The sequence below is a fragment of the Triticum aestivum genome, chromosome 5A (assembly GCF_018294505.1).
Source record: "Triticum aestivum cultivar Chinese Spring chromosome 5A, IWGSC CS RefSeq v2.1, whole genome shotgun sequence".
Taxonomy (NCBI): domain Eukaryota; kingdom Viridiplantae; phylum Streptophyta; class Magnoliopsida; order Poales; family Poaceae; genus Triticum; species Triticum aestivum.
The window spans coordinates 344,033,413-344,105,501 of NC_057806.1; positions in this window are offsets into that span (position 1 = coordinate 344,033,413).

Here is a 72,089-nt window from a genome sequence, read left to right on the forward strand (position 1 = left end):
TTCACCTCCGTGGATATCTTTCAGCACTCGCCCTTCGGCGATGTACTGAATTCATTAAAGTCTCTCTCCTTGTCAGGAGAGTCCTGGCTGAACTATGTCCGGCAGGATTGGGATGCGGATGACGAAGAAATTTGCTGCCCACCCACCACCCACTTAGTAGCCACTGTCGATGACTTAACCGACATGCTTGACTTCGACTCCGAAGACATCGACAGTATGGACGACGATGCAGGAGGCGAACAGGAACCACTGCCCACAGGGCACTGGACGCCTACTTCATCACATGACGTATACATGGTGGACACACCAAAAGAAGACGACGACGAGGAACGGAAGGACGCAACAGAGGGTTGTCCCCTCGAGAAGCAGTCAAAGCGGCGGCGTAAGCGCTGCCCCTAATCCCGCCTCGGCAGAAACAACGATCATATAGACCCAGCCTTAGAGCAGGGTGAACAATCGCCGGACCACGGCAACACGGAGAATCAAACCGAACAACCCGAATCTGTTAAAGATAATAGTCCGGACGACATCACACCGGACGGACACCCGGAGCAACAGAATTCCTGTCAAAGGCTTGTTGCCACCGCGAGGAGTCTAAAAAAGCAGAAGCAAAGGCTCAAGGCTGCGGAAGACACACTCAGAATCAGATGGAGTAAAGTACTCAACACAGCAGCGAAGTACGGCGGTAATCGCCCCACCAAGAGCTACCCGAAGCGGAAGTTGCTACCTGAATTCGATGAGGAGGCCTTAGATCCCCCGCAACCAAAAATTAAAACGGCCATCTGGCCGGATAGACGACCTCACGACCAACATAGAGCGGCAAACAACGTCACATATAAGCCAATACGCGATCCACGCGAGGGCTCGCATCAAAAGGATGGCGCAACCAGATCCATCTATGGACCACGCAAGTGCACTCCAGCATACAATGCAACACAACAAACATCCGAACACCACGGTACACCCAGATACAGGGGTGCCGCACACCCCCTATGTTTCACCGACGAGGTGCTGGACCATGAATTTCCAGAGGGATTCAAACCCGTAAACATAGAGGCATACGACGGAACAACAGACCCCGGGGTCTGGATTGAGGACTATATCCTCCATATCCATATGGCTCGAGGAGATGATCTCCATGCCATCAAGTACTTACCCCTCAAGCTCAAAAGGCAAGCTCGGCACTGGCTCAAAAGCCTCCCCAAAAGCTCCATTGGAAGATGGGAAGAGCTCGAAGATGCTTTTCAGGCAAATTTTCAAGGAACTTATGTCCGACCTCCGGATGCGGACGATTTAAGTCATATAACTCAACAGCCCAGAGAGTCAGCCCAAGACCTTTGGAACAGGTTTCTTACTAAAAAGAACCAAATAGTCGATTGTCCGGACGCCGAAGCCTTGGCAGCTTTTAAACACATCGTCCGAGACGAATGGCTTGCCAGACACCTCAGCCAAGAAAAGCCGAGAACAATGGCAGCATTAACAAGCCTCGTGACCCGCTTTTGCACGGGCGAGGACAGCTGGCTAGCCCGATGCAGCACCAACGACCCAAGTACATCCGAAGTTAGAGATGGAAATGGGAAATCACGACGCAACAAAAATAATAAGCGCCGGAATAAAGAAGACAGCCCGAAGAGCACGGCGGTAAACACCGGATTCAAAAGCTCTCGGCCAGGTCAGCAAAAGCCGCCCTCTAAAGGCGCCAGAGATGAACTGTCCAGCCTAAACAAAATTCTGGACCAAATATGTCAGATCCATAGCACCCCCGATAAACTTGCAAATCATACCCACAGAGAATGTTGGGTCTTCAAGCAGTCCGGCAAGCTCAACGCCGCACACAAGGGGGAGGATACACCAAGCGAAGACGAGGATGGGCCTCTCAAGCAAGACACTGGGGAACAAAACAAATTTCCACCAGAAGTCAAAACAGTACACGTATTACACGTGATCAAGGGGAGAAACAAAGCGGCACTCCCAGAGAAATATGCCCAAGGGCCTATCACCGCGGAGTCCTGCCACTGGCCATCCCAACCGATCACTTTCGACCATCAGGATTACTCAGCAAGTATCCGGCGTGTAGGATGGGTTGCCTTGGTATTAAAGCCAATAATTGACGGATACCACTTCACACGAGTCCTGATGGACGGTGGCAGCAGTCTAAACCTGATATATCAGGATACAATCCGCAAAATGGGGATAGACCCAACAAAAATTTGCCACAACAATACTACCTTTAAAGGAGTAACGCCCGGCCCAGGGGCTCATTGCACGGGCTCCCTGCTACTAGAGGTTATATTCGGCTTCCCCGATAACTTCCGTAGCGAAAATTTAACCTTCCACATTGCTCCGTTCCAAAGTGGCTATCAAGCACTACTTGGACGCGAAGCTTTCGCTCGCTTTAATGCAATATCGCATTACGCTTCCCTCACGCTTAAGATGCCCGGTCCACGTGGCATCATTACAGTAAATGGAAATATTGAGCGATCCCTATGCGCCGAAGAGAGTGCGGCTGCCTTGGCAGCCGCACACTAAAACGGCCTCACCAGCTAAAGCATTCGATAGGTCATCAAGACTACGGACACGGTTAGACGAGTCCAACGCAGCTATATGTAATTCATACAGGTTTAATGGCCACACCCCTATTACAAATACAAGGGGCTCAATGCGCGCAGACAAGTGGCAATTTTTACTCATCTTGAATTGTACATGGTTTGTTTAATATAACCTACCTTTTTGCACGACAACTTTTCACCTAAGTTCCTCTCTTTTACAGATGACCATCGTGCTACACCCGTCCAGGATACGACACAACGGAGACACAGGTGCAAACGTGCAGCAGGGAGTCGTTCCAAGGATTCTTTTTAGATTAAGACCCTGCGTAAACCTTTCTTACTGTCTCTTGTTGATACACATCCCTCGGATTCTCAGTACTATTGAGAAGGATGCTGACGTCTTGGCATGTGGCCACGTCAGAATAATGCACGTACCTAGACACCAGGGGCTTCTTACAAAGGGCACTGTTTAGGCCCGGTTTATACCATAAAAGACCGAATACCTTAGGGAGTGTTCGGCGTCGCGAGTTTGGCCTTATATGCATCAGCTCCGAATCATGTCTTTGGTCAAATGTTGGGTTTGCCTGGCTCCTGTGTTTTGCTGCCTTATGTTCCGCTCTATCGGCTAAGGCGACACCAGGAGAACTACTGCGATTGTGCCCCAGTTCATCCGGACGAGCACCTCAGTAGAGAGAGCCGAAAACTGACTGTCATGATATAGCGTGAGACTGGTCAACCACTCGATGACCCATCGGAATGTTAGAATTCCCCCGCCTTAACGAAGGGCCGTTTCCCGGCCAGGCATGTACGCACCCCGAATTCGGGAGAGTGCGGAGCCACCAGGGGCTATATAGTAGCCCCACCATCAAACTCCTATGGCTAAGTGAAAGTGTTAAAGCATTATAGTCCGGTTGCCTCGTTCGCTGTGCTATCACCTCCTTATTAGGACCAAGATGTTGGATTAAGTGTGAACACGTGTCTTCTGCGAACACCCCCGCATTATATGCGTGGGGGCTGAAGCCGACGACTCCAATCTTTCAGGTTATATACATATATACATTAACGGCCACATAGGAGGCATCATATTACTTTCAGGCAAAAGTATAAATACAGCCTTAATAAATTTGATAAACATTTTTTTTACAATGGGAATACATGTTACTCAAACATAATATTCTTCAAGCACTGGGCCTCTACCAAACGAGCACCCTCAAGAACTTCTTCAAAATAGTGCTCGGCAGCCACTCGGCCTATGGCCAAACCCTGCGCCGCAACAGTGGTAGAATCCATCTCCGCCCAGTATGCTTTGACACGGGCAAGGGCCATCCGCGAGCCTTCTATGCATGCCGACCTCTCCATCGCATTGATGCGTGGCACCGCACCAAGGAACTGCTGCACTAAGCTGAAATAGCTGTTCGGCTTCGGCTTTTTCGGCCATAGATGATCTACGACGGACCTCATGGCGAGTCCAGACAATCTATTGAGTTCGGCCCATTCGGCAAGTTGATCAGTTAGTGGAAGAGGACGCTCTGGAACGTTAAACTGCGACCAGAATAGCTTGTCCACTTCACGATCTGTTTGATCTCGGAAGTATTCGGCCGCATCGACAGCACTCGTCGTCAAATCCAGATATGCGTCTGCCGAACTCCACAGCTGATCCAGAGGGGCATACCGCGGATCTCCGAACTTCCTCTGCAGCAAAAAGGGCTTCCCAGCCACAATATCACCAGCTTCATGCAGCTCTTCCTTCTTTTCCCTCATGGCAGAGTGGGTGTCTTTGGCCGCCATCGTGGCCTTTTCGAGGTCCGTCGCCTTCGCTCGGTTTTCTTCTTCAAGGAACCGGCAACGGTCGGCAGTGTCTTTTAACTTTACAGCCATCTTGGCCATCTTTTCTTTGCTCTCGCAATGCGCGGCCTTCTCAGCTCTTAACTCTTCGGCCGCCTTTAAAGCGGCCGCATTACTAATCCTTGTTTGTTCGTTGGCTCGGGCAAGTTCCGCCCGAAGGGTCTCCACGGAGACAGCTCCATCTGCAGTCACAACATATTAAAGATACTGGCATCATGCTGCTCTTACTATGTGACATTGACCGGAAAAATATTACTTACCCTGTGCCTCGTCAAGTCGCTTGTTAACAAGCTCGATGTCGGCATTTGCCGCATCCAGTTGCCGCTTTAGTTCGGCAAACTCATTAGTCCGGCCAGCCACCAGAGCTTCCATCACCTGCACATAAAGCGGTATGGTTATTACCTGGGACTACGATCCTATGTTTGCCACCGTTCTCGGCGACAACCAGAGTCTCAGGGGCTACTATCTACACAGGGCACACCTAAAAATGTGCGGTACCATCACAAATGTACATCATTTTACGTACCTCAAAGCCCGTCAGTAGACTCATAAAGGCGTCATGCAACCCGCTTTAGGCGGATGAAATCCTTTCCATCACCGTACCCATCAATGTACAGTGTTCTTCCGAGATGGTCGCCCGCCTTAGCAGATCCCTCAGTGCGTCCGACCGCATACCAGACGGCACCAGACTCTTTTGTTTGCTCTCTTCAAGAGCCGGATGCTGGGGACTTCGGGTGACTATAGGATTATCTTATGGCCTCACCGGATCCGGAGAGGCCCTCCATGACGACACTTCAAGGTCGCCCGCTTCTTGAGCGGGGGAGTCTAGGGGAGGCGTTTCGCTCTCCATCATCTCCGGAAGAAGGTCCCCTGAAGACGAGCTCCGTTGAGAAGGGCTAAGATCCGAACTGCGAGATAAATTCTTCGGTTATTTTCCTCGGAAGTAAGGTAGAATATCTTTACTATCAAGTATTTTTTGATCACTTACGGCTCGTTAGAGGGCTGATCCCCGCACGGACTTTGTGCGGCAAAAGCACCCTCTGAGGCAGGACCCTCTGGTGGAGACTTCTTCTCCCGTTTGGAAGCCTTGGTTTCCGGATCTTCAGAGGCAGTCCTCTTCCTTCCCCGAAGCGAGAGAAGGTCAGATTCTTCCCCTTGGTTATCCTCCTTCACGAAGGCGCTCATTCCCTCGGTTGGAATTGGTAGCGATGGGGGCCCGCTTTCGACCTCATTATTCCCCCCTTTATCTTCCTTTGAGGGCTCCGGGCAAGGTGCTAGCTCGAGCATCTTTTCCAGTACCTGATTCTCCAAACCCTCAGGAAGGGGGGCCAAACACCGAATCATCTTCGCCTTTGTTAGCCAGTCCTGGTCAAAGAGCGATTTCTCAGAATGACATCATGGTAAATGAAAGACGGTGTGTTCGGCTAGAGGATTACTTACTTGGTCGGTGGTACGGTTGCTGCTCAGGCCCACGTCCTCGGTAGTATCCGGCCACTCTATTTGGGGTCCGAAGAATGATTTGTACATCTCCTCGTGCGTCATGCCGAGGAAATTCTGAATAGTGCACGACCCTTCTGGGTTGAACTCCCACATGCGGAGGGGCCGGCGTTTGCAAGGCTGGACTCGACGAACCAACATGACTTGCACCACCGTAACCAGACTGAAATCTCCGCCGAAGAGATCTTGAATGCGGCTTTGCAGTATAGGCACGTCCTTGGCTGGACCCCAGCTCAGCCCTCTGCTAATCCATGACATCAGTTGTGGTGGAGGGCCTGAGCAGAAAGCAGGGGCAGCCACCCACTTGGCACTTCTGGGAGCTGTGATGTAAAACCACTCCCGCTGCCATAATCCGGACACCTCTGGAAAGGAACCCTTTGGCCATGGAGCTCCAGTGATTTTACTTATTAATGCGCCTCCGCACGCTACGTGCTGCCCCTCGACCATCTTTGGCTTCACGTCAAAGGTCTTGAGCCACAGGCCGAAGTGAGGGGTAATACGGAGGAAGGCCTCACATACGACAATAAATGCCGAGATGTGGAGAAAGGAGTCCGGGGCTAGATCGTGGAAATCTAGCCCGTAATAGAACATCAAACCCCTAACAAAGGGATCCAGTGTGAGGCCTAGGCCTCGGAGGAAGTGGGAGATGAACACAACGTTCTCGTTGGGTTCGGGAGTAGGGACGACCTGCCCTCGTGCAGGCAGCCGATGCGAAACCTCGGCGGTCAGGTATCTGGCCTCCCTCAACTTCTTGATATCCTCTTCCGTAACAGAGGAGGGAATCCACCGGCCTTGAAGGCTAGATCCGGACATGATTGAAGGTCCGAAGCACCTGACCTGGGCTTTGGGTGTTAGAACTCGAGGCGGGGGAAGGATTCGATTAAGCACGGGAGGGAAAAAGTAAAAGCCTTGTCCCTTTATAAAGAGGGTGAATATCAAGCGTCCTCCTAGTGGCCGTTTGGGACTTGCCTAAAATCTAGGAGTCCTAGGCACGGTTGGGTTACCCACAACCGTATTGATGAGAATCCCGTAATTAGGGGAACACGATCTCTGCTTTGACAAGACGTGTCAAGAAACCGCCTCGCGTTATGTGTGGATCTGGTTGAAGAAAAACGGTTCGAATAATCACCGAGCCATGGCCTGACGTCATGTTGCCAAAGCGTGTCAGCAAATTAAGATTTGTGGAAATATTATTCTCTCTACGGTGGTATGTGGAATTTATTTTGCAGGGTCGGACACTATCCTGGTATTCAAACTCTTCTGTGATATGTTCGGAGGAGGAACCCGCCTTGCAATGCCGAAGACAACACTGCGCGCTGGACTCATCGTCATTGAAGCCTGGTTCAGGGGCTACCGAGGGAGTCCGGGATTAGGGGTCTCCGGACAGCCGGATTATATCCTTTGGCCGGGCTATTGGACTATGAAGATACAAGATTGAAGACTTCGTCTCGTGTCTGGATGAGACTCTACTTGGCGTGGAAGGCAAGCTAGGCAGTACGGATATGGATATCTCATCCTTTGTAACCGACCTTGTGTAACCCTAGCCCCCTCCGATGTCTATATAAACCGGAGGGTTTTAGTCCGTAGGACACAATAACATACAATCATACCATAGGATAGCTTCTAGGGTTTAGCCTCTTTGATCTCGTGGTAGATCTACTCTTGTACTACCCATATCATCAATATTAATCAAGCAGGACGTAGGGTTTTACCTCCATCAAGAGGGCCCGAACCTGGGTAAAACATCGTGTCCCCTGCCTCCTGTACCATCAGCCTTAGACGCACAGTTCGGGACCCCCTACCCGAGATCCGCCGGTTTTGACACCGACAGTTAGGTTTACCTTAATACTTTTGTTGTAGTTACGGATGCTTGCAATAGAGGTTAATCATAAGTGGGATTCTTGTTCAAGTAATAACAGCACCCAAGCACCGGTCCACCCACATGTCAAATTATCAAAGTACCGAATGCGAATCATATGAACGTGATGAAAACTAGCTTGACGATATTCCCATGTGTCCTCGGGAGCGCTTTTCCTTATATAAGAGTTTGTCCAGGCTTGTCCTTTGCTACGAAAAGTATTGGGCCACCTTGCTGCACTTTATTTACTTTTGTTACTTGTTGCTCGTTACAAATTATCTTATCACAAAACTATCTGTTGCCACTTATTTCAGTGCTTGCAGAGAATACCTTGCTGAAAACTGCTTATCATTTCCTTCTGCTCCTCGTTGGGTTCGACACTCTTACTTATCGAAAGGACTACGATAGATCCCCTATACTTGTGGGTCATCATAACCCTGAGTGGAGGGGTTCTACAACCTAAAGGGGATTCACCTACTGAACCAATAAATAGTATGCTAGAATCATGATACAAGGTAACTTGTATTATCGTCGCACTGGCACACTTGATGTACACCATGATGTGAAGTCTCTCCGCGCCTAATCTCTAGTGCAGGAAACCACCTTTAATTCATTATTTTAATTTATGTTCTTTACTTTTGAGTTGTTATTATTCTCGTTGTTGTAGTTAATCGTTTTTACCACTCTGGTATATTTGTTTCGAGGGATACTAATAGCTTCTACTAATTCTCAAACAGTTACTTCATACGAGACTTGTGACAAGTCGTGGGTGACCAAAATGCTACTCATAAATACTCTCCTCAGCTCTTTGATGGACGATTACTATTGGGATACTTACACGAAGGTGCTACAATAGCATGTGTGTCTTGCAGGCCATCAACAATTTTCTGGCACCATTGCCCAAGAGAAAGTTTTGACCTTGAGGGTCAAAACTTTGCCCTGTTGCATGCTAGGCTTCGGTTATGGGTGTTTACATGAAACTAAGAGCGAGAGATGGAGAATGCCGATGTCTAGGAGTGTTTTAGTGCTTGTGAGCTGATACGTCTCCAACGTATCTATAATTTATGAAGTATTCATGCTGTTATATTATCATTCTTGGATGTTTTACAATCATTTTATAGCAACTTTATATCATTTTTTAGGACTACCCTATTGACCCAGTGCCCAGTGCCAGCTGCTGTTTTTTTGCTTGTTTTCTACATCACAGGAAATCAATATCAAACATAGTCCAAACACCGCAAAAAAATTTGTGAATTTTTTATGGACCAAAACACTTCCAATGGGCCAGAGAAACACCTAGGGGTGCCTTGAGGGGGGCACAACCCACCAGGGCGCGCCCAAGTGGGTTGTGCCCACCTCGGTGGTCTCCTGCACCCCCTCTTTGCCCTATAAATTGCCAAATATTCCAAAACCCTCGGGGGTAACCCTAGATCAGAAGTTCTGCCGCCGCAAGCCTCTGTAGCCACGAGAAACCAATCTAGACCGTGTTCCGGCACCCTGTCGGTGGGGGGAATCATCACCGGTGGCCATCTTCATCATCCTGGTGGCTACCACGATGAGGAGGGAGTAGTCCACCCTCGGGGATGAGGGTTTGTACCAGTAGCTATGTGTTTAATCTATCTCTGTTATGTTCTTGAGATGTCACGATCTTGATGTATCGCGAGCTTTGTTAATATAGTCGAATCATATGGTGTTTTCCCCTTTCTATCTTGTTGTGATGAATTGATTTTTTCCCTTTGAGATTTCGTTGTTATCGGATTGAATACTTTTATGGATATGAGAGCACTTGATTTATGTCTTGCATATGAATACTCATGGTGACAATGGGGTATCATATTGATTCACTTGATATGTGTTTTGGCACTCAACTCGCGGATTCCCGCGGTGACATTGGGGTAATCTATGCACAGGGGTTGATCCCCGTTTTCTATTTGCTACCTTGCTGTTTTTATTTATTCAGATTATAAAAATATATTTCTGCCATCCATATTACACTTTTATCACCATCTCTTCACCGAACTAGTGCACCTATACAATTTGCCATTGTATTGGGTGTGTTGGGGACACAAGAGATTTCTTGTATTTGATTGCAGGGTTGTTTGAGAGAGACCATCTTCATCCTATACACCACCCACGGATTGATAAACCTTAGGTCATCCAGTTGAGGGAAAATTGCTATTGTCCTACAAAACTCTGCACTTGGAGGCCCAACACGAGTCTACAAGAATAAAGTTACGTAGTAGACATCAAGCTCTTTTCTGGCGCCGTTGCCGGGGAGGTGAGTGCTTGAAGGTATATCTTTAGATCTTGCAATCGAATCTTTTAGTTTCTTTTTTTAACACTAGTTTGGTTTATAAAATAAAACTAAAATATGGGTTTGAGGTTGTATCATATTATTCATCTTTATAATGTCTTTCGTGAAAATGATGGAAAGGAAAATTGTGGTCAATTGATAGAGGAAGAATTCTATAAAATGTTTGACAAAAAATATTTGCATGATGAGCATGATTGCAATGTTGTTGGTATGAACTCTTTGAATATCCATGATGCTAACGATATGCAAAGCCATAAGCTTGGGGATGCTATGTTTGATGAAGATGATATTTTTAGTCCCCTTGATGAGAAAAATTGTTATGATGATTGCATGTCTGCTATTTATGATGATTATATTGATGAAAGTGGATTTGGAGAGGTCATAACTTTATTTAATGATGAATCCACTATTTCAGAAGAGGTTTCAATTGATTATAATGAGAACAAAGATGCTATCTATGATGATTATGGTGAAAACATGTACGCTATAAAGAATAATGATAACCATGAAACTTGTCATCATGATTTCAATTTTCAATCCCATGATAGTTATTTTGTTGAGTTTGCTTCCACTACTATTCATGAGAATAAATTTGCTTATGTGGAGAGTAATAAAATTTCTATGCTTGTGGATTATGAAAAGAATGCTTTATGTGATAGTTTTATTGTTGAATTCATTCATGATGCTACTGAAAATTATTATGGGAGAGGAACATGTGCTTCTACACATCTCAATAATAGCAAGTTTCCTCTCTATGTGTTGAAAATCTTGAAGTTCTGCTTGTTTTGCCTTCCTATGCTAGTTGATTTGTGTTCCCATAAATTGTTTGCTCACAAAATCCCTATGCATAGGAAGTGGGTTAGACTTAAATGTGCTTGCCATGTGATTCATGATGCTCTTGTTATGTTTCAACTCTTATCTTTTATGTGAGCATCATTGAAATCATCATGCCTAGCTAGAAGGCATTAAAGAAAAGCGCTTGTTGGGAGACAACCCAACACTTTTACCTACTGTTTTTGTGCGCTCACATGATTAATCTACTGCAGTAATCATGTTTTATAGCTGTCGTTACAATAAAGTGCCAAGTAAGACCTTTGGGATTGTCTATCGTGATAGTTGATTTGATCTTGCTGAAAAACAGAAACTTTTGCGCTCAGAAAAATAATTCTCATTTTAACAGAAGCATGATAAAATGCTGATTATTTTTGAAGAACATTAATAGACAAATTTCCCAGGTTGTCCTAATTTTTTAGAATTTTTAGAGTAGCAGAAGTATGGTTGGAGTACAGATTACTACAAACTGTTCTGTTTTTGACACATTCTGTTTTCCATGCATACTTTGCTTGTTTTCTAGTTTCTATGGCTTATATTCCTCAATATAAATTGTGGAAATGATATGCTACAGTAGGCATTGTGTGGAAACAATTATGAATCTTCTCTTTTACAGTACCAAAGTGAAATAGTTTGCTCTTTATCATACTAACCTATCTCACGAAGTTCCGTTAAGTTTTGTGTGATTGAAGTTTTCAAGTTTTGGGTGGGACATCGATATGAGGAGAATAAGGAGTGTCAAGACCCTAAGCTTGGGGATGCCCAAGGCACCCCAAGTTAATATTCAAGGAATATCCAAGCAACTAAGCTTGGGGATGCCCTGGAAGGCATCCCCTCTCTCGTCTCCAACATTATCAGTAACCTCACTTGGAGCTACAATTTTATTCGTCACATGATATGTGTTTTGCTTGGAGCGTCATTTTCTTTTGTTAGGATTTTCTTGCTGTTATTTATAATAATGTTTTGCATCTTTTATTTCAATAAAAGTGGCAAGGATAGCCTTTACCATGCTTATCTTGCAAGTATATGAGTTGCAGTTTCAAAACAGAAAGTTTATCGATGTTGCAAAAATTCCCGAGAAAAGTGAGAATGTGATAAAATGTTGAAACTTTTTGCACAATAAGCTTTGATTAATTTTCTATAGTGTGGTAAATTTTCATAATTTTTGGAGTTAAATAAGTATTGATACTCTTGCATTCTTTATAGACTGTACTGTTTTGGCAGATTGCTATTATGTTTGCATTGTTTGCATATGTTTGCTTGTTTAATGATTCTATTTGAGGATAGGAGTATTAAATATGTAGAGTCATTTAGTATGCAATGTTTACTATTTTTTAGTGATTTGCTATAGTAGAGAATGATAAGGTTTTTGCATTGGTTTATACTAACTTATCTCACGAGTTCTTGTTGAGTTTTATGTGGATGAAGTTTTTAAGATTTAGGGAAACCGTGATATAAAAGGAATTAAGGAGACACAAAAGATCAAGCTTGGGGATGCCCAAGAAACCCCAAGATAATATTTCAAGAATTCTCAAGCATCTAAGCTTGGGGATGCCCCGGTAGGCATCCCACCTTTATTCTTCAACAATTATCGGTTAGTAGCGGTCGAGCCTAAGTTTTTGCTTCTTCACATGATGTGTGCTATTCTTGGAATGTCATTTTATTTTGTTTTTGCTTTCTGTTTTAATAAAATACTTAGATCTGAAAGTTTTAAATAAGAGAGAGTCCTCAAATAGCTACCCATTTACATAACTACTCGCTTGATCTTCACTTATATCTTTTTGGAGTAGTTTGTCATTTACTCTTGTGCTTCACTTATATCCTATGAGTAAATTGTTGAACGGATTGAATATCATGAAGTTGAAATTGTATCATGCCTAGTGGTAGCTTCACATTGGGTTTAGAAAGTGAGATCTTTTGAAGCTTGGCAATCACAATATTGGTCATACAAGCAATTCATGAATAATTAGTATAAGGAAGTGAACTTTCACATGTGAATACACTATCTTGGAAATCTTTTGTGATTGTGAGCCCCCATCAAAATATTATATGTCAAAATTGTTGACGTTGGACAAGGAAGACAACATAATGGTTTATGTTTGTTCATATTCACATAGAAGTTATATTGTCATAGATCCTTCAACATGTGGTGCTTGCCCCCCATCTTTTCTAGCCAAAAATTCCGCACCAAATAGAGATACTACTTGTGCATCCAAAACCCTTAAACCCAAATCTTATTTCAAGAGTCCACCATACCTACTAAGGATTGAGCAAGATCCTTCAAGTAAGTTGTCATCGGTGCAATAAGCAATAAAAATTGCTTCTAAAAGTGTTAGACCATTTAGTGTAAGATAAAATTGAGCGTTGTACGAACTTGTGATGGCTAAGAATAAAAGCGACAGATGCATAATAAAGGTTGCTATCATAAGGGGAAATATAACATGATGTTCTTTTGCACTAAGGGGTTGATCATACAAACAAATAAGCGCATGGCAACCTCTGCTTCCATGGGCCTATCTTTTACTTTTATGTATTTACTTTCATGCAAGAGTCAAAGTTTTTCTCTCTATTCCTTTTAATTTTTCTCTTTTGGCAAGCATCATGTGGTGAGGAAAGATCTAGGCACATTTATCCAGTTGGATATGGGTAGCATGAGTTATTATTGTTGACATCACTGAAAGTGCAACTATCCCTAGGTGGTTTTGGTAATTCCTAACAACATATAGCTCATTGAGCTAATGCTACTTCAAGATTAATATCTCAGGAAAGCTCAATGATTGGCATGGCGTGGATGAGAAAAGTGGACCCCTCAAAATGCTAAGGACAAAGGATTGGCTCAAGCTCAAAGCTCAAGACTCTACATTTCCTATTTTAGTGATCCAAGATCACATTGAGTCTATAGGAAAAGCCAATACTATCAAGGAGGGATGAGGTGTTGCTTAATGAGGTTCTTGCTCAAAATGCTTAGTGATATGCTCCAAAAACCCTCAACTACTTTCTCACATCCACTTATGACCTAAACCAAAAGTCAAACTCGGCTCCACCGATTATTTCTATCCAGCGCCACCGAGTTTCAAATGTCATAGCCACCGCCACAAACCCTAGGCAAATCGGTCTCACCGATAGGGATCTCGGTCTCACCGAGATGGGATTGTAATCTCTCTATTTCCCTTCATAACATTTTGGTCTCACCGAGATGAGCGATCGGTCCCACCGAGATTGCAATGTAAACTCTCTGTTTTCCCTTCGTAACATTTCGGTCTCACTGAAATGAGCGATCGGTCCCACCGAGTTTACCTGACCAACTCTCTGGTTAGCTTATTACCAAAAGCGGTCTCACCGAGTTTGTGTAATCGGTCTCACCGAGATTACATTATGCCCTAACCCTAATCATATCGGTCCTACTGATTTGCATGTCAGTCCCACCGAAAACCCTAACGGTCACTAGCTTTGCTGAATCGGTCCGGCCGAGCTTAACCATTTGGTCCCACCGAGTTTGGAAAGTTATGTGTAACGGTTAGATTTTGTGTGGAGGCTATATATACCCCTCCACCTCCTCTTCATTCGTGGAGAGCGCCATCAGAACAAACCTACACTTCCAACCTATATTTTCTGAGGAAGAACCACCTACACTTGTATTGGGACCAAGATATTCCATTCCTACCATATGAATCTTGATCTCTAGCCTTCCCCAAGTTGCTTTCCACTCAAATATTCTTTCCACCAAATCCATATACTGTGAGAGAGTTGAGTGTTGGGGAGACTATCATTTGAAGCACAAGAGCAAGGAGTTCATCATCAACATACCATTTGTTACTTCTTGGAGAGTGGTGTCTCCTAGATTGGCTAGGTGTCACTTGGAGCCCCCAACAAGATTGTGGAGTTTAACCAAGGAGTTTGTAAGGGCAAGGGGATCGCCTACTTCGTGAAGATCTACCGCTAGTGAGGCAAGTCCTTCGTGGGCGATGGCCATGGTGGATAGACAAGGTTGCTTCTTCGTGGACCCTTCATGGGTGGAGCCCTCCGTGGACTCGCGCAACCGTTACCCTTCATGGGTTGAAGTCTCCATCAACGTGGATGTATGATAGCACCACCTATCGGAACCACGACAAAACATATGTGTCTCTAATTGCGTTTGAATCCTCCAAACCCTTCCCTTTACATTCTTGCAAGTTGCATCCTTTACTTTCCGTTGCTCATATACTCTTTGCATGCTTGCTTGAATTGTGTTAAGATTGCTTGACTTGTTCAAAGTTGCTAAAATTTGCCAAGAACTAAAATTGGGAAAAGGCTAGATTTTTATTTGGTCAAGTAGTCTAATCACCCCCCTCTAGACATACTTTCGATCCTACAATCACCCTTGAGGTGAATACGTTGGGAGGCAAAACAGTAAGCCCATATCTTTCTATGTGTCTGGTTGAAACGTTTTGCTCATGTGTATGTGGTGAGTGTTAGCAATCATAGAAGACTATATGATGGTTGAGTATGTGGAGCTCTTACTTAAACTCTGTTGAATAAGTTGAAGTGCAATTGCTTGGTGACTGAGAACATAGGTTGTTGAGTTTCAAGAGAATTCATTGTTTGAACGTTAACATATGAATTGGTTGCTACTTTAACATGAGAAATTTTATGAGAAAGAATTGCTGCTATGATGCAAGGAAAAGTGATTGAAATTGCCATTGATCAAACTTGTGCACTTTTCTAGCATTCACACTTCATAAATTATTTCTTTTATCATGTACCTACTCGAGGACGAGTAGGAATTAAGCTTGGGGATGCTGATACGTCTCCAACGTATCTAGAATTTATGAAGTATTCATGCCGTTATATTATCATTCTTGGATGTTTTACAATCATTTTATAGCAACTATATATCATTTTTTTGGGACTAACATATTGACCCAGTGCCCAGTGTAGTTGTTGTTTTTTGCTTGTTTTTTTACATCACGGGAAATCAATATCAAACAGAGTCCAAACACCGTGAAACTTTTTGTGGATTTTTTATGGACCAGAACACTTCCAATGGGCCAGAGCAACACCCCGGGGGTGCCCGAGGGGGCACAACCCACCAGGGTGCGCCTGGGGGCCCAGGCACGCCCAGGTGGGTTGTGCCCACCTCAGTGGCCTCCCGCACCCCCCTTGCCCTATAAATTACCAAATATTCCAAAACCCTCGGGGGTAACCCTAGATCAGAAGTTCCACCGCCACAAGCCTCTGTAGCCATGAGAAACCAATCTAGACCCTGTTCTGGCACCCTGTCGGTGGGGGAATCATCACCGGTGGCCATATTCATCATCCTGCTGGCCACCACGATGAGGAGGGAGTAGTCCACCCTCGGGGCTGAGGGTTTGTACCAGTAGTTATATGTTTAATCTCTCTCTCTCTCGTGTTCTTGAGATGTCACGATCTTGATGTATCGCGGGCTTTGTTAATATAGTCAGATCATATGGTGTTTTCCCCTCTCTATCTTGTTGTGATGAATTGAGTTTTTCCCTTTGAGATTTCATTGTTATCGGATTGAATACTTTTATGGATTTGAGAGCACTTGATATATGTCTTGCATATGAATACTTATGGCGACAATGGTGTATCATATTGATTCACTTGATATGTGTTTTGGCACTCAACTCGTGGATTTCTGTGGTGACATTGGGTTAATCTATGCATAGGGGTTGATGCATGGTCGCGTCTTTTGTTTCTTCGGTAGAAATCTTGAGACACTCTTTGAGGTTCTTTGTGTTGGATTGAGCATTATGAATCTGAAATTATTTGGTGTTATTTTAGTACGAACTCTTGGATAGATCGATCGGAAAGAATATCTTCGAGGTGGTTTCGTACCCTACAAACTATTTCTTCTTATGTTCTCCGCTAGATAAGAACTTTGGAGTGATTCTTCGTTGCACTTTGAGGGATGGTTATATGATCCAATTATATTAGCATCGTTGAGAGATTGCACTAGTGAAAGTAAGGACCCTAAGCCTCATTTTCAAGCATTGCAATACCGTTTTTGTGGCTGTTTTCTATTTGCTACCTTGCTGTTTTTATTTATTCAGATTATAAAAATATATTTCTATCATCCATATTACACTTTTATCACCATCTCTTCACCGAACTACTGCACCTATACAATTTGTCATTGTATTGGGTGTGTTGGGGACACAAGAGATTTCTTGTATTTGATTGCAGGGTTATTTGAGAGAGACCATATTTATCCTACACCTCCCACGGATTGATAAACCTTAGGTCATCCACTTGAGGGAAAATTGCTACTGTCCTACAAAACTCTGTGCTTGGAGGCCCAACACGAGTCTACAAGAATAAAGTTGCGTAGTAGACATCATGAGGTTCCTCTGGTCATCAAAGATATAAGGAGAGCTCGACAGTTGGGTTCACATGCGGCGCATGGCCTCTGGTTCAGCCGTGGGTGTGTCCCATACTTTGGATAGTTGTGTAAAAGTTGGGGCTGTGTCCAACGGTCAAAGGGGTGATAGTGGGTTACTGTAGACATGAACCTTCGGGTAGGAGCGCACTGGAGCAAACCGAGGCATGGACTTGCTCGGTCTAGCACACTGTTCTTGCTATCATGGCTTGTCCAGCAGGTTTGGGAAAGATAAGGGTTGTCTAGGAGGCTGCTTGAGGTCAACGGGGGTCTACTGGGGTGGTTAGGTGGCAATGCCACACAGAGAATGAAAGAGTTGAATAGCATGCTACCAAGAAAGTTAGGCAGCAATGCATGGCCATTTTTCTATAAGAATTGCGTGCTGCAGGTTGCACCAGAGCTAGTGGGAGATGAGGAGAAGTAAAAGGTTGAGCTAAAAATAGTGAAGTTTGGTTTGAAATTTTTAAAAAGGAAGAATAGGGTAGAAGTGAAATGATGAATGATTCACCAAGTTAGGAGATGACTGGGTTGATGAAACTTACCATGGTTGATAAGTGACACAAAAGAAGGCTCTCTGAATTTTGGATTTTTTAAAAAGAAAATCCCCTTTATAGAATTTCAAACCCTAGAAATGGAAAAAACTGAATTCTGTAGATCTATTCAAATTATTAGTCGTGACCATGGGTTGATACTCTCATATATGGAGAATATATGTCTCCTGAGTCTCTCTAAATTTTCTTAGTTATTTTTGAAATAGAAAAGTATTTATAAACTGTTAAATACCATTTCTAGACTTAACAAAGGGTTGTAAAATTAAATACTACTCTCTTCGATCCAAAGTAAGTGTTGCAACTTCAATACTACGACACTTACGTTGGCTCAGAGGGAATATTATACTTTTCAAAATAGTTTTTTTGGTTTTGGGAAGTCTTATAACTAATAGATCTGAACATATATTTTTTGCAATCTTTATTTAGCCTAAATCAATTACTTCTAGGTCAAGCCTCACTTTAGGGGTTTTTGGAAACCTAAAAGAAATTTTTGGCCTATATATTTTGCAAGAAAAAATATTTTTATGGCCTATACCCATGGCATGATCAATGAGAGAAGTTTGGGATAGAGCACTGTAGTAGAATATCTATAGGATTTTACTTGAATTTAGAGCACTTCAAATAAGTAGAAAATCCAAATTAACATCCAAATAAAAGATAATGCAAATTTTGAATAACTCATGGTTCAAGGTGATCTTAAGTAACTTAGTTTAAGAGATAAAAACATAGGGTGTTACGAACCATTTGTGAAGCTATGGATCTTGGTCCATTCTTCGTCCTATCTATTACAACCTCGATCAAAACTCTTTGTAGGATCAAAAGTATGTCTAGAGGGGGGGTGATTAGACTACTTGACCAAATAAATCCTAACCTTTTCCCAATTTTAGTTGTAGGCAGATTTTAGCAATTATGACAAGTCAAGCAACACCCTACACATGCAATTCTAAGAGTATAGCAGCGGAAAGCAAGACATTGCACATGTAAGTAAAGGGAAGGGTTTGGAGAAAGCAAACACAATGGGACACGATGATTCTTGGCGTGGTTCTGATAGGTGGTGCTATCGTACGTCCACATTGATGGAGACTTAAACCCACGAAGGGTAACAACTGCATGAGGCCATGGAGGGCTCCACCCACGAAGGGTAACAGCTGCACGAGGCCACGGAGGGCTCCACCCACGAAGTGTCCATGAAGAAGCAATCTTGTCTATCCCACTATGGCCATCGTCCACGGAGGACTTGCCTCACTCAGGTAGATCTTCACGAAGTAGGCGATCTCCTTGCCCTTACAAACTTCTTGGTTCAACTCCACATTAGGTTGGAGGCTCCCAAGCGACACCTAACCAATCTAGGAGACACCACTCTCCAAATGGTAATAGACGGTGTGTTGATGATGAACCCCTTGCTCTTGTGCATCAAATGATAGTCTCCCCAACACTCAACTCTCTCTCACACAGATTTGGCTATGGTGGAAGAAGGATTTGAGTGGAAAGCAACTTGGGGAAGGCTAGAAATCAAGGTTCAAATGGTAGGAATGGAATCTCTTGATCTCAACACATGAGTAGATGGTTCTCTCTCAGAAAATGATTAGTGGATGTGTAGGCATGTTTTGATGGCTCCCTTACTAAGTAAGAGGGGGTGGAGGGGTATAAATAGCCTCCACACAAAATCCAACCGTTACACACTTTTGACCTAACTTGGTGGCACCGATCAGAAATCTCGCTGACACCGACCTATGTAAAAGATATGAATGTTAGGAATCTCGGTGGCACCGACTTGAACGACTCGGATGAACCGATGTGCAATGGTTAGGGCGAGCCTCGTTTAGGTGGCACCGATTGCATCAACTCGGTAGGACCAAAGTGAAGCAATTAGGCAACAGAAAGGTTGGCACGCTGCTACCTCTTGAGCACTTGCGTTGGATTTCCCTTGAAGAGGAAAGGGTGATGCAGCAAAGTAGCGTAAGTATTTTCCTCAGTTTTTGAGAACCAAGGTATCAATCCAGTAGGAGGCCACGCACGAGTCCCTCGCACCTACACAAATAAATAAATCCTCGCAACCAACGCGATAAGGGGTTGTCAATCCCTACACGGTCACTTACGAGAGTGAGATCTGATAAGTATGATAAGATAATATTTTTGGTATTTTTATGATAAAGATGCAAAGTAAAATAAAGGCCAAAGGAAATAACTAAGTATTGGAAGATTAATATGATGGAAGATTAATAAAAATGACAGCAGTTCTCGTGAGCCTAAAGTTTCTGTTTTTTACAGCAAGTTCAACAAGACTTTCCCCAAGTCTTCCCAACGGTTCTACTGGCACAAACACTAATTAAACACAAAAAACACAACCAAAACAGAGGCTAGATAAATTATTTATTACTAAACAGGAGCAAAATCAAGGAATAAATATAAAATTGGGTTGCCTCCCAACAAGCGCTATCGTTTAACGCCCCTAGCTAGGCATAAAAAGCAAGGATAGATCTAGGTGTTGCCATAATAGTAAGATAGATCATTAAAAATCATTTCATATTCTCTACGTCCGGCAGCAAGTTTTCTTTGAGGCAAGAAAAAATAATCAAAAGGGCTAAATTTAATGGGACAAAAGTCCCCAAGATCAACTTTGGGAGGTATAGGTTCCTCTCTTGGCCCTTCGTATTGCACAACCAATTCATCATTGTAAGCATTCTTTTGACAGAACTTTGTGAGCCTATACTCAAGAGAATATCCTAGTTCATTATTTCGAATAGACAAATCATCATTAAGTTCAGAAATTCTATCAACTAGAACATTGGTAGGAACCGTTTTTCTAAGATTTTCATTGAAAGCAACATAGTCTAGAGATTGAAAACGCATTATTCTTCTTGATAAAAAATGATAGCCTCTATGGGAGGATGACAAGCGTCCACCCTATAATGCGCAAAGATTTCTTTGGCCTCTTTTATTATGAATCTAAACTCATGAGCCAAAAAGATAGTAGTGGCACGCTTAACGGAAGAATGCTCAATATTAGAAAATTCTAGGAAAATCCTTTGTATGCAAGGGTGCATGTGCATAAATTGCCTTTCAAGTTCAACTAAAAGAATGGCAATAGCGTCCGCAAGACTACTAGTTCTATGAAGGATAGAACTACCCATAGAAGGCAAAGCACCGGCACAAGTAAAGAAATCTTGGATAAATCCTTTTCCAATAATATTACCACTACCAATACGGATTTTTTTGTATGTAAGATAGGGGGTTCTTCAGCAGGAGCATCAGAATTTTTCATGATATTATTATTGTCCATATCGACAATAATTTCCCCAATTTCAGACATAACGGCAGAAAGTGCAAGGGGCAAAAAGAGGCAAATAGAGAAAGAGAGGGAGGACGGAGAGAGAGAGAGAGAGAGGGCGAACAAAACGGCAAGGGTGAAGTGGGGGAGAGGAAAATGAGAGGCAAATGGCAAATAGTGTAATGCAGGAGATAAGGGTTTGTGATGGGTACTTGGTGTGTTGACTTTTGCGCGAACCTCCCCGGTAACAACGCCAGAAATCCTTCTTGCTACCTCTTGAGCACTTGCGTTGGTTTTTCCTTGAAGAGGAAAGGGTGATGCAGCAAAGTAGCATAAGTATTTCCCTCAGTTTTTGAGAACCAAGGTATCAATCCAGTAGGAGGCCACGCACGAGTCCCTCGCACCTACACAAACAAATAAATCCTCGCAACCAACGCGATAAGGGGTTGTCAATCCCTACACGGTCAGTTACGAGAGTGAGATCTGATAGATATGATAAGATAATATTTTTGGTATTTTTATGATAAAGATGCAAAGTAAAATAAAAGGCAAAGGAAATAACTAAGTATTGGAAGATTAATATGATGGAAGATAGACTCGGGGGCCATAGGTTTCACTAGTGGCTTCTCTCAAGAGCATAAGTATTCACAGTGGGTAAACAAATTACTGTTGAGAAATTGACAGAATTGAGCATAGTTATGAGAATATCTAGGTATGATCATGTATATAGGCATCACGTCCGAGACAAGTAGACCGACTCCTGCCTGCATCTACTACTATTACTCCACACATCGACCGCTGCCCAGCATGCATCTAGTGTATTAAGTTCATAAGAACAGAGTAACGCTTTAAGCAAAATGACATGATGTAGAGGGATAAACTCATGCAATATGAAATAAACCCCATCTTGTTATCCTCGATGGCAACAATACAATATGTGCCTTGCTGCCCCTACTGTCACTGGGAAAGGACACCGCAAGACTGAACCCAAAGCTAAGCACTTCTCCCATTGCAAGAAAGATCAATCTAGTAGGCCAAACCAAACTGATAATTCGAAGAGACTTGCAAAGATAACCAATCATACATAAAAGAATTCAGAGAAGATTCAAATATTGTTCATAGGTAAACTTGATCATAAACCCACAATTCATCAGTCTCAATAAACACACCGCAAAAGAAGATTACATCGAATAGATCTCCACAAGAGAGGGGGAGAACTTTGCATTGAGATCCAAAAAGAGAGAATAAGCCATCTAGATAATAACTATGGACCCGTAGGTCTGAGGTAAACTACTCACACTTCATCGGAGAGGCTATGGTGTTGATGTAGAAGCCCTCCATGATCGATGCCCCCTCCGGCGGAGCTCCGGAACAGGCCCCAAGATGGGATCTCGTGGATACAGAAAGTTACGGCGGTGGAATTAGGGTTTTGGCTCCGTATCTGGTAGTTTGGGGGTATGTAGGTATATATTGGAGGAAGGAGTACGTCGGTGGAGCAACAGGGGGCCCACGAGGGTGGAGGGCGTGCCTGGGGAGGGGGGGTAGGCACGCCCTCCTACCTCGTGCCTTCCTCGTTGATTGCTTGACGTAGGGTCCAAGTCCTCTGGATCATGTTCGTTCCGAAAATCACGTTCCCGAAGGTTTCATTCCATTTGGACTCCGTTTAATATTCTTTTTCTGCGAAACCCTAAAATAGGCAAAAAAAACAACAATTCTGGTCTGGGCCTCCGGTTAATAGGTTAGTCCCAAAAATAATATAGAAGTGTATAATAAAGCCCAATAATGTCCAAAACATAATATAATATAGCATGGAACAATAAAATATTATAGATACGTTGGAGACGTATCACACGCCGTCTCGGTGGGACTGATTGCAAATCTCGATGGAACCAAAATTATTGCAACTGGTTACAGAAGGTTGGGTAGGCAAAACCGGTGGGAGCGAGAACTATATCGGTGATCCGATTTGTTAGGGTTTGGCAGTGGTTATATCCAGATGAACTCAATGTCTCCGAATAGGAAAATGTTGGTGGGTCCGAGTCGGAATGTAGGGTTTGGACGGATTTGGATAGATAAAGTGGCTGAGGGTTTTGGGCAATATCACTAAGCACTTGAGAAAATAGATCATTAAGAAACACCTCATCCCCTTTTATTAGTATTGGCTTTCCTATGGACTCAATGTGATCTTGGATCACTTAACCAAAAATGTAGAGCCTTGAGCTTTTGCCAATCCATGTCCCTAGCATTTTGAGGGGCCCACAATCACTAGTCCTTGCCATGACAATCATTGAACATCCTGAAATCTTTAACTTGAATGGACATTAGTTCAATGAGATATATGTTGTTATGAATTACCAAAACCACCCGGGGATTATTTGCACTTTCAGTCTACCCCCTTTTGGTAATTGATGACAACATATGGATCAAAGCTTTGACAAATTATTAAATGAATGAAATACATCGTCACTTTGAGAAATATGTGATAAGCAAGATACCCCCCTAAATTTGTGCATTATTAAAAATTTGTGTTTGAATGCAAATGCATAATCGATTAGGATCATGGGGTCACTCTTCCATGTCACATACAACTTGGTGGAGCGCACAAAATGATATGAATGGAATAGAAAGCACTCATCTGAAACGTACATTTTGCATCATGATTACCTACTATTATTTACTATGTTTTTATGCAAAATAAAGCTTTATGGAGTAATTCTAATGCCTTTTCTCTCATAATATGCAAGGTCTACACACAGAGGGAGAATGCCGGCAGCTGGAATTCTGGACCTGAAAAAGCTACGTTAGAGTTACCTATTCTACACATCTCCAAATGAGCTGAAAATTTACAAAGAATTGTTTTGGAATATATTAAAAATGTTGGAGCAAATAACTACCAGAGGGGGCCCACCAGGTGGGCACAACCCATCTGAGCACGCCACGCAACCCAGGTGCGCCCTGGTGGGTTGGGCCCTCCTCGGCCCACCTCCGGTGCCCCTCTTCTGGTATATAAGTCATTTTGACCTAGAAAAAGGAGAGGACTTTCGGGACAGAGCGCCGCCGTCTCTAGGCGGTACTTGGGAGGGAGCACTTTTGCCCTTCGACAGAGCGATTCTGCTACCTCTTGAGCATGTGTTGGTTTTCCCTTGAAAAAGGTGATGCAGCAAAGTAGCGTAAGTATTTCCCTCAGTTTTTGAGAACTAAGGTATCAATCCAGTAGGAGATTACATGCAAGTCGCCTAGTACCTGTACAAACAATCAAGAACCTTGCAACCAACGCGATAAAGGGGTTGTCAATCCCTTCACGGCCACTTGCAAAAGTGAGATCTGATAAAGATAATAAGATAAATATTTTTGGTATTTTTGTTTTATAGATTGAAAAGTAAAGATTGCAAAACAAAATAAATAGTAAACTAGAATTGTAGATCAAAAAGTTATATGATATAAAATAGACCCGGGGGCCATAGGTTTCACTGGTGGCTTCTCTCATGATAACATGTATTACGGTGGGTGGCAAATTACTGTCGAGGAATTGATAGAAAAGCGCATAGTTATGATAATATCTAGGCATGATCATGAATATAAGCATCACGTCCATGTCAAATAGACTGAAACGATTCTGCATCTACTACTATTACTCCACACATCGACCGCTATCCAGCATGCATCTAGAGTATTAAGTTCATAAGAACAGAGTAACACATTAGGCAAGATGACATGATGTAGAGGGATATATGATATAAACCCCATCTTTTTATCCTCGATGGCAACAATACAATATGTGCCTTGCTGCCCCTACTGTCACTAGGAAAGGACACTGCAAGATTGAACCCAAAGCTAAGCACTTCTCCCATTGCAGGAAAGATCAATCTAGTAGGCCAAACTAAACCGATAATTCAAAGAGACTTGCAAAGATATAAAATCATGCATATAAGAATTCAGAGAAGAACCAAATATTGTTCATAGATAAACTTGATCATAAATCCAAAATTCATCGGATGTCGGCAAACACACCGCAAAAGAATATTACATCGAATAGATCTCCAAGAACATCGAGGAGAACTTTGTATTGAGAACCAAAGAGAGAGAATAAGACATCTAGCTTATAACTATGGACCCAAAGGTCTATGGTAAACTAATCAGACATCATCGGAGAGGCTATGGTGTTGATGTAGAAGCCCTCCGTGATCGATTCCCCCTCTGGCAGATCGCCGCAAAAGGTCCCAGATGGGATCTCATGGGTACAAAAGGTTGCAATGATGGAAAAGTGGTTTCGTGGCTCTCCTAAATGTTTTTAGGGTATGAGAGTATATATAGGTGAAAGAAGTACGTCGGTGAAGCTATGAGGGGCCCGTTGTAACATCCCAGTTTTTCAATTTGGAATGTTATACATAGGTCATCAATGCATATCAAACTTTATTTGCATTTCGGTTGTGATCCTAAAAATCCTAAGCAACTCAAGGACCCACGGAGAGAGTTAGGGATTTCACGATTTTCATATTTGAATTTTCTCAAATATTGAAACGGGGATCATTTTGATTTTAATTATTTTTTGTTCTGAAAAATATTTTGCATTAAAAATATATGAGAGGAGATAATATGACTTCTCCAAAATAAAATAAATATTGGAGGGAAATATTAAAATAATAAAATAATTTTATTTGGTTTTTATTGCAATTTTATTTGAATTAGAAAAATATGCATATTTCTAAAATTGCATTTTGAGGCCAAGAAAATGTTCATCATGTTTGAAATATTTTATTTAGACGGTGAAAATTTGTTTTGGCATTTTTATTTTATTTATTAGGATTTTTCCGGCAAAATCTGTTTAAAAAAACGCAAACTGCCTTAACGGGCCGTGTCCGAACAGAACACTACCGCCCGGGCCTTTATAAGGCGAGGCGAGGCCGCCCTGCGCCCCGCCCCAAACCCTAGCCGCCGCTGCCCGCGCCGCCGCCAGCCGCTGCCACGCACCGCCATCGCGCTGCCGCCGCCGTCGCCCGAGCTGCCGCCTTTGACCGCCGTTGACCGGTTGTTTTTTTTAGTTTAACCCGGTTTTTTTAGTTTCGCGCTTTATTTTCTTAGATCGATTTTTCGTCGGTTTATTTATTTAACGAACGTTTGTTCGTTTAGATCTGTTAGTGAATAGTTTTCATTAGATTAGTTTTGTTAGCAAACGTTCGTTCGTTAGTCTTTTTCTTTTTCTTTTTATTTTCGGCCAAGGACCTATCCGCGATTATTTTTATCGCAGATTAGCCTCTGATCTTCAAACGCTCGCCGTTTCTTAACCATTTGTCCAAATCCAGTGAAACCAACGCCAAAATCTTCGTCTCGAAACCTTCTTTCTGTTTAATCAACTTGAACAAGGTTTTGACAATTTAAAATTTGGTTTCAAGCAGATTTGAATTTGAAGTTCTTTTGATTGTAGTTTTAGTTCCGTAGCTCCGATTCGATTGTTTGTTTTTGCAGATCGAATCTCCTCAGTTGAGTTTTCAGATTCGATCTTCTTATTTGAGATTTACCCGTGCATCTTTTCTTGATTGCTTATGTATGCTATTGTTTGTTTGCGATAGAATTCCCGGAGTGCAAAGGGTGCTACTACGAGTCACTAGGTTTTGCGGATCGTCAGCAAGGCAAGTAACACTTTGATCATATCCCTTTTACCCAGTTTTTATGCATTAGTTTCAATCCTCAAACATTGCATGATTAGGATATGATTAACTTGTGGGTATTGGGAAGTAGATGCTGAGGTAGAACCTATTACCTGTTTTATTATCAAACCCTTGGGAGTTACTTCTACGTTATGCTTATATCTCCATTCTATGCTCGTAGACGTGGATTGGGTTGGAGAGTATCCGTGATAGATGTGAGGTTGTTAATTAATGGTTAACTTAAGGTGGCTACTTAAACACGCATCTGGGTGGATTGGTTGCGGGCACCTGGAGAATCCAGTGTTGTCCTAGGATATCCCGGAGTACCCGTGTGATCATCCTACGGTTCGCCACCCAGGGTCAAAGGGATCATAAGATTATTCATGCTAGAAAATTCCATGTGCAGCCACAAGCTATTATGGGCTCTAGCATAGTTGAGTATGTTGCATGACCTCTTCAAGTGGTAGGCTAGCAGATGTGGGGGATGTAGGTTGGTACTGTCTACCCAGGGTTAGAGTTAATGCTTTTGAAAGACTGTGTCTCGGTCATATGTTTCTCAAACACCATGTAGTGCGAGAAATCCAACGGAGGAGATCGAGTCTTGTGGGGAAAAGTGCGCAAACCTCTGCAGAGTGTATAAACTAATCATGGTTAGCCGTGTCCCCGATTATGGACATCTTGAGTATCTAGTACTTGAATTATTGATTTGATCTCATCACTCTAAGTTAATTTGTTGGGTTGCTAATTACTTCCTAATTGGGATTGAGTTGGAGGAACCTTCTCAATGTTTCAACCACCATGATAGTTAAATAAAAATATATTCCCTTGTTGTAGGGAAAATTGGCTTTTTGCAAAACAATATAATCATAGAGCCTCCACCAGCCATATATGCATGTAGTGATAGCATTTATCTGTTCATTGCTCTACTGTGTTATAATGCCAGCATATTTCGTGTGCTGACCCGTTTCGGGCTGCAACATATCATGTTGCAGACTTTTCAGACGAAGAGTAAGGTGCGCTAGGTCGTTTGTCGTGCACTCAGCTATGCCGTTGGAGTTGATGGACTCACTTTATCTTCCAAGCCTTCCGCTGTTATCTTATTTTAGATGGCCTTAAGCCATATTTATTGTAATAAGTTCTCTCTTGAGACATTCGGTGTAATAAGTGTGTGATTGCCACTCGGTTATAAATCCTTCGAGTACTGTGTGTGTCAGCAGTACCGATCCAGGGATGACACTGAACACAGAGATTTGACCGCCTAAGGCCGGATCGCTACAAGATGGTATCAGAGCACACGCTAAATGTAATACACAACCACTAAGATGAGCCATAGGTCACTCTTCTCTACTCATTTCTGACTCCTCTACATTTTCTACTCTTTAGGATGGCGGACACAAGGAATAAGTTTACACAACCGGATGAAGACACACCTTTTGGACGACACTTGAAGGAAGTCACTAGGTACCTGAATATCGGAATACCAAGCTTCACTGGGACCTACACCACCATTTTACCAGAAGAGGAGCATTGGATGATTCGAGTTCAAGTTCCAGGAAGGATGTTCACGCCAGTTACTGAGCCCATGGAGTTTTCATTTGATGCACCAACCTGGAGTTTAGAAAAGAGCATGGCAGCCCACATCACCATGGGACGCATTGGCGAAGTTTACCACAAGGAACTTACGGACACTATCTACCAGATATGTGGGCGCCGATATGAGCAATGGGAGATAGTCAGCACCAGGAGGGACATGTCCATTGCAGCTTTCATCCAGGAGTTAAACCAGCACATTCATCGCTAGGAGAACCAGATGTGCGCAAACATGATAGATTTTAAGAAGGTGATGATTAGGAACATGGAGCTGGAACAGGAACTCAAGTCTACACGCGACGGATATGAGGAGGAAATCACCGTACTAGTGGAGATGAATGATGACCTGACAAGGAAGCTAGGAGTATTCATGGGAGACCCTGCGCCAGGAGGAGATGATAACCACCCCAAGGACTACATCATCATGGACGACACCGACTCTGACCCCAGTGATGATGATTATGAAGACGAAGCTGGAGCAGATATCATGGAGTCTTCTACCGATCAAAATTTCTAGTAGACCACCATATTAATAGTAGTATATCCCCCATGTATATAGTAGTAGTCCGAGAACTTTGTAACGATAGTTCTAGACCGATTGTATGCCCTTGCTTGAATTGATTTGGTGTGACATGATTGTGTTTGTCTCATGTGCATATGGGTAGTGCTTTCTCACTAGACCTCATTCTATTCTAATCTCTCCCCTCTAAACCCATCAGATGCCTCCGAGACGTGACACCGGATTTGTCTTCCCACCTGAGATCACCCAGTTGATCTAGCAGCAGAATGACTTGATACAGCAACTAGTACAGAACCAAGGCAACAACAAAAAACAACAACAACCCTCCACCACCACCTCCAGTTGACAACTTAGCTCGTTTTCTGAGGTTGCAGCCGTCGGTGTTTTCCAGTAGCACCGAGCCAATAGTTGCCGATGACTGGCTACACAGGATTGTAAGGGAGTTGACCATCGCAGGTTGCACAGATGCTGAGAAGGTGCATTTTGCCGCACATCAATTGGATGGACCCGCAGCCGCATGGTGAGAGAATTACACGACCACTTTCACTATAGCCAATGTCACTTGGGATCAGTTTCAGCAAGCATTTCGCACGTCACATGTCTCAACTAGGGCTATGAGCATGAAGAAGCGTGAGTTTCGCAACTTGCGCCAAGGAAACCGTACTATGGGGCAGTACGTGGATGAGTTCATTAAGTTAGCCTGTTATGCCCTGGATGATGTGGCCACCGATGCCGCGAAGCAGGAGAAGTTTATGGAATGGCTGAATGATGAGATGAGTATGCAGTTATGGTAGCGACATTCGCTAACTATCAGGAGTTGGTAGACAGGGCTCTTATGATTGAAGGGAAGCAGCAGCAGATTGAGAGCGGCAAGAGGAAGTATGGACAAGGGAAGTACAACCCAGGAGCTCAGCAGAAGCCTCGTTTCACCCCAAACTCGGGAGAATTTACCCATAACCATGGAGGCCATACTCACAATGGAGGAAGTTCGCATAACCACAGTGGCCCCAAGAATGGAAACGGGAATGGAGCAGGCAGCAATCAGAACCGCTCTAACCCAGCAACGCCCGCCAAGAAGGATCTAAGTCACATTACTTGTTTCAAGTGCGGGAAGACTGTACATTACGCCACTGAATGTTCTGAAGCAAAGAATGGTAATGGGAATGGAAGCTCTGGGAAGAAGCCCAACCCTTTCAATAGGGGACAAGTGAACCACATGAGCGTGGAGGAGGTTGGGGAGGAGCCAGATGCAGTTACCGGTAAGTTTTTGGTTAAGTCATTTACTGCAACAGTTCTTTTTGATACTGGTGCATCGCATTCATACATATCAAGGGGATTTGTGGACAAGTTTAAGTTACCCACCATAGCCCTTAGGACACCCTTGTTAGTAAGCTCACCAGGTGCAGAGTATATGGCCAGCCGATGGTGCGGTCGGATACCCTTAACCATTGGTAGCCATGTTTTCCCCTTAGACCTAATAATTTTGGAGTCACAAGGATTGGATGTGATACTAGGAATGGATTGGTTATCAAAGTATGGGGGAAACATTGACTGTGCTATTAGGTCAATTCTACTCACCACCTCGGAGGGAAAACAGATCAAGTATGTATCCAGGCATGCGCCGAGGAGGACCCAAGTAAATTCTCTCACGGGAGTTGTTCAGGAGGAAGTGCGTGTAGTGAAGCATTATCCAGATGTATTTCCATAGGAGTTACCAGGCATGCCACCGAATCGAGACATTGGGTTTTTGATAGAGTTATTGCCAGGCACCGGACCGATATCGAAGAGACCATACCGGATGCCCACAAATGATCTGGAGAAGATTAAGAAGCAGATCAAGGAGTTATTGGAGAAAGGATACATTCGACGAGGTTCATCACCGTGAGGAGCCCCAGTGCTCTTGGTTGAGAATAAAGATGGATCATTGAGAATGGTTGTTGATTATCGTGCATTGCATGAAGTGACGATTAAGAACAAGTATCTGCTGCCGATGATCAATGACTTGTTTGATCAGTTGCAAGGAGCTAAAGTATTTTCCAAGATTGATCTGCGATCAGGGTACCACCAGTTGAAGATTCGAGAACAGGATATACCCAAGATAGCTTTCACCACAAGGTACAGGTTATATGAGTATACGGTTATGTCATTTGGATTGACTAATGCCCCTGCCTATTTCATGAGTATGACGAATAAAGTGTTCATGGAGTTCTTGGATAAGTTTGTCGTGGTGTTCATTGATGATATCTTGGTATACTCGAAGAATGAAGAGGAGCACAAGGAGCATTTGCGTTTAGTTCTCGAGAAGCTCAGAGAACACCAGTTATACGCTAAGTTCAATAAGTGTGAGTTTTGGTTGAAGGAAGTTGGATTTCTTGGACATCTTATAGCAGGTGAAGGTATAGCAGTGGATCCTACCAAGGTTCAGTCAGTCACTGAGTGGTTGGCACCCACCTCAGTTGGAGAGATCCGCAGTTTTCTGGGACTTGTGGGATACTATCGGAGATTCATTGAGAATTTCTCCAAGATTGCAAAGCCTATGACGGAGCTGTTGAAGAAAGACACCAAATTCAAATGGACTGATGAATGTGAGGCAAGTTTTCAGGAGTTGAAGAAATGTTTGGTTACAGCCCCAGTGCTGATCTCGCCGGATATATGCAAGGATTTCCAAGTGTATTGTGACGCTTCTTGCTTAGGACTAGGAGGAGTACTTATGCAAGACGGAAGAGTTATTTCATATGCCTCACGTCAGCTTCAACCGCATGAGTTGAATTCTGATGCGCATGATGTGGAGTTAGCAGCTGTAGTTCATGCACTCAAGACCTGGAGACATTTTCTTATTGGAAACCGTTGTGATGTGTACACGGATCATAAGAGTTTGAAGTACATTTTCACACAGAAGGAGCTGAACCTCAGGCAAAGGAGATGGTTGGAGCTCATAAAGGATTATGATATGAAGTTGCACTATCATCCAGGCAAGGCCAATGTTGTAGCAGACGCTTTGAGCTGGAAGAGTTACGCTAATACCCTTGTAAGCGGAGGATTGCCAAAGGAGTTAGCCGAGGATCTCAGGGAGCTTCGTTTGGAGATAGTCCCTAGAGGTTTTGTTGCCGCAATGGAGGTTCAGTCAACACTATTGGGAAAGATTCGAGAAGCTCAGAAGGATGACAAAGAAATTGCTGAAATAAAGGAAAAATGAGCAAAGGAAAGGCCAAATGTTTTCATGAGGATGAGCATGACACCTTGTGGTTTGAGGACCGTGTATATGTGCCCAATAATGCGGAGATCAGGAAGTTGATACTTCAGGAAGCTCATGACTCGCCATACTCGATACACCCCGGAAACACTAAGATGTATCTGGATTTAAAGGAGAGTTTCTGGTGGACTGGAATGAAGAAGGATATCGCCGAGTATGTAGCCGTATGTGATGTATGTCAGAGAGTGAAGGCAGAACATCAGAAGCCAGCAGGACTACTGCAGCCTATGCCGATACCCGAATGGAAGTGGGACAAGCTTGACATGGATTTTATCACCGGATTACCCAGGACCCGATCGGGATATAATTCTATCTGGGTAGTAGTGGACCGTCTGACCAAAGTAGCTCACTTTATCCCAGTGAAAACCACCTACACCAGTGCGAAGTTGGCCAAGATATACATGACCAGGATTGTATGTCTGCATGGAGTTCCGAGGACCATCATATCAGCTAGAGGAACACAATTTACTTCAAAGTTTTGGCACCAACTGCACCAGACTTTGGGTACCAGGCTAGAGTTTAGTACAACCTTTCATCCGTAGATAGATGGACAGACCGAGAGAGTCAATCAGATCCTGGAGGACATGTTGAGAGCTTGTGCGCTAGATTATGGATCTAGTTGGGATGACAGTTTACCCTACGCGGAGTTCTCATACAATAAGAACTATCAGGACAGTTTGAAGATGTCACCTTTTGAAGCATTGTATGGAAGAAGGTGCAGGACACCATTGATGTGGGATGAAGTCGGAGACTGCCAGTTGTTTGGACCAGATTTAATCAAAGAGTCAGAAGACAAGGTTAAGCTGATTCGAGATAGACTGAAGGTAGCTCAGTCCAGGCAGAAGAGTTATGCAGACTCGAAACCCAAGGAGGTAGTCTATGAAATCGGAGACAGAGCATATCTTCGGGTGTCACCTTTGCGAGGAGTTAAACGTTTTGGAGTTAAGGGAAAGCTAGCCCCGAGATTTGTAGGACCATACCGAGTTTTGGAACGTATGGGAGAAGTGGCCTACAAGTTGGAGTTACCCGAAGGATTGTCAGGAGTTCATGATGTGTTTCACGTTTCTCAGTTGAAGGAGTGTCATGCTGAGATGGCCGATATCCCTCTGAGAGATACATTGCCCCTGGAGGCAATTCAGTTGGATAGTGATCTGACCTATGAGGAGAAACCAATCAAGATTCTCGAGTTTGCCAGCCGAGTTACACGCAGCAAGGTTATCAAGTTTTGCATAATACAGTGGAACCACCATACCGAGGATGAAGCCACCTAGGAACGAGAGGATGATCTACGGAAAGACCACCCACACCTATTTTCTAGCCAACCCAAATCTCAAGTACGAGATTCATCTTAAGGGGGGTAGGTTTGTAACATCCCAAATTTTCAATTTGGAATGTTATACATAGGTCATCAATGCATATCATATTTTATTTGCATTTCGGTTGTGATCCTAAAAATCCTAAGCAACTCAAGGATCCATGGAGAGAGTTGGGAATTTCACAATTTTCATATTTGAATTTTCTCAAATATTGAAACAGGAATCATTTTGATTTTAATTATTTTTCTATTTGAAAAATATTTCATATTAAAAATATATGAGAGGAGATAATATGACTTCTCCAAAATAAAAGAAATATTGGAGGAAAAATATTAAAATCAAGTAAATAATTTTATTTGGTTTTTATTGCAATTTTATTTGAATTAAAAAAGTATGCATATTTCTAAAATTGCATTTTAGGCCAAGAAAATGTTCATCATGTTCTAAACATTTTATTTAGACGCTGATTTTTTTCTTCTTATTTTTAGATTTTTATTTTATTTATTAGGATTTTCCACCGAAATCTGCTTAAAAAAGTGAACCGCCTTAACGGGCCGTGTCCGAACAGGACACTGCCGCCCGGGCCTTTATAAGGCGAGGCGAGGCCGCCCCCAGTCCACCCAGCCGCCCCGCACCCCGCCCCAAACCCTAGCCGCCGCTGCCCACGCCGCCGCCAGCCGCCGCCGTTGCCGCCGTCGCCAGATCCCGCCGCCAGAGTCGCCGCCGTTGACCGGTCGATTTTTTTAGTTTAAGCTGGTTTTTTTAGTTTCGCGGTTTATTTTATTATATCGGTTTTTCGTCGGTTTATTTATTTAATGAACGTTCGTTCGTTTAGATCTGTTAGTGAACAGTTTTCGTTAGATTGGTTCTGTTAGCGAACGTTCGTTCGTTAGTATTTTTATCTTTTTATTTTATTTTCGGCTAGGGACCTATCCGCGATTATTTTTATCGTAGATTAGCCCCTAATCTTCGAACGCTCGCCGTTTCTTAACCGTTTGTCCAAATCCAGTGAAACCAACGCCAAAATCTTCATCTCGAAACCCTATTTATGTTTAATCAACTTGAACAAGGTTTTGACAATTTAAAATTTGGTTTCAAGCAGATTTGAATTCAAAGTTCTTTTGACCGTAATTTTAGTTCCGTAGCTCCATTCGATTGTTTCGTTTTGCAGATCGAATCTCTTCAGTTGAGTTTTCAGATTTGATCTTCTTATTTGAGTTTTACCTGTGCATCTTTACTTGATTGCTTATGTATGCTATTGTTTGTTTGCGATAGAATTCCCGGAGTGCTAAGCGTGCTACTACGAGTCACTAGGTTTTGCGGATCGTCAGCAAGGCAAGTAACACTTTGATCATATCCCTTTTACCCAGTTTTTATGCATTAGTTTCAATCCTCAAACATTGCATGATTAGGATGTGATTAACTTGTGGGTATTGGGAAGTAGATGATGACGTAGAACCTATTACCTGTTTTATTATCAAACCCTTTGGAGTTACTTCACGTTATGCTTATATCTCCATGCTATGCTCGTAGACGTGGATTGGGTTTGAGAGTATCCATGATAGATGTGAGGTTGTTAATTAATGGTTAACTTAACGTGGCTACTTAAACACGCATCTGGGTGGATTGGTTGCGGGCACCTGGAGAATCCAGTGTTGTCCTAGGATATCCCGGGGTACCCGTGTGATCATCCTACGGTTCGCCACCCAGGCTCAAAGGGATCATAAGATTATTCATGCTAGAAACTTCCATGTGTAGCCACAAGCTATTATGGGCTCTAGCATAGTTGAGTATGTTGCATAACCTCTTCAAGTGGTAGGCTAGCAGATGTAGGGGATGTAGGTTGGTACTGCCTACCTAGGGTTAGAGTTAATGCTTCTGAAAGACTGTGTCTCGGTCATATGTTTCTCAAACACCATGTAGTGCGAGAAATCCAACGGAGGAGATCGAGTCTTGTGGGGAAAAGTGCGCAAACCTCTGCAGAGTGTATAAACTAATCATGGTTAGCCGTGTCCCCGGTTATGGACATCTTGAGTATCTGGTACTTGAATTATTGATTTGATATCATCACTCTAAGTTAATTTGTTGTATTGTTAATTACTTTCTAATTGGGATTGAGTTGGAGGAACCTTCTCAATGTTTCAACGACCATGATAGTTTAAAAATATATTCCTTTGTTGTAGGGAAAAATTGATTTTCGCAAAACAATATAACCATAGAGCCTCCACCAGCCATATATGCATGTAGTGCTAGCATTTATCTGTTCATTGCTCTACTCTGTTATAATGCCAGCATATTCCATGTGCTGACCCGTTTCGGGCTGCAACATATCATGTTGTATACTTTTCAGACGAAGAGTAAGGTGCGCTAGGTCGTTTGTCGTGCACTCAGCTATGCCGTTGGAGTTGATGGACTCACTTTATCTTCTAAGCCTTCCGTTGTTATCTTATTTTAGATGGCCTTAAGCCATATTTATTGTAATAAGTTCTCTCTTGAGACATTCAATGTAATAAGTGTGTGATTGCCACTCTGCTATAAATCCTTCGAGTACTGTGTGTGTCAGCATTACCGATCTAGGGATGACACTAAACATAGAGATTTGACCGCCTGAGGTCGGATTGCTACACCCACGAGGGTGGGGGGCGTGCCTACCCCCCTGGGCGTGCCCTCCTGCTTTGTGGCTGCCTCATTGCGTCTCTGACTTCCACTCCAAGTCTCCTGGATTGCATTTGTTCAAAGAAAGATCCTCGCGAAGGTTTCGTTCCGTTTGGATTCCGTTTGATATTCCTTTTCTGCGAAACACCGAAATAGGCAAAAAAATAGAAACTCGCACTGGGCCTCCAGTTAATAGGTTAGTCCCAAAAATAATTTAAAAGTGCATATTAAAGCCCATTATACATCCAAAACAGATAATATAATAGCACGGAACAATAAAAAATTATAGATATGTTGGAGACGTATCAGCATCCCCAAGCTTAATTCCTGCTCGCCCTCGAGTCGGTAAATGATAAAAACAATATTTTTGATGTGGAATGCTTCCTAACATAATTTTCAATGTAATTTCCTTTGTTGTGGCATGAATATTCAGATCCGAAAGATTCAAGACAAAAGTTTAATATTGACATAAAAATAATAATACTTCAAGCATACTAACCAAGCAATTATGTCTTCTCAAAATAACATAGCCAAAGAAAGCTCATCCCTACAAAATCATATAGTTTGTCCATGCTTCATTTTCGTCACACAAAATGCTCCCATCATGCACAACCCTGATGACAAGCCAAGCAATTGTTTCATACTTTAGTATTCTCAAACTTTTCCAACTTTCGTGCAATACATGAGTGTGAGCCATGGACATAACAGTATAGGTGGAACAGAATATGATGATGGAGGTTGTGTGGAGAAGACAAAAAAGGGAGAAAGTCTCACATCGATGCGACTAATCAACGGGCTATGGAGATGCCCATCAATTGATGTCAATGCAAGGAGTAGGGATTGCCATGCAATGGATGCACTAGAGCTATAAATGTATGAAATCTCAACAAAAGAAACTAAGTGGGTGTGCATCCAACTTGCTTGCTCACGAAGACCTAGGGCATTTTGAGGAAGCCCATTGTTGGAATATACAAGCCAAGTTCTATAATGAAAATTCCCACTAGTATATGAAAGTGACAAAATAAGAGACTCTCTATCATGAAGATCATGGTGCTACTTTAAGCACAAGTGTGGAAAAAGGATAGTGACATTGTCCCTTCTCTCATTTTCTCTCGTTTTTTGGGCCTTCTCTCTTTTTTCGCCTTTCTCTCCCTTCTTTATTCCCACACATGGGATAATGCTCTAATAATGATGATCATCACACTTCTATTTATTTACAACTCAAAAATTACAACTCGATACTAGAACAAAATATGACTTTATATGAATGCCTCCGACGGTGTACCGGGATGTGCAATGATTCAAGAGTGACATGTATAAAAAAATTATGAGTGGTGGCTTTGCCACAAATATGATGTCAACTACATGATCATGCAAGGCAATATGACAATGATGAAGCGTGTCATAATAAACGGAACGGTGGAAAGTTGCATGGCAATATATCTCGGAATGGCTATGGAAATGCCATAATAGGTAGGTATGGTGGCTGTTTTGAGGAGGATATAAGGAGGCTTATGTATGATAGAGCATATCATATGACGGCGTTTGGATGCACCAGCGAAGTTTGCACCAACTCTCGAGGTGAGAAAGGGCAATGCCCGGTACCGAAGAGGCTAGCAATGATGGAAAGGTGAGAGTGCGTATAATCCATGGACTCAACATTAGTCATAAAGAACTCACATACTTTTTGCAAAAATCTACAAGTCATCAAAACCAAGCACTACGCGCATGCTCCTAGGGGGATATATTGGTAGGAAAAGACCATCGCTCGTCCCCGACCGCTACTCATAAGGAGGACAATCAAAGAAACACCTCATGCTTCAAATTTGTTACACAACGGTTACCATACATGCATACTACGGGACTTGAAAACCTCAACACAAGTATTTCTCAAATTCACAAATACTCAACTAGCATGACCCTAATACCACCATCTTCATATCTCAAAACAATCATCAAGTATCAAACTTCACATAGTATTCAATGCACTCTATATGAAAGTTTTTATTATACCCATCTTGGATGCCTATCATATTAGGACTAATTTCATAACCAAAGCAAATTACCATGTTGTTCTAAAATACTCTCAAAATAATATAAGTGAAGCATGACAGATCAATAATTTCTATAAAATAAAATCACCACCGTGCTCTAAAAAGATATAAGTGAAGCACTTAGAGCAAAATTATCTAGCTCAAAAGATATAAGTGAAGCACCTAGAGTATTCTAATAAATTCTGATTCATGTGTGTCTCTCCCAAAAGGTGTGTACAGCAAGGATGATTGTGGAAAACTAAAAAGAAAAGACTCAAATCATACAAGACGCTCCAAGCAAAACACATATCATGTGGTGAATAAAAATATAGCCTCAAGTAAAGTTAACGATAGATGAAGACGAAAGAGGGGATGCTTTCCGGGGCATCCCCAAGCTTAGGATTTTTGTCCTTGAATTTTACCTTGGGGTGCCTTGGGCATCCCCAAGCTGAGGCTATTTCCACTCCTTGTTCCAAAATCCATCAAATATTTACCCAAAAAACTTGAAAACTTCACAACACAAAACTCAACAGAAAATCTCATGAGCTCCGTTAGTATAAGAAAACAAACCACCACTTTAAGGTACTGTAATGAACTCATTCTTTATTTATATTGGTGTTAAACCTAATGTATTCCAACTTCTCTATGGTTCATACCCCCCGATACTAGCCATAGATTCATCAAAATAAGCAAACAACACACGAAAAACAGAATTTGTCAAAAAAGAACAGCCTGTAGCAATCTGGAGGTTTCGAATACTTCTGTAACTCCAAAATTCTGAACAATTAGGACGACCTGAATAATTTGTATATTGATCTACTACGATTGGAATTGGTATTTTATCGCTCTCTGGTAAAAAATGAAAATTATTCTCGTGAGCACGTACTTTCTGTTTTTTCCAGCAAGATCAAACAACAACCACCCAAGAAGATCCTAAAGGCTTTACTTGGCACAAACACTAATTAAAACATAAAAAAACAATCATAACAGAGGCTAAATAAATTATTTATTACTAAACAGGAACAAAAAGTAAAGAACAAAAATAAAATTGGGTTGCCTCCCAACAAGCGCTATCGTTTAACGCCCCTAGCTAGGCATAAATAATTTTAATGATGCTCACATGAAAAACAAGAATTGAAGCACAAAGAGAGCATAATGAAACACGTGACTAACACATCTTAGTCTAACATACTTCCTATGCATAGGCATCTTATAGGCAAAGAAATTATCATAGCAAGCAAAAACTAGCATATGCAAGGAAGCGGAAAGAAACAGTAGCAATCTCAACATAACGAGAGGTAATTTAGTAACATGAAAATTTCCACAATCATATTTTTCCTCTCTCATAATAATTACATGTGGGATCATAAGCAAATTCAACAAAATAGCTATCACATAAAATATTTTTAACACGATCCACATGCATGCAAAGTTGACACTCTTCCAAAATAGTGGGATTTACATTAACTAATGTCATGACCTCTCCAAACCCACTTTTATCAAAAATTTCATAAGACTGAACATTCTCCAAATATGTGGGATCTAAAGTTGACACTCTTCCAAACCCACTTTCAATAATATTGCAAACACTAATATCAATCTCATATTCGTCATGGGGCTTAAATAAATTTTCAAGATCATAAGAAGAATCACCCCAATCATGATCATTGCAACAAGTTGTAGACATAGCAAAATTAGCATCCCCAAGCTTAGGGTTTTGCATATTATTAGCACAATTGACATTATTAGAATTTATAGTAACGTCATTGCAATCATGCTTTTTATTCAAAGATCTATCGTGAATCACTTTATAAAGCACTTCATCACAATTTTTAGATTCATGGATTTCAAGAAAAACTCCATAAAGATAATCTAGTTCACTCAACTCACTAGCAATTGGTTCATCCTAATTAGATCTTTTAAAAAGGTTAGCAAGAGGATGAGGATCCATAACAATATATATTTAGCAAGCGAAGATGCAAGCCAATAGAAGGCACATGGTAACACGAGAAAACAGAAGGATGAATAGAAGAAGGCGAATAAAATGACAAAGGTGGAGTGGGGGAGAGGAAAACGAGAGGCAAATGGCAAATAATGTAATGCGAGGGAGAAGAGTTTGTGATGGGTACTCGGTATGTCTTGACTTGAGCATAGATCTCCCCGGCAACGGCGCCAGAAATCCTTCTTGCTACCTCTTGAGCATGCGTTGGTTTTCCCTTGAAGAGGAAATGGTGATGCAGCAAAGTAGCATAAGTATTTCCCTCAGTTTTTGAGAACCAAGGTATCAATCCAGTGGGAGATTGCACGCAAGTCGCCTAGTACCTGCGCAAACAATCAAGAATCTTGCAACCAATGCGATAAAGGGGTTGTCAATCCCTTCATCGCCACTTGCAAAAGTGAGATCTGATAAAGATAATAAGATAAATATTTTTGGTATTTTTGTTGTATAGATTGAAAAAGTAAAGATTGCAAAATAAAACAAATAGTAAACTAAAATTGTAGATCAAAAACTTATATGATATAAAATAGACCCGGGGGCCATAGGTTTCACTAGTGGCTTCTCTCATGATAGCATGTATTACGGTGGGTGACAAATTACCGCCGAACAATTGATAGAAAAGCGCATAGTTATGAGCATATCTAGGCATGATCATGAATATAAGCATCACGTCCGTGTCAAGTTGTAACGCCCCGAGACTGTTGCGCCAGGTGTCTTCCAGTTATTCGCTGTTGTTGCCTTGTCATTTGTTTGCATGTCATGCATTTCATATCATGTCATCATGTGCATCTCATTTGCATACATGTTTGTCTCATGCATCCGAGCATTTTCCCCATTGTCCGTTTTGCAATCCGGCGCTCCTACGTCCTCCGGCGTCCCCTTTTGCCTCTTTTCGTGTGCGGGTGTTAAACGTTCTCGGATTGGACCGAGGCTTCCCAAGCGGCCTTGGTTCACTACCGGTAGACCGCCTGCCAAGTTTCGTGCCATTTGGACTTCGTTTGATACTCCAACGGTTAACCGAGGAACCGTATAGGCCTCGTGTGTGTTGCAGCCCAACACCCCCCACCCAAAGTGGCCCAAAACCCAGCTATACCCCCTCCATCCTCTCGGTCGTTCGATCACGATCGTGTGGCCGAAAACCGCACCTCATTTGGACATCCCTACCTCCATCTACCTATATATATGTGTGCCTCCCGGATTTTTCGCGCAGATGAAACCCTAACCTCCTCCTCCGCGCGCCACCGGACATGTCCACTCCGCCGCCGGACGCGTCCGCCGCCCCGCAGCCACGTCGCCCGGACCAATCTTGGGCCGACACGTCATCGCGTCGCCGCCCCGATCCACTCGCGCGCCGCCACGCGTCCCGTCCGGCCTCCCCACTGCGCTAGGCCCGCCGGGCCCGGATCAGGCTCGCGGGGCCCAACCGGCCGCCGCCGCCACCCGCGGAGGGAGCCCGGGCCCCCGCCGTACTGCATCCTCGCCGGCGCCGCCATCAACCGCTGCCGCCCATGTCTCTCCGCTCCCGATCGGGATCGGGAGAGGGACGGTTGGGCCTTCCGCCGGCCTCGTGGGCCGCAGCGCCTCCTCGGCCCGCCTTGCCTTTTCCCCGTCCTGGGCAAAAGCCCATGGTGAGCCAACCCCTATCCTCCGCTCAGTGCATCTTTTAGCTATCCGATGCTCAGTGCTGAAACGAGTAAGTCCCAGATCTGTGTAATTTTCATGCATACTTCATCATGCCATAACTCCATGTGTGCTGCTCCGTTTCATGCATATAATATATCAAAATGCTCATCATGATATGCTCTTCATTTCATTCCATTGTGACATGCTTGTTTGAGTTTATCTTGATGCCCTAATGACTATTGGAAGAGTGCTATAGAATGTTAGTCTCTGATTCTTATCAGTTTATGGACAATTGTCATTTTTGCCATGTTTATTGTGTGCTGCATATGGGCATGAGCTCTACATGTGTTTTGTTATATGCCATGTCATCTTTACAGGGGTGTATGCCATATATTTTTGTGATCAATGTGGTGACTAGCACAAGCATGCAACGTAGCTCTCGTGATGTTGCTGATTTCAGGGACTTAGAATTCTTCCAAGTTTTTTCCCTGATGTTATTTTTATGCCATGTATTCATGTTGCTACAGAGTGATCCATACCTCTTTTGAGCATGTTCAGTAAGGATGATTTTGAGATATTGTTATGCTCTATCCATCCATGCCTTTGTTTGCATTTATGGTGTGCCCTAGCATGACTCAATCTTGCTCTAGTTTTGCTATAAAATGTTCCTGACAGATTGTTTACGTGTTAATCAATTTTGACAAGGTTGTTGTAGTTGATCCATGCATGCTATGAGCTTGTTATTGCTTTGGTTAGCTTCATAATCATGTCTTGTTGCTGGTAGTATGCTTAGTTTGTCATGCAATGCCTTGTGTTGAGTGCATCGAGCTCGCAAACATGCCTTCATAATTCTGTTTATGGCATGCCCAGTTTTCTGCTAAGTCTGAATCTGTTAACGAAACTTGCTATGTTTACATGTGTGCCATCATATCTTCTGATCCTTTTTGGCTTATGGTTAGTAAGGGACTTTTGTTATATGTTGAGTAGTTTCATGCCATGCCTTGCTTTTCCATGATATGTTCCTGTAGCATGTTGTTATCTTGCTCTAAACATTGCTTCCGATGTTAATTCCTGCCATGTTGTTATTTTCACTAAGTCTGTGATGATGTTATCTTTTGCACTTTTGCCATGCTTGTTTGAACCTGCTCTTGTGTGATTTAGCCGTAGCTCAGTGTTCATATTTTGTCAAGAATCTTGTGTAGATCACTTCCATGTGCTTTGTTGCTATGTTGGAGTGCAGTAGCTTATTTTCTTGTTGCATTCTAGATGGCATCGTGCTATTAATCGCAGCTTTGTACCATTATTGTTTTGCTTGCCATTTGCAAACCGTGCATCCGATTCCAGTGATCTTTATATCGATTTCGACCAAAATCAACTCATCTTTCCAGAGGCACTCTTGGTTTGCCAAGTTGAGGCCTGATTCTATCTTTCCCTTCCGGAGCTCGCATATGCATTGCATATCACATCCCGCATGTCATGCCATGTTTTGCATCATGTTGCTTGCGCATTGCACTGTGATTGATTGTTGTTTCCTTTGCTTGTGTTCTTGTCTTGGTGTCGGAGTAATGGGCGACCGGTAGGCCAACCCGAGCCCCATAACCTTTCAAGACATCGGGGCAGGCTGCGCCCCTCAAGACCACAGGGCGAAGAGCCGCCTCCTGGGGAGTCTACGGCAAGGCGGCCGACTGCCCGCTCATGACCGAGTCCCAGGGGCGACTTCCAGAGAAGCCGGATTTGGGGAGTCGGACGGCGACTCCAACAAACCGTGACCTCATCGAGGGGGATGGGGCAGGGGCGTGGCTACAATGAAGCCCACTCCCCGCCCCTTACCAAGGGCAGGCATGGCTACAGCGCGCCGTACTAGGGAAGATCTCCCTGCGGCGTGGTACTATTGCCTAGCCGGCCCTGACATCAGCATCACTGTACCTGGTCCTGCGCCCACGACGGCTTGTCTGTACAGCCGAGAGGCAGCGGGGCCCACCAGTCAGCGAGACCTTGGGAGACGGCGGGAGAACCGCCAGTTGGACCCGTCGGGAGTCGGCCCGGGGGAGTCGGCCGAGCCCTCCCCCGGGGCCCACGCGCCATTAATCAAGAAGAGAAGGGGAGTGGCCATAGTGATCGCCCGCCAGGCGGCGGGGCTGTTGCCACGACCCCATGACCGAGCTTGCGTCATGAGGAGCACGACTACAGTAATCAGCAGCCGGCAAGACCTGCCCGCGGCGGACGCGGCCTGTCGCCTCCGTACCAGACTAGTCGGTAGGGCCCACCAGTCGGCGGGCCCCAGCAGTTGGCGGAGAAGCCAGAGGTCAGAGGCACTGACGGCTGGGCCCGCGCCCAGTCGAATTACCATTGTACCCTTGGGGGGTAGGCCTATATAAACCCCCCAGGGCACCCATGCAAAGGGTTGCATCCCAGTAGTTCTATACCATACCAGATAGAAGGAGGGAGCTAGCCTTGCCCTCTCCTACCACCAAACACAGCTCAAGGAGCAACCGTGCAAACACTTGACCATAGTGATCATGCGGAGACCCCGCAAAGCAGCAGTAGGGGTATTATCTCCCCGGAGAGCCCCGAAGCTGGGTAAGATTAGCTGGCGTGCATGTCTTCGCCTCATCCCGTTTCCAGGCACCGGCGACGTTCTACTCGCCCCCACCATGATAAGCCATCCGTTGGCATATGTCGCACCAAACCCCCGACATTTGGCGCCCATTGTGGGGCCTGGTGCATCGCCGTCCGGAGATCTGTTCTAGATGGGAACCCTTTTCCTCCTTGGCGAGCGCAGCCAGCCAGGCACGCCAGACGAAGTTTGTGTCGACGCGCTGCGCGGCGTTTAGATCGCCTGCGCAGCTAGCTCCTTGGCCGAACTTGTCGGAGAGGTCCGCCTCTCCGACGAACCTGCGTCCGACGCAGGCGCAGGCGGCCCCAAAAACCTCCTCGCGGGCCTCCTCGATCAACTCCACGTTTCCGGCGAGCCCGCCGTAGACTTGGAGTCCGTAGGCTCCACCGACCCGATGCTGGTCGACTCCGACACCGTGTCGGTCGACGCGTTCCCCACCAATGTGGTGGTCTACGACGAACCTCTCCCCCACGCGGAGAGCGACGGGAGCATCGTCACTGAGGTGCTGGTCATCAGTCATGACGAGTTCCCTGGTGGAAGGGCGCCCAACTCACTCAGTGCGGCGCTGCAAGACCTAGCTGCGCCCATTCCGGAAGATGCTAACACAGAGACGTTAGAAGCGCGCCGCCTTCAGCTTGTTGAAGACGCGAAGAAGCTAGCCAGCATGAGACGCTTATCAGAAGCTTACCAGCGGGAGATGGATCGCGCTGTTGGCGGCTCGCCGGCCCCGACAGGGCCCAGCCGCCTTGGCGTGGTTCAGCAGCGCAGCGTAGCCATCGCCAGCCTGTTTGGGGCTAGCCGCCCCGTGTATGCCACGCCAGCGGAGAACACCCGAGCCGCCCAGGCAGCGGCGGATGAGCTGGACAATTTTGAGGGCGAAGAGCGCCGCCTCATGATGGAGCGAGTCCAGCGGCTCCTCGATGTGGCCGCCGCGCAGAACGAGGCCGGCTGCCGCACGGAGGCGCCGCAGCGGCCAAACGACGACCCGCACCAAGATCAAGGCGCGATGTCTCGGACACCGATTGGCGGTGCCCGAGGAAGGAAGGACAAGGAGCCGGCTGTCAGCCACAGTCGGACTTGGATCACCATAGAGGCGACCGAGACGGTCGCCCGAGAGCAGTGGAACGACGGGACGATTGTCCGCCTCCCCCTCCCCGCAAGGAGAGGCGAGTCTCCCCGCCGCCTGTTGACCATCCGACTCTCGGTGACCGCCTTGGCCGCCGAGAGGGAGTTGGAGAGAATGACGCCCGCCACCGGATCGACCGACTTCACCGGTCCCTGGCGCTGGAAGAAGAATACAAGCTGGGTCCACCTTGTTTCGGGCCCCGCATTCGGGACGAGCCCTTTCCCAGAGGGTTCACGCTCCCAAGAGACACGCCCAAGTATACCGGCTCCATGAAGCCGGAAGACTGGCTAGTCGACTACTCCACGGCTGTCAGCATAGCAAACGGCAACAAGCGTGTCGCCGTAAAGTACGTTCCGCTCATGCTCCAGGGCACGCCCGGACATGGCTGAACAGCCTAAAGCCCCGCAGCATCAATAGCTGGGTCGACTTCACTGAAGCATTCGTCCGCAACTTCACCAGCACGTACAAGCGTCCTCCCAAGCCTCGTCAGCTCTCCTTGTGCGTGCAAGGTCCTGACGAGTCGACTCGCGACTACCTCACGCGTTGGGCTGAGCTCCGGAACTCCTGCGAGGGCGTGCACGAGGTGCAGGCCATCGAGTACTTCACAGCCGGGTGCCGAGAAGGCACCCTCCTCAAGCACAAGCTCCTCTGCGACGAGCCAGAAACCCTCGACGAGCTGCTGATCATAGCGGACAAGTACGCTACGGCCGACTCCTCCATGAAGACGGAAATTCAAATCAGCACGACTGGCAAAGTTGCTCCTCTGGCTCCAAGAACTCCGGCGGCAGACGCCGGCCGGCGACAACAGCAGGGCGACAACAAGCGCAAGGCCCCGCAGCCGGCTTCCAGCAGCCGGCAGGTCGCGACCGTTGAAGCCCAGCAGCCAGAAGAGCAGCCTCCGCCCAAGCGACAGAAAGGCGGCAAGCCGAACTGGTTGCCGGCCTTCTCCTACGAGCAGACCTTGGATGGACCTTGCAAGTTCCACAACGGTGCGAAGCCGTCGAATCACACCACCCGGAAGTGCCACTGGCTCACTAGGATCGCCAAGGGAGACGGCCTCCTGCCACCCCCGCCTGCTGGGCAGCCGCCTCCGCCTCCGCCCCAGCAGCCGGCAGTCAGGCCAGTCGGCGCGATACAAGACGAGTACCCTGAAGAGCACGGAGCCTACATGGTGTTCACCAGTGTGGCTGATGATCGACGCAGCAGGCGGCTGCAGCGACAAGAGGTGAACGCAGTAGCCTCAGAGACGCCAGAGTTCATGCACTGGTCAGAGAGGCCCATCAGCTGGAGCAGGGCTGACCACCCAGAAGTGATGCCGAGTCCGGGCTCCTATGCCTTGGTCCTGGACGCCACCTTTGCCACGGACAAACGGGCCGCGCGTTTCTCGCGAGTTCTGATAGATGGGGGCAGCAGCATCAACATCCTGTACAAGGACACCATGGAGAAGTTAGGAATCAAGCAGAGACAGCTTCAGAACAGCCGGACTGTGTTCCACGGCATTGTTCCTAGGCTTTCCTGCTCACCAATCGGCAAGATCCTGATTGACGTCCTCTTTGGGGACAAAGATCACTTCCGAAGAGAGTCTGTTTGGTTTGAGGTAGTGGACCTTGAGAGCCCATACCATGCGCTACTTGGCCGGCCCGCCTTGGCCAAGTTCATGGCGGTCCCCCACTACGCCTACCTCAAGATGAAGATGCCCAGTTCCAGGGGAATTCTGACTGTGGCCGGCGACTACCGGAAGTCGTCCGCTTGCGCGGCCGAGAGCAGTCGGCTGGCCGAGTCCCTGGTGATTGCAGCCGAGAAGCGACTCCTTGAGCGAGTTGTGGCGATGGCCGGCAAGCAGCCGGAGATATCGCCCGACCCGAAAGAGTCGGAAGCCGAAGGTTCGTTCAAGCCGGCCAAAGAGACAAAGAAGATACCCTTGGATCCGGAGCACCCAGAGAGGTACGCCGTCGTAGGTGCAAACCTCGACAGCAAATAGGAAGGCGAGCTCGTCGATTTCCTTCGTGAGAATCGGGACATCTTCGCATGGTCTCCCAAGGACGTGCCAGGTGTACCGAAGGATTTCGCCGAGCACAAGTTACATGTCCGATCTGATGCAAAGCCGGTCAGGCAGCCCCTGCGCCGCTTATCAGAAGAGAAGAGAAGAGTTGTCGGAGAAGAGATAGCCCGACTCCTAGCAGCCGGCTTCATTATGGAAGTTTTCTTCCCGGAGTGGCTGGCAAATCCGGTCCTGGTGCTAAAGAAGAACAAGCAATGGCGAATGTGTATTGACTACACGAGCCTCAACAAGGCCTGCCCCAAGGACCCGTTTGCTTTGCCGAGAATTGATCAGGTGATAGACTCCACAGCCGGATGCGAGCTGTTGAGTTTCTTGGATGCGTACTCAGGATATCACCAGATCAAGCTGAACCCGGCTGACAGATTGAAGACCGCCTTCATCACGCCGTTTGGAGCATTCTGCTACCTCACCATGACGTTCGGCTTGAGGAATGCCGGCGCCACCTTTCAGCGTTGCATGCAGAAGTGCCTCCTCAAGCAGCTCGGCAGGAACGCCCATGTTTACGTGGACGACGTGGTGGTGAAGACGGAAAAGCGAGGAACATTGCTGGAAGACCTCAAGGAGACCTTTGAGAACCTGCGCCGGTTCCAGATCAAGCTCAACCCCGAGAAGTGTGTCTTCGGAGTACCAGCCGGCCAGCTGCTAGGTTTCCTGGTCTCTGAACGCGGCATAGAATGCAACCCAGTAAAAATCAAGGCCATTGAGAGAATGGAGGTACCTAGCCGACTGCTGGATGTGCAGAAGTTCACCGGCTGCTTGGCGTCCATCAGCCGATTCATCAGTCGGCTGGGCGAGAAAGCTCTCCCCTTATACCAACTCATGAAGAAGACCACTTTTTTCGAGTGGAACCATAAGGCGGACGAAGCTTTCCACCAGTTGAAGAAGATGCTGACTACTCCACCCGTCCTGGCAGCCCCGACTCCCAAGGAACCTATGCTCCTGTACATCGCCGCCACCAGCCGAGTAGTCAGCACAGTCATTATAGTAGAGCGCAAGGAGGAAGGCAAGGCGCTACCTGTCCAGAGACCAGTATATTACCTGAGCGAGGTACTGTCGACCTCCAAGCAGAACTACCCCCACTACCAGAAGATGTGCTATGGCGTGCACTTTGCTGCCGAGAAATTGAAGCCTTACTTTCAAGAACATCCAATCACGATGGTTTGCACGGCTCCACTTGCTGAGATCATCGATAGCCGAGATGCCTCTGGTCGAGTGGCCAAGTGGGCCATAGAGCTGGCTCCTTACAACATCTACTACCAGCCCCGCACCGCTATCAAATCACAAGCACTGGCCGACTTCCTCGTCGACTGGGCCGAGACCCAGTACCTGCCTCCAGCGCTTGACTCCACCCATTGGCGGATGCACTTCGACGGCTCCAAGATGCGCACCGGCTAGGGAGCCGACGTCGTCCTCACCTCTCCCAAAGGCAACAAGCTCAAATATGCACTACAAATCCATTTTGCCACCTCCAACAACGTGGCCGAGTACGAGGCGCTCATTCACGGGCTCCGGCTTGCCAAAGAACTTGGCATCCGCCGGATCCTGTGTTATGGCGACTCGGACTTAGTGGTCCAGCAGTCATCTGGCGACTGGGACGCAAAAGACGCAAACATGGCGAGCTACCATTTCCTCATGCAGCAACTCAGCGGGTATTTCAAAGGGTGCGAGTTCCTCCATGTGCCAAGAAACGACAACGACCAAGCAGACGCCTTGGCACGAATCGGCTCTACCCGCCAAGCAATACCATCTGGCGTCGCCCTTCAACGCCTCCTCAAGCCGTCTGTCAAGCCTTCACCAGAATCAGACTCCATCTTTGTGCCGGCTCCTCCCAAAGACGGCGGATCCGACTCCAGAGTTCCGGCAGTCGGAACGTGGACTTTGGTGGGCGACTCCAAAGCTGCCACAGTCGAGCCCGGCCCGGGGACTACGGTGACGGACTCGAAGATTCTAGAACTCGGCCCAAGGACCGCGCCAGTCGGCCTGGGGACTTCGTCAGCCCAGCAAGCGGCTGTTGACTCTAGCCTGCCGCCTCCCAGCCCAACCGCCCTCGTCCAAGTCGCAGTTCTGGTTGTCGAAGAAATAGCAGCACCCTCATGGGCCCAGCCCATCCTCAAATTCCTGGTGAACAAAGAGCTAACAACTGATGAGACCTCAGCTCGGCAAGTACAACACCGGGCGGCAGCCTATACCATAATCAATAGAGAGCTGGTTAGGCGCAGCGTCACTGGTGTCTACCAGCGCTGCGTAGAGCCAGAGCAAGGCCAGGCGATCCTCGAAGACATCCATCAAGGCGAATGTGGCCACCATGCGGCTTCAAGAGCACTCGTCGCTAAAGCTTTTTGGCACGGTTTCTTTTGGCCGACTGCGTTGGAAGAAGCCAAGGAGTTGGTCCAAAAATGCAAAGGGTGCCAGAAGTTCAGCTCCAAGTCGCACCAGCCGGCTTTCGCGCTCAAGACCATCCCCATTGCTTGGCCTTTCGCAGTTTGGGGTCTAGACATGGTGGGACCATTCAAAACAGCACGAGGTGGTCTAACTCACCTACTTGCCGCAGTAGACAAGTTCACCAAGTGGGTGGTAGTGAAGCCAATTAAGAAACTGAACGGTCCGACTGCTGTGACCTTCATCACCGATATCACAGTTCGGTACGGCATACCACATAGCATCATCACCGACAACGGCACAAATTTTGCCAAAGGCGCCTTGGCCCGTTTCTGTGTAACACAGGGCATCCGACTGGACCTAGCTGTCAGGACCCCGACTCAATGCCACATCGATCTAGCATGTAACACCTCATATCACTTTGCGGCCTCACGCACGGTATCCCCACGGGTGTCGCCTTACCGTTGCCCGGGACCGTTTGCGCCTTTTGGCACACGTATATGACAGTGTCGCTAGCATCCATATGATAAGGAGCCCGGGCTGACATGGCTAGTCGTAAACCCAAAGTGGCACTAACTTACAGGGACAGGCATCCATGACCTAGCATCGAACGTGTCGGTCATCAGCGAGTGAACCCAGGCTATAGCACTGGGCTAACAGGACTCCGGTGAACCGGGCTGTAGCGGGCTGACAGGACTCCGGTATTCATCGCGTGACATTTCCCCGAAGGGACAGACACAGGAACGAAGAAGGACACATGCCGGCCAGCCTAAGTGTTCCGGAGCAGTAGCAAGCTACCAGGGCTCAGAGGAAACACTAGGAGACATTTCCCGGTAAGAGAGGCTACTAAGGATAAACAACTAGATAGTCAGATCCCACACATAGCAATACACATTACACATACGTATAACATGCAAGTATGTGCTGTACAACATGGCATCACAGCACAACTCAACAACTCATATAGATAGAGGCTCAGAAAAGCCATCATAGCATTATTACAAACAGGGGTCACATGACCCAACATTCAGAGCAATCAAGCAACAAACGGAAGCATTACATGTCTGAGTACAGACATCTATAAATGAAAAAGGCTAAAAGCCTGACTATCTACAACGTCCGATCGAGATCGTAGCTGAGGTACAAGCTACTAGTCGAAGTCCATGAGAACACTAGTAAGACCGAAGTCTCCGCTGCAAAAACATAAATAAAGCAACATGAGTACAAAGGTACTCAGCAAGACTTACATCAGATCCTATCATACATGCATTTGTATCAAGAGGGTAATGTGGGGTTTAGTTGTAGCAAGCCAGCTTTGACCCTGTGGCTATCCTGTTCTACGACTACCAGAAACTCTTGAGGTGATATGGCGCACACGAGTCCACTAATCACCACACAATACACTACTATGGATTCATTCCCATCTCCCTACGAGAAGGCCATCCATAGCACTCACACTTGTGTTGAGCATTTTATAGTAACCACTTCAAGTTGTCTATGTACCATGTAAGCATCCAAGAAGTCCATAACCGCGGACCCGGCTATTCGAATAGATCATGTTAACCCTGCAGGGGTGTACTTCTTCACACACGCTCTCGCCACTTACCGCCATGTACACGTCATGTATCTCGGCAACCTTCAAGCGGAAGCCTGGCGAGGGTGTCGGCCACGACCTGACTAACCACACAAGACTCTAGTCCAGGTTTATCGCCTATTCAGGTTCCATCCGCAAGGAGATCCGGCCGGGGTTTCACTCACGGCCCCAAATGATGTGTGCAGGGTTCCCAAGCCCACCTCGCCGGATGGATCTACGCTTGGTACACCGTGCCACTTGTGCCTAGTCTGTCCCAAGCCCACCTGGCCGGGTGCCACTTGGTAGACTACTAACACTGCCTACAAACACCAGAAACTAGTTGCGACTCCTGGATAGAGATCAAGTTGGTTAATAAGTCGAGAGGGCTTGGAGCGCCCGGAGCCCAATGTGTGGTAGTATCGAGTCATTGGACAACATACATAGAACTCAGTGCTTAAGGACGGTTCCAGTGAGACAACCCACCATGTACTCCTACATGGCCTCTCACCGCTACCTTTACCAAATCGTGTTCACACACTTAACTCCCAGCACCAGAACATATCGTAACACTCCAATTCATTCCCAATGAATCAGACCTGACACAACTCTAAGCAATAGCAGGCATAGCATGGTAGGAACACAACATGGCTCAATCAACTCCTACACATGCTAGTGGGTTTCAACTATTTACTGTGGCAATGACAGGTCATGCAGAGGAATGGGTTCAACTACCGCAGCACAAAGTAGCAGATGAATCGTTGTTGTCCTAATGCAATAACTAAGAGCAGGAGCGAGAGAGTAGGATTATATCGGAATGAACAAGGGGGTTTGCTTGCCTGGTAAATCAACAAGGGAGGCACTGCTTCACAGACAGGTACTCTGGAACGTCCTCCGGAGTAGGACCTATCGAGAAGGAACGGTGCCAACAATCAATACACAAGCATATGCAACAATATGATGCATGAACATGGCATGAAGTTGTGATGTTGTTTGAGCTAATGCAACTGGTATCCATTTGGTTTGAACTCCATTTGAACCAAAGGTTCAAATGCATCTCCAAATTAAGCTCCTATATATGCCAAAATGTGTTTTCTCATATTCAGCATGTATAAGTTGGTTTGTCATGCATGAAACTAGTACAGATGGATAGATTACATTTTTCTGATAATTTTTCATATATAAATTATTTCAATCTGAGCTACAGTTGAATTTCTATGAATTTTTGAAGTTTAAATCATTTTCTGGAATTTCGTGTTTAATTTAAATCCAGAAATCATATTATTGCGCCAGCATGACGTCAGCACGACGTTAGCAGGTCAACCGGGGCTGACCAGGGTCAAACCTGACGTGTGGGGTCCACACGTCAGTGACACTGGGGTTAACCCCGAGTCAAACCTGGGCTGATTAGCTTTGACTAAGCCCTGGGGCCCACTGGTCAGTGTCAGGGGGGGTTAAGTAAGTGGTGATTAGCACTAAGCTAATCACGCGCCATGTCAGTCGCCGGAGTTTCGCCGGCGACGACCTCGAGCCACGGCGGAAGTTCGCCGGAACGAGCTGGAGGCCACGGTTTGGCACACGGAGGCCACCGGCGGGTAGCCCGTGCACGGGCGCATCCAGCCGCGCTCAGGGAAGGCCGTGGGAACGGCGGAGCTCGCCGGAGCAGAGCTCGCGGCGGCAGCCGGAGCTCGGTTGATGCGGGTTAGGCGACACAGGGCACTAGAGAGGCTGCGAGCGGGTCCGCGCGACTCGCCAGAGTGCACTGAGTGCAACGGCGAGCTCGGCTGCGGCCTGCAGCGGCTGTGGCCACGAGGGCGAGGAGCTGCGGCGGTGATGGCTTCGGCCATGGTGGGGAACGGAGCTACGGCGCGGGAACGAGGGGGAGAAGAGAGGGGAAACGGGGAGATGCTTACGGTGGATCCAGCGAAGGCGTCAACGGGCTCGGGGAAGCACTGGTGCGGCCGGAGCGTCGTCGGCGATCTCGGGCAGCCGGCGATGAAGACGAGGAGGGTGGCGACGATGGAGGCCGTCCGGAGGTGCGTGGCTCGACGAGGAGGTGGAGGGGGTCGTGGCGGAGCTCGTGGACTATACGGAGGGGCGAGGGGACGGTGGGGAGCGCGTTGGTGGTGAGCTGCGGCGGCGGCAGCGCTTCGGGCGCGGGGAGGGGGAGATGTCCAGGGGAGGAGGGAGAGCGAGAGAGAGTGGAAGAGGACCGGGGCGGCGCGTGGCGACGTTCCAGGGCGTCCAGGGCGACGAGAGGGAGAAGCAGGAGGTGGCCGGGCGCGTTGCCGCGGTCGGCTGTGGCGCGGCCACGCACCTGCTTGGCGAGGGGGAGAAGACGACAGAGGAGGAGGCGGGCTGGGCCGGCTGCTGGCTGCGCGGTGCCGGGCCAGCACAGGAGCTGGGCCGCAGGTAGGTCCAGGTAAGGTTTTTTTCCCTTTTGTTTTCTTTTCTATTTTTCTGACATTTGTTCTGATTTAGTAATAATACTAAATCTATTTATTTACTTATGCCAATTTTTATGGAAGCTAGTTATAATATTCCAGAGCTCCTTTATAAATGGCATAATTTTTGGACAATATTTTATATATATCACAATATATATCCAAAGCAAATAATTACTGCATTAATTCCAAATGCCCAAAATAAATACTTATGAGGTCCTAGAAAATATTGGTTTGATTTTTATCTCTGTCCAATATTTTCAGAGAGCAACATGAGCATTTTCTTGGACCTTTTTGGAACAATTTTTATTTGGGTCATTTCCAAAAAATGATTCTAAGGGTTTCACAAGTCCTCATTTCAAAATTAAATGGAATTTAAACATGATGCACAAATGACTAGCTAGCCTTGAGCATACCAGAACTAGGGATGTGACACTAGCGTCCGTCGCCCACCCGCAGTCAAACAGCCAAGTGGAGCGAGCAAACGGCCTCATCCTCTCCGGCATCAAGCCTCGGTTGATCGAGCCTCTGGAGCGCTCGGCTGGCTGCTGGCTCGACGAGTTGCCAGCCGTCCTCTGGAGTCTGCGCACGACTCCAAACAAGTCAACCGGCTTCACGCCCTTCTTCCTCGTCTACGGTGCCGAAGCCGTCATCCCAACGGACATAGAGTTCGACTCCCCACGTGTCACCATGTACACCAAGGAAGAAGCAGAAGAAGCACGACAAGACGGCGTCAATTTGCTGGAAGAGGGCCGGCTTTTGGCACTTAGTCGGTCCAGCACCTACCAGCAGAGCCTGCGCTGATACCACAACAGGAAGGTCAGGCCAAGATCTTTCCAAGAAGGCGACCTTGTGCTCCGGCTGATCCAGCGAACAACCGGCCAGCACAAGCTGTCGCCGCCTTGGGAAGGCCCTTTCATCATCAGCAAAGTACTAGGCAACGACTCCTACTACCTGATCGACGCTCAGAAGCCCCGAGCATGCAAGAGGGACGACTCCGGCAAGGAGACAGAGCGGCCATGGAATGCAAATCTTCTCCGAAGATTTTACAGTTGATGCAGTATGTACCACGCTACCTTTTGTATTAAAGTACCAAGACTTTGGGCCCCCCGAGACGAGCTCGGGGAATGCCCTCTTTTGTCTGTATGATAAAAATTATGCCTACAAGTATGTTACTGTTTGTCATGCCGCTTGGCACCGGGCTCGACAAGTCGGCCCGGGGACTTGCCGCCTTGCACTATGAAATGCTTCCTGCAGCCGGACAAGTAGTGTGTAACACCTAAGCCGTCTTTTGTCAGAAGCCGCAGCTCGCAGAGTGACTGTACGGTGGGCAGAGGTAAGGTAGAATGGGTGCTCGCACGAAAAATGGCTAAGGACTCAAAGTGTAAAACATAGCTCAAGACGGCTTCCAAGCCTTTCGCGCAAACTGACTCTCGGACAGTCGGATTGTCGTTTCCTATCCAACTTGCTCAAACAATCTTGAAATCGGCTAAGTACTTGCTTTCCCAAAGTAGCCTAGCACTTGATCCAGCAACAGTCCGTAGAGCGGCTGTCCGATTGGCAAGGCAGGAAACTAGGAGAAAGCGGCAAAGGAAAACAGCCAAAAGAACAATGAGCAAGAAAAGATATATATATATATATATATATATATATATATATATATATATAACATAGGCCCTTGGCCGAATTGTCGAATAGAGGTTCAAAATACACCCCGTGGGTGGAATTGTGCGAATTAACAAGTTCTTCAAAAGACTACTAAAGCAGATAAAACAAAAGACACAACAGCGGCTTAGGAGGCGGCAGACGGATTCGGGGGGTCGGAGGAGGCGCGAGCGTTAGGCGTCGGGGCGGTCGGCCGGCTAGTCTCGGCTTGACCGCCTCTGGCAGCAGTCGGGTCGGTCGCACGCGGCTCGTTGCTGGAGGCGCGGTCGGGCTGAGGCTGGCCGTCTGCTCCGTCTTCTGGTGCCTCCGCCTCGCCCTCATCCTCCGCCTCATCCTCCTCCTCGACGCTGGAGCCAATCACCTCCGTCGAGTCTTCGCCGTAGTCTAGGTTCATCCCAAACCACTCCGGCGGTACCTCCTCGCCGTCTTCAGACCGCTTGGGGACGAAGATGCTCGTGTCGGTGTACTCGGCGATCGCCACAGCACGCTTGACGAGGGCGTCTTCCGCAGCCGCCAGCTCCAGCTGGGCCTCCGACCGAAGCGTGGCCAACCGGTCTAGATCCAGCCCCGGGTACCACGCCTTGACGAACTCCAAGGCCCGGCGCGCTCCAGCCCAGGCCGAAGAGCCCTTCCAAGCCTCGAGGCGACCAGCCGTGACCTCCAACCAGTTGGCCGTCAGGCTGGGGGTGCGCGGAGCCTGCATATCCGACCAAAGGGCGGAAATCGCCTGGGCACCGACGCGCTGAAGCCGGCGCAGCATCCGATGAGCCGACCGGAGGCGAGCCTCGATGCTCAAGATGTGCTCATCAAGAGTTCGGGGGGCATCGGTGGCAATCTCCACGCCCTCTGCCCTTCGACTTTCACGATCGGCCTCGATGGCTTGGATAGCGGCCTGCGACTGCCCAGGGAAGAAGTCTGCAAAAGACACGAAGAAACGAAAAAGCAAGTCAAAAACCAGGAGTCGACACGATCTAAGTCGGCAGCTCGAAGAAAGAAAAGAAAGAGACTCACCATCAACGATGTCTTCAATCCCATGGAAGCCGGAGGACAGCAGCGCCTCCTTGTCAGACCACGAGGAGCGCTCGCTCGCGAACTCGGCCAAGAGGGCGGTTTCCGTCTCCTCCGCCTCCCTCTGCGACTTCGCAAGCAGCTCCTTCTGCTCTGCCAACTGAGTGGCCAGCAGATTGCGCTCTATGGCGAGCCTGCTGCACTCCTCCCCTTTGGCGAGCAGGGCAAAGTTGGCTTCGCTCAGCTGCTGTTGAAGAGCAGCATTGGCTCCTGAAGGAAAGAAAGAAAGACAATAGTCGTCAATAAAGAAGGTCGCCGGGGAGATCCGGCCCGACTGCTCAGCAGTCGGCCCGAATCTCGGGGACTACAGCCCGCGGGTGCGCTGGCGCGCCCCCGTAGAGAAGGAAAAAGAGGGAAGGACTTACTCCGGCTCTCCGCCAAGTCGGCGGTCCGCTAGCCCAGCTCTTCTACATTACGGTTGAAGGCAGTGACACAGAGGTTGTGGTATTCCTGCAACAAGCATTTCAGACAAAGTTAGTACCCAGAAGTTCATCAATTGGAGTTTCGGGCCGCCTGCTCAGCAGCCGGCCCGAAACTCAAGGACTACACCTAGTGGGTGCGCTGGCGCGCCCCCACAGAGAGGAACAAGAAAAACAAAGGCCCAAAGAAAAAACATACCCGGACGGCTGCCCGCGATGCTAGGAACGCCTTGGTGCAACTCTGGAGGGCGTCGCCTTCAGCGCAAAGCTTCGCCTGGACGTCCAGGAGCGCCCGGTTCAGCGGCCCTGTGCCGCCTCCTCGCACCCACCCAATAGGTGCGGCGCTCGTCGCTTCGGCGTCCGGAGCCGCCGAGCTGGCGGTGCCGGCTTCCAGGGTCGGGGTGCCGAAGTCGCCTTCTCCAGACGACGGTGCACTGGCGAGCCAACCTGGAGGAGTAGCCTCGCCACGGCCTCGTCTTCGGTCGGCGGCACCGGAGGGTCCGCTGGCTGCTCGCCTTGCACGCCTCCAGACGGCGGCGGAGGCGGCGGCGGAACGTTCATGCCCGGAGTAGAGGGCTCGCCGCCTTCCCTCTCCTCGACGAGGTTCTCCCTGCCGGCTCCTCCAGTCTGCCCCGTGAACTCCGGGGGTGGCGGCGCAGAGTTCAGCGGGGTAACAAGCAAGGCCGACTGGCGGCGTGCGGCTTCCTCAGCCTGCTGCTTCGCCACGGTGTCGGCTTCGGCCTCCGCTAGTTTTTTCCTGGCGGAGGCCTCCGCCCTGTCGGCCTTCGCCTTCGCCAGGCGGAGGGCTTCTTCTTCATTGCGCTTCTCCTGCGCATTCCGCTCTGTCGCCTCCCGGAGGTCGGCATCGGGGTCTATCCGCCGAGTGGTGGCGGGCATCTCCGCTGACCCCATGACGGAGGCGGCGGCGACCCGCTCAAGAGAGAGGGGAGCCCTGAAGAAAGAGGGGCGAGTAGAGACTCAGACAAAACACGAAGAAAGAATAAACTTTGAAGTTAGTATACTTACGCAGAGACCAACGGCGTCTTCTTCACTTCCTTACGGAAGCGGATGGCCTTCGCGGCTTCCTCGTCCCGCCGGGTCGCCGCAGCCGAGCCCTTGGGCTTCTTCGGCCAGCTGCCGAACAAAGTCGGCACAGCCCGATGCTTCTTCCCGCCGTCTGGAGCGCCCGACACGGCAGAAGAGCCCGCGCTCGGCTGGCTGGCTCCTGGCCGATGGCGAGGGGCGACTCCTCCCTCGGTGTCGTCTTCAGGCCAGTCGGCAAAGGTAGCCGAGGGCCTGAAGTCGCCTGTCGTCCCTCCACCTCCCTCGGTGTCGTCTTCCAGAGCCGCCGCCCCCAGATAGGGGTCGTCGACGTCGCTCTCCGCCCGATCGGCGATGAACTCACGGGCCGGCCCCGAGGTGCCGGCTGGTGGGTGAAGAAGGGGATTCTAACCAAAAGCAGACTGATCAGAACAAAACTCGGCAAGAAGAAGACAATCCAAAGAAAGAAAAGAAAGGCGACTCACCATGTGCGGGGGGTTGGCGTGGGAGTATCGCTCCTTGCCCAACCGCCAGTCCTCCGGGAGCCTGTTGTCCGAGAGGTAGTTCACCATCAGGGCCACCTCTTCGTGAGGCCTGTCCTTGGTGCACATCCGACTCGGGTCGCGGCCCTCACTCATCTGGCATATCAGGTGAGGGCGGACTTGGAGTGGGAGAACTCGGTGCAAGACGAAGGCGGCCAGCAGGTCCGGACCAGTCAGACCCTCCGACCGCGTCAGCACTCGGAGTCGCGTGATGGCGCCGACTCCCGCAAGCGTCAGCGACCTGGCCCGGTACGACCAATTGAGCAGTCTGCCAGCCGGCGGGCCGGCTTCGAAAGCCGGCAGATTGACCCAGTCGCCCCTCGTGGCGACGTTCCTGACGTAGAAGTAGGACCGCTGCCACATCTTCACCGACTTCAATAGCGCGATGGAGGGGAAGTGGTTGTCGGCTCCTGTCCTTCGCACGACGATGAAGGCACCGCACTGAGCCGGCACGCCCGTGGCCTGGGTGCCGAGCTTGGAGAAGAAGAACTCCCCCAGAGCTCGAGGGTGGGGAGGACTCCGAGGAAGCCTTCGCAGAGAGCCACGAAGGCGGACAGCAGCACCACTGTGTTGGGGGTGAGGTGGTGCGGCTAGAGGCCGTAGAACTCCATGAATGACCGGAAGAAGCTGCTCGCCGGCAGCCCCAGCCCGCGCAGGCAGTGCGAGCAGAAGATGACCCGCTCGCCCTCCTGCGGGGCGGGGGAAATCTCCCCCTCCAGCGTGAGACGCACCTGCACGCGGTCCTTGCCGGGAAGCCGACGGGTCCGGCGGAGGAACTCGATGTGGTCTTCATGGACTTCGGAACCGTCCCAGGTGCCGGAGCGCACTGGGGGAGGCGCGGCCGCAGAGGAAGATCTCATCGCGAGCTGTCGCTGCGGTGATCACCGGAGCTTGGGCGTGCGGCGGAGCGAGGAAGAGAAGAGGAAGCAGGAGAGCGAGGAGCTGCGAGGAGGAAGAAAGCAAGGGGTAGTGGGAAGGAGGGGCGTGCGTTCCCCCCTCTTCCCCCTACTTATAGCCCCGTGGGCTGCGAAGCCGAGGGGGCGGACGTGGGGATTTACTGCGCCCGCAACCCCACGCCCCCCACAATCCACGTAAAGTTACTGCACGCAGTAACTTCACGGGAATCCCAACCGTCCACCGGGCCGCAGCGGATCTGCTCGGGCGCCGAGGTGCGGTAGTGGCAGGCCCCGCCTACGGGCCTGTCCTGTCGTGCGCGTGGGCTGGCAGGATGGCCTGGCCACGTGCCCTCGCGTGACAGGCCAAGAACATGCAGCGGCCTGGAAGCTTAGCTAGCACGCCACTTGAAATCCCGCCGAGACGTTCGAACTACTGAGCAAGTCGGAATTGAGTGAGTCCGAGTTGGGCGAGTCCGACTCCTTCTAGTCAGCCCGGCAGAAGTCAATCAAGACCGTGTGTTGAGCACCCGGAAAGAGAAACTGCTGAGGCTTCTCGGCCGATCGTCCGTGGCGCCTCACCAACTTCGGGGACTACTGTCGGAGTAATGGGCCACGGGTAGGCCAACTCGAGCCCCATAACCTTTCAAGACATCGGGGCAGGCTGCGCCCCTCAAGACCACAGGGCGAAGAGCCGCCTCCTGGGGAGTCTACCGCAAGGCGGCCGACTGCCCGCTCACGGCCGAGTCCCAGGGGCGACTTCCAGAGAAGCCGGCTTTGGGGAGTCAGCCGGCGACTCCAACAAACTGTGACCTCATCGAGGGGGACGGGGCAGGGGCGTGGCTACAATGAAGCCCACTCCCCGCCCCTTACCAAGGGTAGGCATGGCTACAGCGCGCCGTACTAGGGAAGATCTCCCTGCGGCGTGGTACTGTTGCCCAGCCGGCCCTGACATCAGCATCACTGTACCTGGTCCTGCACCCACGACGGCTTGTCTGTACATCCTGGAGGCAGCGGGGCCCACCAGTCTGCGAGACCTCGGGAGACAGCGGGAGAACCGCCAGTCGGACCCGTCGGGAGTCGGCCCCGGGGAGTCGGCCGAGCCCTCCCCCGGGGCCCACGCGCCATTAATCAAGAAGAGATGGGGAGTGGCCATAGTGATCGCCCGCCAGGCGGCGGGGCTGTTGCCACGACCCCAGGACCGAGCTTGCGTCATCAGGAGCACGACTATAGTAATCAGCAGCCGGCAAGACCCGCCCGCGGCGGACGCGGCCTGTCGGCTCCATACCAGACCAGTCGGCGGGGCCCACCAGTCGACGGGCCCCAGCAGTCGGCGGAGAAGCCGGAGGTCGGAGGCACTGACGGCTGGGCCCGCGCCCAGTCAAATTACCATTGTACCCCTAGGGGGTAGGCCTATATAAACCCCCCAGGGCACCCATGCAAAGGGTTGCATCCCAGTAGTTCTATACCATACCAGATAGAAGGAGGGAGCTAGCCTTGCCCTCTCCTACCACCAGACATAGCTCAAGGAGCAACCGTGTAAACACTTGACCATAGTGATCATGCGGAGACCCCGCAGAGCAGCAGTAGGGGTATTATCTCCCCAGAGAGCCCGAAGCTGGGTAAGATTCGCCGGCGTGCATTCCTTTGCCTCATCCCGTTTCCAGGCACCGGCGACGTTCTACTCGCCCCCACCATGATAAGCCATCCATTAGCATATGTCGCACCAAACCCCCGACACTTGGGTAGAGCCGGGAGATGAGTTCGTGTTCGAGGTACCCGTTGAGTACGTTTACGAGGATCAAGCTTTCGTCTTCTCAGAGAACTTTGCACGCAAGATGACAATACCCTCGAAATCACTTCTATCTTTTCTTGCTAGTTGCTCGCTCTATTGCTATGCCTATGCTGCGATACCTACCACTTGCTTTATCATGCCTCCTATATTTCCATGCCAAACCTCTAACCCACCTTGTCCTAGCAAACCGTTGTTTGGCTATGTTACCGCTTTGCTCAGCCCCTCTTATAGCGTTGCTAGTTGCAGGTGAATATTGGAGTTCGTTCCATGTTGGAACATGATTATGGTCGGGATATCACAATGTCTCTTATTTAATTAATGCATCTATATACTTGGTAAAGGGTGGAAGGCTCGGCCTTATGCCCGGTGTTTTGTTCCACTCTTGCCACCCTAGTTTCCGTCATACTGGTGTTATGTTCCTTGATTTTGCGTTCCTTACGCGGTCGGGTTATAATGGGAACCCCTTGACAGTTCGCCTTGAATAAAACTCCTCCAGCAAGGCCCAACCTTGGTTTTACCATTTGCACTAACAACCTACCAACTTCCCTTGGGTTCTGCGGACTCAAGGGTCATCTTTATTTTAACCCCCCCGGGGCAGTGCTTCTCTAAGTGTTGGTCCGAACTGAGTAGACTGCGGGGCCACCTCGGGGAAAATTGAGGGTTGGTTTTACTCATAGGATGTCTCATCCGGTGTTGCCCTGAGAACGAGATATGTGCAGCTCCTATCAGGATGTTGGCGCATCGAGTGGCTTTGCTGGTCTTGTTTTACCATTGTCGAAATGTCTTGTAACCGGGATTCCGAGTCTGATCGGGTCGTCTTGGGAGAAGGAATATCCTTCATTGACTATGAGAGCTTGTGATGGGCTAAGTTGGGACACCCTTGCAGGGTTTTGAACTTTTGAAAGTCGTGCCCGCGGTTATGGGCAGATGGGAATTTGTTAATGTCAAGTTGTAGATAACTTGACACTTAACTTAATTAAAATGCATCAACCGCGTGTGTAGCCGTGATGGTCTCTTCTCGGCGGGGTCTGGGAAGTGAACACAGTGTTGGAGTTATGCTTGAATGTAAGTAGTTCAGGATCACTTCTTGATCACTTCTAGTTCACGATTGTGCCTTGCCTTCTCTTCTCGCTCTCATTTGCGTAAGTTAGCCACCATATATGCTAGTGCTTGCTGAGCTCCACCTCACATACCTTTTCCTACCCATAAGCTTAAATAGTCTTGATCGCGAGGGTGTGAGATTGCTGAGTCCCCGTGACTCATAGATTACTTCCAAAACCAGTTTGCAGGTGCCAATGATACTGTGCAGGTGACGCAACCAAGCTCAAGGAGGAGCTCGATGAAGATCTTGTTCATTGGGTTGTTTTGTTTCAGTTGATCAGTAGTGGAGCCCAGTCGGGGCGATCGGGGATCCGTAGCATTAGGGGTGGTCTTCTTTTATTTGGGTTCCGTAGTTGGACCTTGATTGTATCTGGATGATGTAATGCTATATTCATGTATTGTGTGAAGTGGCGACTGTAAGCCAACTCTGTACCTCTTTCTTATTTAGTACATGGGATGTGTAAAGATTACCCCTCTTGCGACATTGCCTACAATGCGGTTATGCCTCTAAGTCGTGCTCCGACATGTGGGATATATAGCCGCATCGTGGGTGTTACACAAGTAGATCGAAACGATTCTGCATCTACTACTATTACTCCACACATCGACCGCTATCCAGCATGCATCTAGAGTATTAAGTTCATAAGAACAGAGTAACGCATTAGGCAAGATGACATGATCTAGAGGGATAAACTCAAGCAATATGATATAAACCCCATCTTTTTATCCTCGATGGCAACAATACAATACGTGCCTTGCTGCCCCTACTGTCACTGGGAAAGGACACTGCAAGATTGAACCCAAAGCTAAGCACTTCTCCCATTGCAGGAAATATCAATCTAGTAGGCCAAACTAAACCGATAATTCGAAGAGACTTGCAAAGATATCAAATCATGCATATAAGAATTCAGAGAAGAACCAAATATTGTTCATAGATAAACTTGGTCATAAATCTACAATTCATCGGATGTCGGCAAACACACCGCAAAAGAATATTACATCGAATAGATCTCCAAGAACATCGAAGAGAACTTTGTATTGAGAACCAAAGAGAGAGAAGAAGCCATATAGCTAATAACTATGGACCTGAAGGTCTGTGGTAAACTACTCACACATCATCGGAGAGGCTATGGTGTTGATGTAGAAGCCCTCCGTGATCGATTCCCCCTCGGTAGATCACCGAAAAAGGTCCCCAGATGGGATCTCAAAGGTACAGAAGGTTGCGGCAGTGGAAAAGTGGTTTCGTGGCTCTCCTGGATGATTTTAGGGTATAAGAGTATATATAGGTGAAAGAAGTACGTCGGTGGAGCTACGAGGGGCATACGAGGGTGGCGGCGCGCCTACCCCCTGGGCGGGCCCTCCTGCCTCGTGGCCGCCTCGTTGCATCTCTCACTTCCACTCCAAGTCTCCTGGATTGCGTGTGTTCCAAGAAAGATCCTCGCGAAGTTTTCGTTCCGTTTGGATTCCGTTTGATGTTCCTTTTCTGCAAAACACCGAAATAGGCAAAAAATAGAAACTGGCACTCGGCCTCCGTTTAATAGGTTAGTCACAAAAATAATATAAAAGTGCATATTAAATCCCATTAAACATTCAAAACAGATAATATAATAGCATGGAACAAGCAAAAATTATAGATACGTTGGAGACGTATCAGATTCTGCCAGGGGACCATCCCTCCCGGAGGGGGAAATCATTGTCATCATCATCACCAACAACTCCCCCATCTTGGGGAGGGCAATCTCCATCAACATCTTCAACAACATCATCTCCTCTCAAACCCTAGTTCATCTCTTGTGTTCAATCTTTGTACTGGAACCTCAGATTGGTACCCGTGGGTGACTAGTAGTGTTGATTACATCTTGTAGTTGATTACTATATGGTTTATTTGGTGGAAGATTATATGTTCAGATCCATTATGCTATATAATACCCCTCTGATCTTGAGCATGATTATCATTTGTGAGTACTTACTTTTGTTCTTGAGGTCACTGGAGAAATCTTGTTGCAAGTAATCATGTGAATTTGATATGTGTTTGATATTTTGATGATATGTATGTTGTGATTCCCTTAGTGGTGACATGTGAACGTTGACTACATGACACTTCACCATATTTCGGCCTAAGGGAATGCACTATGGAGTAGTTATTAGATGATGGTTTGCTAGAGTGACAGAAGCTTAAACCCTAGTGTATGCGCTACTTCGTAAGGGACCGATTTGGATCCAAAAGTTTAATGCTATTGTTAGATTTTATCTTATAACTTTTCTCATAGTTGCGGATGCTTGCGAGGGGGTTAATCATAAGTAGGAGGTTTCTTCAAGAAGAACAACACCTAAGCACCGGTCCACCCACATATCAAATTATCAAAGTAGCGAACATGAATCAAACCAACATGATGAAAGGACTAGATGAAATTCTCGTGTACCCTCAAGAACGCTTTGCTTATTATAAGAGCCTGTTTTAGCCCATCCTTTGCCGCAAAAGGATGGGGATACCTTGCTACACTTTATTTACCGTTACTGTTACTTTCTCATTACAAATTATCTTGTTATCAAGTACCTGCTATCGAATTTTTCAGTGCTTGTAGAAATTACCATGCTGAAAACCACTTGTCATTTCCTTCTGCTCCTCATTGGGTTTGACACTCTTACTTACCGAAAGGACTACGATTGATTCCCATTACTTGTGTGTCATCAACTACTGTAATAAGTGTACTACACCCTACAAGAAAAGAGAAGACTCACCAAAAAGGAGAAGTAGAAGAGATGAGTCACCTCATAGAGAGAGAGAGAAGGAGTAGAGATGATCGTTATGAACGAAGACCCTCTCGGAGAAGAAAGGATTCAGAAAGGAAAGACAAGTCACCAAAGAGCAACTTAAGACGAATACATCAAGCTCATGTTGGTGTATTGGTTTCCGGCTTCAAGTCCAACACTCACTCCGAGAGAAGCTATCACTCTGACTCTGACTATACTCAAGATGAAGGTGTTGCTGGTCTTGCACTAGCATCATCCAACTCCCATGACATATTTGATTCACCAAATGAAGGAATTGGAAGATGCTTCATGGCTAAAGTCCCCAAGGTATCACACCCCAAGTATCTTGATTTCAATAGTAATGAAGATGACTTGCTAGGTGATGATTATTTGCTTGTTGACAAAACTAGTAATGTGAGCTATAATGAACTTGGTAGTAATGATGATAGTCAAGATGAAATGAATGACAGTGCTAAGGAGGATATTGAGCGCCTAACTAAAGAAGTAAACACTCTTAAGTTAGCGCATGTAACAACGCAAGAGGATCATAGAGAGATCCTAAGAACTCATGAGAAGCTACGCTTCGAGAAGCTAAATTTAGAGCAAGAGCATGAGTTTCTAAAAGAAATCAATGATGATCTTCGAAAGAAGAGTTCTTCTTACATTTCCAAATGTCTCATCTTGTCTACTTATACGCCACAAGTTAAACCTAGTAACAAGAGCAAGAAATATTCTTCTTCTAGTAGTAATAATAGCCATGCTAAATCCAATATTGTTGCTTCTAGTAATTCTCTTGATTCCACTAATGGTTCTCTTAGCCAAGTTACACCTGAGAAAGAAAATAGCTTATTGAAAGGAATTATAGAGAAAGGTGTTTACAAGAGTCTTGCCGGAAGTAAGCAATTCAAAGATATTGTACGCAAGAAAGGAAGACACTGGAAGAATCAAGGTGTTGGTTTTGTACGAAAGTTCTATGCCAATGGAGTTGAATGGGAAGAAGATCAATACCCCAAGAAGAAGTTTGTTCCTTGACAAGAGAAGTATGACCCCACTTCTTTTGAGGGAACACAAACTCAAGATGATCTTCCACCACAAGACCACAAGCTAAAATGAAAGGACAAGCTTCAAAAAGAGTTTGACTCATTCGGAGAAGCACCTAAAGCCATGGTCAAATGGGTTTCCAAGGCTTCGTCAATCTCTACTTCATGAAGTTCAACTACAACTCCAAGGATTCCCATCAAGTTGATGTCGGTCCCAAAGAAGAAGAACTAGAGTGTTCTTGAGGGTGACTCCACCAACATATTTCACTCATATTCATTTTGGCCAGGACATTTGCAACCAACTTTCACATCTTGCACTAGTTCAAGGACTCACAAACCCTCTTGTTGGTAAGACAAGGGACAAGGTAACTCAATGCATTCATGGACATCATGATATGTGCAATTCACTCTATGTCTATGGATATCATTGTATGTTCCTTGGGAATAACCCATGTAGGTATTGAAAGTGCAAAACTTCAAAGGATTGCTCCAAACTCTTGATGGACTACATCAACATTAATCATCCACATCTTCACTATCTACATGAAGTCATCATCGACAAAACCCAAGGTTAGTTCATCCCTCTTTGGGGGATATCACATCTAGGGGGAGCTTTGCTCTAAAATTTGAGCTAAAGGAACTCTAATGGTGTGAACCGATTAATGCTTTATGTAAAAGTGGTAACCCCACTTGTGCTTAAACGATGAGTATGACCTATGATCAAATGTTCTCATTTGACTCCTAAGTCAATATACTCATATATAGATGACCTAGTCATCACCAATTGCTTGATAGATGCTAGAATTGGCTGTGCATGTTTGACACATATTTCATTTGCTATCTTATTATGAGCATGTTGGTTTCCATGTTTTCTTCATTCGAGGACATCCATATGTTATTTTGATTATCTTGGTTTTTCTGGCCAAGTGGATGTACAAGAATGCATAAGCACCTCCTTTAGCTATCTATGCTTTCTTGTCTCAAATTCTATTCTTACTACATCACAAAAATTGAACAATTCATTTTCGGACCCTCCGGGTGAGGCGCACTTGGAGTGACTGATATGAGAAGGACTGAACTCCAAAACCTTCTTTATGTCTGGAGCGCCTCACCCGGAGGGTCCGAAAATGAATTGTTCAATTTTTGTGATGTAGAAAGAATAGAATTTGAGACAAGAAAGCATAGATAGCTAGAGGAGGTGCTTAGGCATTCATGTACATCCACTTGGCCAGAAAAACCAAGATAATCAAAATAACAAATGGATGTCCTCAAATGAAGAAAACATGGAAACCAACATGCTCACAATAAGATAGCAAATGAAATATGTGTCAAACATGCACAACCAATTCTAGCATCTATCAAGCAATTGGTGATGACTAGGTCATCTATATATGAGTATATTGACTTAGGAGTCAAATGAGAACATTTGATCATAGGTCATACTCATCGTTTAAGCACAAGTGGGGTTACCACTTTTACATAAAGCATTAATGTGTTCACACCATTAGAGTTGCTTTAGATCAAATTTTAGAGCAAAGCTCCCCCTAGATGTGATATCCCCCAAAGAGGGATGAACTAACCTTGGGTTTTGTCGATGATGACTTCATGTAGATAGTGAAGATGTGGATGCTTAATGTTGATGTAGTCCATCAAGAGTTTGGAGCAATCCTTTGAAGTTTTGCACTTTCAATACCTACATGGGTTATTCCCAAGGAACATACAATGATATCCATAGACGTAGAGTGAATTGCACATATCATGATGTCCATGAATGCATTGAGTTACCTTGTCCCTTGTCTTACCAACAAGAGGGTTTGTGAGTCCTTGAACTAGTGCAAGATGTGAAAGTTGGTTGCACAAGTCCTGGCCAAAATGAATATGAGTGAAATATGTTGGCGAAGTCACCCTCAAGAACACTCTAATTCTTCTTCTTTGGGACCGACATCAACTTGATGGGAATCCTTGGAGTTGTAGTTGAACTTCATGAAGTAGAGATTGACGAAGTCTTGGAAACCCATTTGACCATGGCTTTAGGTGCTTCTCCAAATGAGTCAATCTCTTCTTCAAGCTTGTCCTTACCTTTTAGCTTATGGTCTTGTGGTGGAAGATCATATTGAGTTTGTGTTCCCTCAAAAGAAGTGGGGTCATACTTCTCTTGTTGAGGAATAAACTTCGTCTCGGGGTATTCATCTTCTTCCCATTCAACTCCATTTGCATTGAACTTTCGTTTAAAACCAACACCTTGATTCTTCTGGTGTCTTCCTTGCTTGCGAACCATTTCCTCGAATCGCATTTTCTGGCAAGACTCTTGTAAACACCTTTATCTATAATTCTTTTCAGTAAGCTATTTTCTTGCTCAAGTGTAACTTGGCTAAGAGAATCATTAGTGGAATCAAGAGAATTACTAGAAGCAACAATATTGGATTTAGCATGGTTATTGTTACTACTAGAAGAAGAATCTTTCTTGCTCTTGTCACTACGTTTAACTTGTGGCATATAATTGTTGGGTTTCGTAGTAATTTCAAAAAAATTCCTACGCTCACGCAAGATCATGTGATGCATAGCAACGAGAGGGGATAGTGTTGTCTACGTACCCACGCAGACCGACTGCGGAAGCGTTGACGCAACGTAGAGGAAGTAGTTGTACTTCTTCACGATCCAACCGATCAAGTACCGAAACTACGGCACCTCCGAGTTCGAGCACACGTTCAGCTCGATGACGATCCCCGGACTCCGATCCAGCAAAGTGTCGGGGAAGAGTTCCGTCAGCACGACGGCGTGGTGACGATCTTGATGCACTACAGCAGCAGGGCTTCGCCTAAACTCCGCTACAGTATTATCGAGGAATATGGTGGCTGGGGGCACCGCACACGGCTGAGGAATAGATCATGTGGATCAACGTGTGTGTTCTAGGGTGCCTCTGCCTCGGTATATAAAGGACTAGAGGGGGGGAGGCTGGCCGGCCAAGGTGTGGTGCGCCAGGAGAGTCCTACTCCCTCTGGGAGTAGGATTCCCCCCCCCCCAATCCTAGTTGGAATAGGATTCGTGGAGGGGGAAAAGAGAGGGAGGGGCCCGGCCACCTCTCCTAGTACTAATAGGACTAGGGGAAGAGGGAGGCGCGCAGCCCATGTAGGGCTGCCTCTTCTCTTTTCCACTAAGGCCCATCATGGCCCATTTAACTCCCGGGGGGTTCCGGTAACCTTCCCGGTACTCCGGTAAAATCCCGATTTCACCCGGAACACTTCCGATATCCAAACATAGGCTTCCAATATATCAATATTTATGTATCGACCATTTTGAGACTCCTCGTCATGTCCGTGATCACATCCGGGACACCGAACAACCTTCGGTACATCAAAATGCATAAACTCATAATATAACTGTCATCGTAACCTTAAGCGTGCGGACCCTACGGGTTCGAGAACAATGTAGACATGACCGAGACACGTCTCCGGTCAATAACCAATAGCGGGACCTAGATGCCCATATTGGCTCCTACATATTCTACGAAGATCTTTATCGGTCAGACCGCATAACAACATACGTTGTTCCCTTTGTCATCGGTATGTTACTTGCCCGAGATTCGATCGTCGGTATTCCAATACCTAGTTCAATCTCGTTACCGGCAAGTCTCTTTACTCGTTCCGTAATACATCATCTCGCAACTACCTCAGTAGTTGCAATGCTTGCAAGGCTTATGTGATGTGCATTACCGAGAGGGCCCAGAGATACCTCTCCGACAATCGGAGTGACAAATCCTAATCTCGAAATACGCCAACCCAACATCTACCTTTGGAGACACCTGTAATGCTCCTTTATAATCACCCAGTTATGTTGTGACGTTTGGTAGCACCCAAAGTGTTCCTCCGGCAAACGGGAGTTGCATAATCTCATAGTCATAGGAACATGTATAAGTCATGAAGAAAGCAATAGCAACATACTAAACGATCAGGTGCTAAGCTAATGGAATGGGTCATGTCAATCAGATCATTCAACTAATGATGTGATCTCGTTCATCAAATAACAACTCTTTTGTCCATGAAGGAAACATAACCATCTTTGATTAACGAGCTAGTCAAGTAGAGGCATACTAGTGACACTCTGTTTGTCTATGTATTCACACATGTATTATGTTTCCGATTAATACAATTCTAGCATGAATAATAAACATTTATCATGATATAAGGAAATAAATAATAACTATATTATTGCCTCTAGGGCATATTTCCTTCAGTCTCCCACTTGCACTAGAGTCAATAATCTAGATCACATCACCATGTGATTAACATCGATAGTTCACATCATCATGTGATTAACACCTATAGTTCACATCGTCATGTGACCAACATCCAAAGGGTTTACTAGATTCGGTAATCTAGTTCACATCGCTATGTGATTAACACCCAAAGAGTACTAAGGTGTGATCATGTTTTGCTTGTGATAGAATCTTAGTCAACGGTCTTTCACATTCAGATCCGTTATGTATTTTGCAATTTTCGATGTCTACAATGCTCTGCACGGAGCTACTCTAGCTAATTGCTCCCACTTTCAATATGTATCTAGATCGAGACTTAGAGTCATCCAGATCCGTGTCAAAACTTGCATCGACGTAACTTTTTATGACGAACCTTTTGTCACCTCCATAATCGAGAAATATTTCCTTATTCTACTAAGGATAATCTTGACCGCTGTCCAGTGATCTACTCCTAGATCACTATTGTACTCCCTTGCCAAATCAGTGCATGGTATACAATAGATCTGGTACACAGCATGGCATACTTTATAGAACCTATGACTGATGCATAGGGAATGACTTTCATTCTCTTTCTATCTTCTGCCGTGGTCGGGCTTCGAGTCTTACTCAACTTCACACCTTGTAATAAAGGCAAGAAATCTTTCTTTGACTGCTCCATTTTGAACTACTTCAAAATCTTGTCAAGGTATGTACTCATTGAAAATCTTATCAAGCGTCTTGATCTATCTCTATAGATCTTGATACTCAATATGTAAGCAGCTTCACCGAGGTCTTTCTTTGAAAAATACCTTTCAAACACTCCTTTATGCTTTGCAGAATAATCCTACATTATTTCCGATCAACAATATGTCAATCACATATACTTATCAGAAATGTTGTAGTGCTCCCACTCACTTTCTTGTAAATACAGGCTTCACCGCAAGTCTGTATAAAACTATATGCTTTGATCAACTTATCAAAGCGTATATTCCAACTCCGAGATTCTTGCACCAGTCCATAGATGGATCGCTGGAGCTTGCATATTTAGTTAACACCTTTAGGATCGACAAAACCTTCTAGTTGCATCGTATACAACTCTTCTTTAGTAAATCCATTAAGGAATGCAGTTTTGTTTATCCATTTGCCAGATTTCATAAAATGCGGCAATTGCTAACATGATTCGGACAGACTTAAGCATAGATACGAGTGAGAAAATCTCATCGTAGTCAACACCTTGAACTTGTCGAAAACCTTTTGCGACAATTCTAGCTTTGTAGATACTAACACTACTATTAGCGTCCGTCTTCCTCTTGAAGATCCATTTATTTTCTATGGCTTGCCGATCATCGGGCAAGTCAACCAAAGTCCATACTTTGTTCTCATACATGGATCATATCTCAGATTTCATGGCTTCAAGCCACTTTGCGGAATCTGGGCTCACCATCGCTTCTTCATAGTTCGTAGGTTCATCATGATCTAGTAGCATGACTTCCAGAACAGGATTACCGTACCACTCTGGCGCGGATCTTACTCTGGTTATTCTATGAGGTTCAGTAGTATCTTGTTCTGAAGTTTCATGATCATCATCATTAGCTTCCTCACTAACT